This window comes from Pan troglodytes, chromosome 10 (genome assembly GCF_028858775.2).
Source record: "Pan troglodytes isolate AG18354 chromosome 10, NHGRI_mPanTro3-v2.0_pri, whole genome shotgun sequence".
Taxonomy (NCBI): Eukaryota; Metazoa; Chordata; class Mammalia; order Primates; family Hominidae; genus Pan; species Pan troglodytes.
Window position 1 is genome coordinate 128,477,800 of NC_072408.2, and position 60,948 is coordinate 128,538,747.

General features: G+C 49.0%; 2 protein-coding genes and 1 long non-coding RNA gene across 3 annotated transcripts; 1 reads left to right on the forward strand and 2 right to left on the reverse strand.

The window, feature by feature from the left end:
- Positions 1-7,672: 7,672 nt before the first annotated feature.
- On the reverse strand, positions 7,673-26,112 carry MORN3 (MORN repeat containing 3). Its single transcript, XM_520653.8, has 6 exons — positions 25,743-26,112; positions 15,463-15,620; positions 10,545-10,704; positions 9,347-9,531; positions 9,000-9,080; positions 7,673-7,930 (listed from the first exon to the last, which is right to left on the reverse strand). Exons 1-5 carry the CDS (start codon positions 25,885-25,887, stop codon positions 9,006-9,008), a joined length of 723 nt encoding a protein of 240 aa, XP_520653.2. The 5' UTR covers positions 25,888-26,112; the 3' UTR covers positions 7,673-7,930; positions 9,000-9,005.
- LOC107967664 (uncharacterized) lies at positions 20,481-51,683 on the forward strand. Its single transcript, XR_008538581.2, has 5 exons — positions 20,481-20,712; positions 33,695-33,852; positions 45,552-45,755; positions 46,724-46,902; positions 50,153-51,683. It is a non-coding gene; the product is annotated as an uncharacterized LOC107967664 (long non-coding RNA).
- A 946-nt stretch (positions 51,684-52,629) lies between these two features.
- LOC743637 (large ribosomal subunit protein mL53-like) lies at positions 52,630-53,156 on the reverse strand. Its single transcript, XM_054664685.2, has one exon. The coding sequence runs from the start codon at positions 53,118-53,120 to the stop codon at positions 52,782-52,784; it is 339 nt and encodes a 112-aa protein (XP_054520660.1). The 5' UTR covers positions 53,121-53,156; the 3' UTR covers positions 52,630-52,781.
- Between the last annotated feature and the right edge of the window lie 7,792 nt (positions 53,157-60,948).

A 60,948-nucleotide genomic window follows, 5' to 3' on the forward strand; every position in this document is an offset into this window, starting at 1 on the left:
GCTTTTTTTTTTTTTTTTTTTTTTTTTTTTTGAGACGGAGTTTCACTCTTGTTGTCCAGGCTGGAGTGCAATGGTGCGATCTCGGCTCACAGCAATCTCCACCTCCCGGGTTCAAGCCATTCTCCTGCCTCAGCCTCCTGAGTAGCTGGGATTACAGGCATACGCCACCACGCCTGGCTAATTTTGTATTTTTAGTAGAGACGGGGTTTCTCCATGTTGGTCAGGCTGGTCTCGAACTCCAGACCTCAGGTGATCCACCCACCTCGGCCTCCCAAAGTGCTGGGATTATAGATGTGAGCCACTGCGCCCAGCTTTTTTTTTTTTTTTTTTTTTTTTTGAGATAGAGGTTTACTCTTGTTGCCTAGGCTAGAGTGCAATGGTGCGATCTCGGCTCACTGCAACTTCCGCTTCTTGGGTTCAAATGATTCTCCTGCCTTAGCCTCCTGGGTAGCTGGGATTACAGGCGCCTGCCAGCACACCCGGCTAATTTTTTTTGTAGTTTTAGTAGAGATGGGGTTTCACCATGTTGGGCAGGCTGGTCTCAAACTCCTGACCTCAGGTGATCCACCGCCTCGGCCTCCCAAAGTACTGGTATTACAGGCATGAGGCACCGTGCCCAGCCATGCCCAGCTAATTTTTCTAAAAAATTTTGTTGAGATGGGGTCTCGCTATGTTGCCCAAGCTGGTCTTGAACTCCTGAGCTCAAGTGATCCTCTCAGCCACCAAAAGCAGTGGGTTTGTAGGCATGAGCCACTGCACCCAGCTGGGAACCATTATAAATGGGAAAATCACCAACAAAAAGCATAAAAATGTGGAAAATGTGACACAAAGTAGACCGTGAAAAGGACACTTGTTTGCAGTATGAGAGCTGAGACAAGAAAGCAGAGTGTCCTCGTGCTCGACCTTAGCAAGCTGGCAAAGTCACAGACACTGACTGAAGACTGAGGAGGGACTGTGTCTACCTTCCCCCTGAGGCATGTGCTGTAATTACCGGTATGGTCCTTCATGCCTAAATACTTCCTCCTAAAACTAAGGACATTTCCCTACATGACGACAATCCAGTGATCAAATCCAGGCAATTATCAGATAGAACATTCCTGTTCAGTTTCCCAAATGTCCCAGTAATGTCCCTTCTAGCGACGTTTTTTTCCACTTGAGGATTGTGTGTCACAACGAGATATCACTTCCTAGTCTCCTTTATTATTTTTATTTTATTATTATTTTTTTGAGACAGAGTCTTACTGTGTCGCCCAGGCTGGAGTGCAGTGGCATGATCTTGGCTCACTGCAAACGCCGCCTCCTAGGTTCAAGCGATTCTTCTGCATCAGCTGCCCGAGTAGCTGGGATTACAAGTGCCCACCACCACGCCGGGCTAATTTTTGTATTTTTAGTAGAGAAGGTGTTTCACCATGTTGGCTAGGCTGGTCTCAAACTCCCAGTCTCAAGTGATCCCCTCGCCTTGGCCTTTCAAAGTGTTAGGATTACAGGCGTGAGCCACCGTGCCCAGCCTTAGTCTCCTTTAATTTGGAACAATTCCTCAGCCTTTTTTTTGTTTATTTGTTTGTGTTTGAGACAGGGACTTCCTATGTCACCCAGGCTAGAGGGCAGCCTCAACCTCCTAGGCTCAAGCAATCCTTCCACCTCAGCCTCCTGAATAGGTGGGAATACAGGCACATGCCACTACGCCTGGATAATATTTGTATTTTTTATAGAAACAGGGCCTCTCTCTTGCCCAGGCTGGTCTTGAACTCCTGGCTTCAAGGGATCCTCCCACCTTGGCCTCCAAACTGCTGAGATTGCAGTTGTGAGCCACAGCACCCAGGCTAGCCTTTGTCTTTAAAAAACTTTTTGGCTGGGCTCAGTGGCTCACGCCTGTAATCCCAGAACTTTGGGAGGCCGAGGTGGGCGGATCACGAGGTCAGGAGATCAAGACCATCCTGGCTAACAGGGTGAAACCCCGTCTCTACTAAAAAATACAAAAAGTTAGCTGGGCGTGGTGGTGGCTGCCTGTAGTCCCAGCTGCTGGGGAGGCTGAGGCAGGAGAATGGCGTGAACCCGGGAGGTGGAGCTTGCAGTGAGCCGAGATTGTGCCACTGCACTCCAGCCTGGGCGACAGAGAGAGAGTCCGTCTCAAAAAAAAAAAGAATACAAAAATTAGCTGGTCGTGGTGGTGCGTGCGTGTAATCCCAGCTACTCGGGAGACTGAGACAGGAGAATCTCTTGAACCTGGGAGCTGGAGGTTGCAGTGAGCTGAGAGCGTGCCACTGCACTCCAGCCTGCTCGACAGAGCAAGACTCTGAAAAAGAAAAAAAAAATTATGTGCAGTTGCTATTCTACGCACTATGCATCAACTCATTTAACCCTCAGCACCCTTATATGGTGGGTACCTTTTTTTTTTTTTTTTTTTTTTTTTTTGAGACGGAGTCTATCACTTTTGTCACCCAGGCTGGAGTGCAATGGCGCGATCTCGGCTCACTGCAAGCTCCACCTCCCAGGTTCCCGCCATTCTCCTCCCTCAACCTCCCGACTAGCTGAGACTACAGGCGCCCGTCACCATGCCCGGCTAATTTTTTGTATTTTTAGTAGAGACGGGGTTTCACCACGTTAGCCAGGATGGTCTCGATCTCCTGACCTCGTGATCCGCCCATCTCGGCCTCCCAAAGTGCTGGGATTACAAGCGTGAGCCACCGCGCCCGGCCAGTGGTGAGTACTATTATTATCTCCATTTTGCAGAAGGTAAAATTCATGCCCGTGGAAGTTAAGTAAATTGCCAGGATTTGAACCTGGATAGTCTGGCTCAGAGCCTAGGCCCTCACAAAGATCTTACTTGGGCTGATTCTGGCTTTGCTTTAAATGGAGGGCCAGGTGTGGTGGCTCATACCTGTAATCCCAGCACTATGGGAGGCTGAGGCAGCTGTATCACCTGAAGTCAGCAGTGTTTGAGACCAGCTTGACCAACATGGTGAAACCCCATCTCTACTAAAAATACAAAAATTAGCCAGTCGTGGTGGTGCGCACTTGTAATCCCAGCTACTTGGGAGGCTGAGGCAGGAGAATCATTTGAACCTGGGAGGCGGAGGTTGCAGTGAGCTGAGATCACGGCATTGCACTCCAGCCTGGGTGACAAGAGCAAAACTCGGTCTCAAATAAATATATACATACATACATACATACATACACACACACACACACACACACACACACACATACATTAAAGAACTGTTGGAAGCCCTAGCTGCATGGGGCCACCTTCTTACAGAGCAACAATGAGCAGCAGCTGCACTGCAGCCACACTCTCCCCAGGGCCTATTTTTTCCACAGTCCCCAGCACTCCCTCTTGTCTCACACCAGGCCGCCTTCACTCATGTGACTTTCTTGGCCTCATTAGGCCTTTGAGTTTGAGATTTCTGTCTGTCCCAAACATCTAATATAGAAAGTGGTTATGCTCACGCCTGTAATCCCAGCACTTTAGGAGGATGAGGCAGGTAGATGACTTGAACCCAGGAGTTTGAGACCAGCCTGGGCAACATGGCGAAACCCTGTCTCTACACAAAATACAAAAATTAGTTGGGCATGGTGGCACGTGCCCGTAATCCAAGCTACTTGGGAAACTGAGGCTGGAAGATCGCTTGAGTCTGGGAAGTAGAGGGTGCAGTGAGCCTTGATTGTGCTACTGGACTCCAGCCTGAGCAACAGACCCTGTCTCAAAAAAGAAAAATTTAAACCAAGTTTTTAATTAGTTTTATAAAAGAATGTAGTCTGGCTGAAGTGAAATGTGGGTGGAGCATCAGCAGGCCTGATATTTCTCTTTCTCCTATCATTGTTGTCCCAGGTGCTTCACAGAACCCCAAGACTCTGGAGAAACACAATTTGGAAAGAAAGTGTGGCCTTAAGTTCTTGTCCTATGCGGACTGGGACACAGTGAACGGCAGCTTCGTAGTCTGGGTGGGGAAGGGGACCCTCCTTTTCCCTCCAGCAGCATTTGCAGTCCTGTGTCACATGCTCCAGGATCCACACTTCTTTTTTGTTTGTTTGTTTTGTTTTGTTTTTTGAGACGGAGTCTCATTCTGTCGCCCAGACTGGAGTACAGTGGTGAAATCTTGGCTCGCTGTAACCTCCGCCTCCCGGGTTCAAACGATCCTCCTGCCTCAGCCTCCCAAGTAGCTGGGATTATAGGTGCACACTACCACGCCTGGCTAATTTTTGTATTTTTTGGTACAGATGGAGGTTTCACCATGTCGGCCAGGCTAGTCTGGAACTCCTGGCTTCATGTGATCCACCCACTTCAGCCTCCCAAAGTGTTGGGACTACAGGCGTGAGCCACCATGCCTGGCCTAATCCACACTTTTGAAGGGTATCAAGTAGATGGGGGAGGGACCTCTATGAACCCCCACTGCTCCCCAGAGAAGTCCTGGGCTTTTTTTTTTTTTTTTTTTTGAGACCAAGTCTCACTCTGCTGCCCAAGCTAGAGTGCAGTGGCGCGATTTCAGCTCACTGCAACCTCTGCCTCTCGGGTTCAAGGGATTCTCCTGCCTCAGCCTCCCGAGTAGCTGGGACTACAGGCATGAGCCACCACGCCTGGCTAATTTTTGTATTTTTAGCAGAGATGGGCTTTCACCACACTGGCCAGGCTGGTTTCCAACTCCTGACCTCAGGTGATCCACCTGCCTCAGCCTCCCAAAGTGCTGGGATTACAGGCATGAGCTACTGCACCCGGCCGTCCTGGACATCTTTTACGTATTCCCCTAAGACAGCCACCTCCCTACTTCTGTAGGGATGCAAGATCCAGCTGGAATTATTTCTGGGCTAGGATCCTGTTGTCTTGGGTTCTCGTTCCTAAACTGGCCGGGACTCGACTCATCAGCCTGGCTTGTCAAATGCAGGTTTCGAAGCCCTTGGAGGATTCTGATTTAAGTAGGTCTGGGTGTGTCTTTGGAATCTATTTCTAACAAGCACCCCAGGTGCTCTCACACCCAGGCAACTTAGACAAACACTCCTAGTTAGGAGCACAGTCTCTTTAACTTCATTTTTATTTACATTTTGAATACATAATACATTCACATGGTTCCAAACACAACACTGAAAAGTTGTTCTTCAGCTCCTGTTCCCAAGTCCCCAATTCTCCCCAGAGACAACCATCTTTGCCAGTTTATTGTGTTTAAATCTAGCGACATTTTGTACATAAACAAGCACACCCTCTTCCCACATTTTTTTTTTTTTTTTGAGATGGAGTCTCGCTCTGTTGCCCAGGCTGGAGAGCAGTGGCACGATCTCGGCTCGGCGTGATCTTGGCTCACCACTACCTCCGCCTCCTGGGTTCAAGTGATTCTCCTGCCTCAGCCTCCTGAGTAGCTGGGATTATAGATGCACTCCACCACACCCAGCTAATTTTTGTATTTTTAGTAGAGACAGGGTTTCACCATGTTGGTCAGGCTGGTCTCGAACTCCTGACCTCTTGATCCGCCTGCCTCGGCCTCCCAAAGTGCTAGGATTACAGGCATGAGCCACCATGCCCGGCCCCCACTTTTTCTTTAAAAATGGTAACCTTTACACTCTTCTGCACATTAAGAACAGCTAGACCTAAGTTTAAGCACAGTACGAGCTTGATGACTTGTGATCCTCCCTGAACCTCAGTTTCCTCCTCTAAAATGGCAGTAATAGCAAGACACCTCACTGTTGTCGGGGAGTGCCAGGAGAGAATGCTTGCTGCGAAGCTGTCAGCACAGGGCCTGGAATAGAGTGAGTGCTCCATATCTGGAAGTTATGATTAATTCTGTATCCTAGGGTGGCCAGGCGGGGCTTCCCAGTGCCAGAGGTACAGACTGAGAACCACACCCTTGGTGAGGCCACCCTACTTATGACTTAGGGGGCAGAGAGAACCTCAGTAAGGTCAGTGGTGTTTATTGAGGCTTTACTATGTGCTATGTGCCTCTTGCTGAGGTCTTAGCTAGAATCGTGGTATTTCAGGGTTTCTCAACATTTTTTTTTTTTTTTTTTTTTTTGAGATGGTGTCTCGCTCTGTCGCCCAGGCTGGAGTGCAATGGCGCAATCTCGGCTCACTGCAACCTTTGCCACCCAGGTTCAAGCAATTCTCCTGCCTCAGCCTCCCAAGTAGTTGGGATTACAGGTGCTGAATTGTTTTTTTTTTTTTTTTTTTTTTTTGTAGCATGGTGATATTGCACCATGCTTAACCGCATCCCTGGTCTCTACTCACTCAATGCCAGTAGCCTTCTTCCTGCCTGTTGTGACATCAAAAATGTCATACATTGCCAAATGTCCCCAAGAAAGAGTGGGGCTGAGGGAGGGCAAAATCCTACCCACAGTTTAAAACCACCGCCTTATCTCATCCTCACAGTAACTAACCACAGTAACCCCAGGTAGTAAGTACTGTTAATGCCCCATATTGCAAGTGAGGAGACCAACAGAACAGAGTTTGGGTGACATTCCTGAGAACACACAGCTCCGAGATTCACGCCCAGGCAGTGTGACTCCAGAGCTCACCTGCCCATTACGCAAGAACATCTGATCTTGGCTGGGAGCAGTGGCTCACACCTGTAATCCCAGCACTTTGGGAGGCCAAGGCGGGCAGATCACGAGGTCAGGAGATCGAGACCATCCTGGCCAACATGGTGAAACCCTGTCTCTACTAAAAATACAAAAAATTAGCCTTGGTGGCAGGTGCCTGTAATCCCAGCTACTTGGGAGGCTGAGGCAGGATAATCGCTTGAACCAGGGAGGCGAGGTTGCAGTGAGCCGAGATTGTGCCACTGCACTCCAGCCTGGGTGACAGAGCAAGACTCTGTCTCAAAAAAAAAAAAAAAAAAAAAAAAAAAAGGCCGGGCTCGGTGGCTCACACCTGTAATCCCAGCACTTTAGGAGACTGAGCGGGGCAGATCACGAGGTCAGGAGTCCAAGACCAGCCTGACTAACATGGTGATACCCCATCTCTACTAAAAATACAAAAATTAGCTGGGCTCAGTGGCATGCGCCTGTAATCCCAGCTACTCAGGAGGCTGAGGTAGGAGAATCGCTTGAACATGGGAGGCAGAGGTTGCAGTGAGCTGAGATCGCGCCACTGCATTCCAGCCTGGGCAATAGAGGGAGACTACGTCTTAAAAAAAAAAAATCACCTGGGGAATTTTCTGAAAGCTCAGGCCTCACCCCAGATGAATTAGATGTGAACCTGTGAATCTCTGGGCATGGGACCTGGGCTTCCACAGCTTTGCAAAGTTTCCATGGGATTTCAAGGTTGAGAGCCCTGTGTTAGGCTGAGAAGTGGTCAGGAAATTTTATGATCTCCAATCTTGGCAGCCAGTGTGGCAGGATACAGGCCTTCTCTCTGGGTCATCTGGGTTATCTCACAGGGGACCTGCCATTTCTTTCTCTTTTTCTTTTCCTTTCTTTTATATTTAAAAAATTTTTTTTTTGTAGAGTCAGGGTCTTGCTATGTTGCCTAAGCTGGTCTCGAACTCCTGGCCTCAGGCAGTCCTCTTACCTTGGCCTCCCAAGTTCTGGGATTACAGGAATGAGCCACTGCACCCGGCCTAAGACCTGCCCTTACTCCCCCAAGCTAAGCCCAGGCAGCCCAGCCAAGGCAGGTCTTCCCTCTTCTAAACCTGAAAGCCCTGCTGAGCCCCCTCAAGTGCCCCATCCTTATCCCATAGGCCCAGGCTTATACCACTTGGTTATTCTTTATTCTCATGCATTCCAGGATGAGATCAGAGAATGAAGAGGGTCCCAAGGACAGCCTGGGAGAGAAGCACCAGCCTTCCTATTGGCAAGAAATGACCCAGTGCTGGGGGGAGTGAGGGGCCCTATGAGGGTGCCGGGGTCATGCCTGGAGCCGCTGCTGACTCCTCCAGCCAGAGCCGCACTGGTCTGAGCCATCGGGTGACACAGGCTTGAATTTCTCCTGAAGCGTTTGTGTTCTCTGCAGGGGAGAGAGGGATGGTGGAGCTGGCATTTGAAAGATGCTGTACCAATGTCCTCTCCTCAAACCCTCACATCGTGCCCAGGAGGACTTGGACTGGACAAGACCCCACTGGACAGATGTGTAAATGGAGGCTGAAGGCCAACTGCCTTACTCAAGGGTGTTCAGAAGCCAGGAGACCACCTCCTTTCAACCCTGTGCCCAGCTCAGTTGTGTGGCCCAGGGTGCAAATAGAAGGTTTCAGGCAGGACTGGAATGCACTGGTCTTCAGTGAAATGGTTGGTTTGTTTGTTTGTTTGTTTTTTGAGACATAGTCTCACCCAGACTGGAGTGCAGTGGCACAGTCTCAGCTCACTGCAACCTCTGCCTCCCGGGTTCAAGCAATTCTCTGCCTCAGCCTCCTGAGTAGCTGGAATTACAGGTGCCCGCCCCCACGCCCAGCTAATTTTTGTGTTTTTAGTACAGATGGGGTTTCACCATCTTGGCCAAGCTAGTCTTGAACTCCTGACCTCGTGATCCACCCACCTCGGCCTCCCAAAGTGCTGGGATTACTGGATTACAGGATTACCGTGCCTGGCGAGTTTTGTTTTTTTGAGACAGAGTCCCATTCTGTCGCCCAGGCTGGAGTGCAGTGGTGCAATCTCAGCTCACTGCAACCTTCACCTCCCGGGTTCAAGTGATTCCCCTGCCTCAGCCTCTCGAGTAGCTGGGACTACAGATGCCTGCCACCACGCCTGGCTAACTTTTATATTTTTAGTAGAGACGGGGTTTCACCATGTTGGCCAGGCTGGTCTCGAATTCCTGACCTCAACTTATCCGCCTGCCTTGGCCTCCCAAAGTGCTGGGATTAAAGGCAAGAGCCACCACGGCCGGTCAAAAGGGGTTTTGAAGAGGAAGCGTCAAAAAGGACACCTGGGACTGTAGGAGGCAAGAAGCCTGCCCTCGCTGGTCTTGCTCCTCCACTCCCCGACCCCAAGCCCTTTGGAGACCCCAGGAGATCTGTGCATTGTTCCGGGCCCTGGAGCAACCTCAGCCACATCAGAACTTGGCAGGTGTGCCCACCCCTCACCTGGCATCAATCTCCTTCCTCTGTCTTCCTGAACATGGCCAAGGCCTCCGCCAGCACACCATCAGGGTCTAGGATTTTGACCTGGAGGGAAATACCAAGAAGTTGGTTTGGAGAGCATGGAGGACCCAGGCTGCCAGCCTTGACTGGCGCTGCCTGCCGTGTGGGGTGCTGCCAGCCTCATCAGGAGCCACCTCCCTTGCTAGGGATGCCCTGACTGAAAACAAAACCTTGTCTGTTCCCTGTCTGGGCTTGGCTGGGCCTGGCAGATCTGGCCTGGGCATGGCTGGGGATGCTGGCTTCTGTCTCTGTCTGGGTGTGGCCACAGGGCCCTGGTGAGGGCTGCCCACCTCAGGAATGGGGAACTGAGTGGGCTCAGGGGCCTCGTCACGGCCAAAGTCGATCATCGTCCCGCATTTGGCCATATTGTCCACCCAGAAGCCTTCAAACAGCTGGCCGTGGTCCAGATGGAAGAAACGCCCTGCCCCGTTCTTCATGCCTCTCTCCCAGCAGCCCTCGTAGCGGTTCCCGTTCTCTGGGGGAAAGGACAGGGAGGTGTGGTGCAGGGTACACCAAACTAAGCTAGACCCCCAGGGGTCGCTCTTCCAGAGCTCAGTGCAAATCCCAACACATTGGGAGGCCAAGATGGGAGGCTCATAAGCCCAGGAGATCAAGACCAGCCTGAGCAACATAGTGAGACCACATCTCTGCAAAAAAAAAAAAATTTTTAATTAGCTGGGCATAGTGGTGTGCACCTATAGTCCCAGCTACTCTGGAGGCTGAGGTGGGAGGATGGCTTGAGCTCAAGAAGTTGAGGCTGCAGTGAGCTGAGATTGCCCCACAGCACTCCAGCCTGAGTGACAACCTCCGCCTCCCGAGTTCAAGTGATTCTCCTGCCTCAGCCTCCTGAGTAGCTGGGATTACAGGTGCACACCACCACATGCAGCTACTTTTTGTATTTTTAGTAGAGACGGGGTTTCTCCACGTTGGCCAGGCTGATCTCAAACTCCTGACCTCATGATCCGCCCGCCTCTGCCTCCCAAAGTGCTGGGATTACAGGCATGAGCCACCGCGCCTGGCTTTTTTTAAAAAATTGAGATATAAGTTCATATAACATAAGTTGGCCATTTTGAAGTGTATAGTTCAGTGGCATTTAGTACATTCACAATGCTGTGCAACCATTACCTCTATCTAGTTTCAAAACGTTTTAATCACCCCAAAAGGAAACCCTGTGCCCATTAAGCAGCCATTCCCCACACCCACCAATGTCACCACCCCCATAGTCCTAGGCAACCATTAGTCTACTTTCTGTCTCTGTGGAGGTGTGTGCCCTAAAAATTTCATATAAATAGCATCATATATATGTGACCTTTTGTGACTGAGGGGAGGGATAGGGTGCTCTTCCTCTCTCGTCCCACATTGACACAAGGGCCAGTGTGGGACAAGAGTGTGGGGTGTGACCTGTCTCTGTGGGACCAAATGGGCGTGGCCAGCTCGCTGCCGGGGGCGTGGTCGGGTGGGCGGGGCCGGCGGGGGCGGGGCACTCACTCAGGCGCAGCATGCCCTCCCCGTTGGGCTTGTCGTTCTCCCACTGTCCCTCGTAGATGTCGCCGTTGCTGTAATACATGCGGCCCCACCCGCTGCGCTGGCTGCCACACCAGTCACCCTCATAATACTCCTTGGGTCCGAAAAACTGGATCCCATAACCCTGAAAGTACGAAGATGCTACTACTCAGGGCGCCCCCCAACACCACCAGGAAAGCCCACCGTCTTCCCAGGCACCCCTAGAGCCACACACCCCAGCTTCTTCCTTCTTCCTCAGCCCTACGTCCAAGCGGAGGGTCGTGTCTTAGCGGAGGATCCTGTCTTTTTTGTTCGTTTGTTTGTTTTTAGACAGAGATCCACTCTGTCACCCAGGCTGGAGTGCAGTGATGTGATCTCGGCTCATTGTAACCTCCGTCCCCTGGGTTCAAGTGATTCTCCTGCCTCAGCCTCCTGGGTAGCTGGGATTACAAACACGCACCACCACGCCCTGCTAATTTTTGTATTTTTAGGAGAGACAGGGTTTCACCATGTTGGCCAGGCTGGTCTTGAACTCCTGACTTCAAGTGATCCGCCCGCCTCAGCCTCCCAAAGTGCTGGGATTACAGGTGTGAGCCACAGTGCCCACCGATAATGTCTTGAAGGATCTCCCCATGCTCTGTTTCTCTCTGTCCCTCTGCTGCCGCCTCCATGCAGCCAGTCATTAAACTCCCTCCTTACTGACCCACCCTCTCCTCTCTCATCCCCACCACACCATGCGCCATGCAGCCCCTACAGCGCCAGAGGACTCTTTAAATCGCCCATCTAGGCTGGGCGCTGTGGCTCACCGGCTCACTTTAGGAGGCTGAGGTGGGTGGATCACTTGAGGTCAGGAGTTTGAGACCAGCCTGGCCAACATGGTGAAACCCCATCTCTACCAAAAATACAAAAAATTAGCTGGGCGTGATGGCGGCGCCTGTGATCCCAGTTACTGGGGAGGCTGAGGCAGGAGAGTCACTTGAACCTGGGAGATGGAGGTTGCAGTGAGCTGAGAATGCACGGTAGCCTAGGTGACAGGGTGAGACGCTATCTCAAAAAAAAAAAAAAAAATCGCCCATCTGATCATGCTCGCCCCCCTCCCACTCTTATTTTGACCCAGAAAAATGAACATAAACACCATACTTAGCCTGGCGTGGTGGCTTACGCCTGTAATCCCAGCACTTTGGGAGGCCGAGGCAGATGGATCACCTGAGGTCAGGAGTTTTAGACCAGCCTGACCAACGTGGCAAAACCCTGCCTCTATTAAAAATATAAAAAATTAGCTGAGTGTGGTGGTGGGCACCTGTAATACTAGCTACTTGGGAGGCTGAGGCAGAAGAATTGCTTGAACCCAGGAGTCGGAGGTTGCAGTGAGCCCAGATCGTGCCATTGCACTCCCGCCTGGGCAACAGAGCAAGACTGTCTCAAAAAACAAACAAACAAACAAACAAAAAACACCACACTTAGGCTGGGCGCTGTGGCTCACGCTTGTAATCCCAGCACTTTGGGAGGCCAAGGCAGGCGGATCACAAGGTCAGGAGATCAAGACCATCCTGGCTAACATGGTGAAAACCCGTCTCTACTAAAAATACAAAAAAATTAGCTGGGTGTGGTGGCGGGTGCCCGTAGTCCCAGCTACTCGGGAGGCTGAGGCAGGAGAAGGCCGTGAACCAGGAGGCGGAGCTTGCAGTGAGCCAAGATCGCGCCACTCTACTCCAGCCTGGGCAACAGAGAAAGACTCCGTCTCAAAAAACAAAAACAAAAACAAAAAACACCACACTTAGTGTCCAACCACAGGGAAACAAGGTCTGTTTGCAGATCACACCCGAGGAGGTTGGGTTGAGAAGCCAAGTCTACTCCTCAAAATCCTGATTTCCCACATATCCCTGAGGGCCCCCGCAACTCTTCTCCTCACTCCTGTCCCAGGGCAGACACACTCTGCTGTTTTACATCTCGTTCCCTTTGCTATTTTTTTGCCTCCCATCTTTCTCCCTTTTTTTTCTTCCTGGCTAACTCCTAGCATCTTTTAGTGTCACCTCCTACAGGAAGCCTGCCCTGAATTCCCTCTTTTTGAGACAAGTCTTGCTCTGTTGTCCAGGCTGGAGTGTAGTGGCACCACCATAGCTCACTATAGCCTCAGCCTCCTGAGATCAAGCAATCCTCCTGCCTCAGCCTTTTGAAAAGTTGGGACTACAGATGTGCACCACAACATCCAGCTAATTATTATTATTATTATATAGTTTTATTTATTTATGTATTTATTTTGAGATGGAGTCTCACTCTGTTGCCCAGGCTGAAGTGCAGTGGCGTGATCTCGGTTCACTGCCACCTCTGCCTCCTGGCTTCAAGCGATTCTAATGTCTCCGTCTCCCTAGCTGGGACTACAGGTACACACCACCATGCCCGGCTAATTTTTTTTGTGTTTTTTATTTAGTAGAGACGGGGGTTTCACCATGTTGGCCAGGCTAGTCTCGAACTCCCGACCTCAAGTGATACACCCCTGTCTGCCTCCCAAATTGCTGGGATTACAGGCGTGAGCCATTGTGCTTAGCCTTCTGTCCTGAATTCTCTAGGCTGGGCTTGATGACCTTCCTCTGGGCACCCTGTGAAAACATCCCTCCTAATACCATATTCTACGTAAATTGGTTATTCAGGGCTTTCTCTTCCTACTTGCCAATAAACAATTTGGGAGCAGAGAACATGAAACCCTGGGCTCTACCACTTGCTAGCTGTGTGACTCCAGGCAAGACTGAAACTGCCTTTGCAAAATTATGACTGAGACAGTGAAAGAGATTTAATTTAACTGACTCCATCTTGCTTCTAACCTCTAAGCTGTCCATGTCCATTCCTGGGCTTAAGCTGAACTAACTTTGGGAGAAACTTATAGTTTATAGTTTAAACAAAGACAGTAACAGCCCTTTCCCGAAGACCTCCTTCTTGCCTGGGGACTAGATTGCCTTTGTAGGATTAACATTAGCTACAAGATTATAAATTATGGTTTAGGAGTCATGCAGCTGGAAGCTACAAGATTCTGATCCTCCCTAAACTGCTCCTAAAATCAGTGCTTAAGATATTTTGCAGACCTTGCACTTGATGGATCAGCTGGCACTACCCAAATCAATAAACTGATTTATGTGATCTTGTGGCCCCCCACCTAGGAACTGACTCAGGGCAAGAAGACAGCTTTGACTCCCTGTGATTTCATCTCTGACCAATCAGCACGCCTGGCTCACTCTTTCCCCCACCCACCAAGTTATCCTTAAAAACTCTGCAGCCAGAATGTTCCGGGAGACTGATTTGAGTAATAATACAACTCAGGGCCAGGCGCGGTGGCTCATGCCCGTAATCTGAGCACTTTGGGAGGCCCAGGCTGGCGGATCACCTGAGGTCGGGAGTTCGAGACCAGCCTGGCCAATATGGAGAAACTCTGTCTCTACTAAAAATACAAAATTAGCAGTGTGTGGTACCACATGCCTGTAATCCCAGCTACTCAGGAGACTGAGGCAGGAGAATCGCTTGAACCCAGGAGGCGGAGGTTGCGGTGAGCCGAGATCACACCATTGCACTCCAGCGTGGCGACAAGAGCGAAACTCCATCTCAAAAAATAAATAAATTAATTAATAATAATAATAAAACTCAGGTCTCCCACACAGCCAGTTCTGTGTTAATTACTCTTTCTCTATTGCAATTCCCCTGTCTTGATGAATCGGCTCTGTCTGGGGAGCAAGAAGACAGCTTTGACTCCCTATGATTTTATCTCTGACCAATCAGCACTCCTGGTTCACTGTCTTTCCCCCACCCACCAAGTTATCCTTAAAAACTCTGCTGCTGGAATGTTCGGGGAGACTGATTTGAGTAATAATACAACTCAAGGCCAGGCACCGGCAAGGTGAACCCCTTGGGCAATTACAAGACACCTCATCTCTTCGAGCTTGTTTGCTTATCAATAAAATGGGCATGAAGATGATGATGATGATGAGCTGTTGCTGTGAGAGTTAACTGAATATTAAATGTGTTTCAGGCCGGGCGCGGTGGCTCACGCCTGTAATCCCAGCACTTTGGAAGGCCGAGGCGGGCGGATCACGAGGTCAGGAGATCGAGACCATCCTGGCTAACACGGTGAAACCCCGTCTTTACTGAAAATACAAAAAATTAGCCGGGCGTGGTGGTGGGCGCCTGTAGTCCCAGCAACCTGGGAGGCTGAGGCAGGAGAATGGCGTGAACCCGGGAGGCGGAGCTCGGAGTGAGCCAAGATGGCGCCACTGCACTCCAGCCTGGGCGGCAGGGTGAGACTCCCTCTCAAAAAAAAAAAAAATGTGTTAAATATGTGTTTCAGGCTCACAGTAGCAGCTGCTCAGTTGCAATACTGTTTATTATTAGAGTCTCTGGGACTGATGGTGAGGATTCCTCCACACTTGTGGGAGTAGGTGGAGGGAACCTGTGCCCAGCTTGGGTGTTTCCGGGCTGAGCACGCGCCTCTGGCTGGCTTCGGCCCCCCAGGGCCCTCCTCTCCTGTCCCCTGCCCTCTTGCTCCCACTTTTCCTACCTCCCTTTTATTCAGGCCCAGCAGAAAGGGGATTCTCAGAAAGTGATACCTGGGGAAAAGAAAGCCAGGAAACGAGGGGGAAAAGGGTGGAGGCGACTTCGTCCCCACAAGCCTGGCTGGCTCCTCGCAACCGCAGGGTTTCGTGGGCTCCTCCCTGGCCTTCTGTTGCTTCCTGTTTCCTGGGTTTTGTTCTGAGAAACTTTGCAATTCCCCCACCCCTTCCTTCTCCCACGAGCACAACCTTGTCCTCCTCCCTGTAGACCTCCCCTCTCTTTTCTCCCAGGCCTCTCTCGGCTTCCCCTAAACACACACGCGCACACACACACACACACACACACCCCGGCTGGCAGCCCTGCTCACCGATTTCTTATCACCTTTCCACCAGCCTGAGTAGACTCTCCTGCACTTTCCTGTCTGTTGGTCAGGAAGGCTGAGGGTGCCGTAGCCGTCTCGCTTCCCAAACTTCCAGTCCCCTTCATAGATGGCTCCGTTCTTCTTCCAGACCTGTGTTCCTTTCCCTGGTGACACACAGATGGGCAATGCTGCAGACATGGCCGCCGGGGGGTGGGGGTGGTGTGCCTGCCTGAGACTCAGGGGCCCCCAACTAGAGGAATCTTGAGAGCTGGGACAGGCTCTGCGCATCATCCTAGACACCCAGTACCCAGGAGAAGGCCAGGAAAGTTCCATTTCTTTCTTTTTTTTTTTTTTTTTTTTTTTTTTTTTTGAGACAGTGTCTCACTCTGTCGCCCAGGCTGGAGTGCAGTGGCGCGATCTCAGCTCACTGCAACCTCTGCCTCCCGGGTTCAAGAGATACTCCTGCCTCAGCCTCCAGAGTAGCTAGGACTACAGGTGTGTGCCAACACACTTAGCTAATTTTGTGTTTTAGTAAAGATGGGGTTCCATGTTGGCCAGGCAGGTCTGAAACTCCTAACCTCAAGTGATATGCCCACCTCGGTCTCCCAAAGTGCTGGGATTACAGGCGTGAGCCACTGCGTCCGGCCAGAGGTAATTCTCTTATTTGTTGATTAGTGTCGCATGCCTGTCTTTTCCAGGAGAATGTGCGCTGCAGGAGGGCACAAACTTTGGTCTGTTTTGTTCCCTGCACTGAAAAACTGTGCCTGGAGGCTGGGTGCAGTGGCTCGAGCCTGTTATCCCAGCACTTTGGGAGGCTGAGGCGGGTGGATCACCTGAGGTCAGGAGTTCGAGACCAGCCTGACCAACATGGCGAAACCCTGTGTCTACTAAAAATACAAAAATTAGCCAGGCATGGTGGCAGGCGCCTGTAATCCCAGCTACTCAGGAAGCTGAGGCATGAGAATCTCTTGAACCTGGGAGGCGCGGGTTGCAGTGAGCCGAGATGACGTCGTTGCAGTGAGCCGAGATGACATCATTGCACTCCAGCCTGGGAGACAAGAGCGAAACTCCATCTCAAAATAAAACAAACAAACAAACAAACTGTTCCTGGCATGTTGTAGATGACTAATACCTGTTAATTTACTGTTTTCTCTTTCTTTTCTTTTTTCTTTTTTTTTTTTGAGACAGAGTCTTGCTGTGTTGCCCAGGCTGAAGTGCAGTGTTGCGATCTCGGCTCACTGCAACCTCCGCCTCCTGGTTCAAGAGATTCTCCTGCCTTAGCCTCCCCAGTAGCTAGAATTACAGGTGCCCGCCACCATGCCCAGCTAATTTTTGTATTTTTAGTAGAGACGGGGTTTTACCATATTGGCCAGGCTGGTCTCTAACTCCTGACATCGTGATCCGCCTGCCTTGGCCACCCATAATGCTGGGATTACAGGCATGAGCCACCGCACCCGGCCTTTTCTTTTTCTTTCTTTTCTTTTTTTTTTTTAAGACGGAGTTTTGCTATCGTTGCCTGGGCTGGAGTGCAATGGCACGATCTCGGCTCACTGCAACTACCACCTCTCAGGTACAAGCAATTCTTCCACCTCATCCCCCCAAGTAGCTGGGATTACAGGAATGCGCCACCACGCCTGGCTAATTTTGTATTTTCAGTAGAGACGGGGGTCTCTCCATGTTGGTCAGGCTGGTCTCGAACTCCCGACCTTAGGTGATCTGTCCGCCTCGGCTTCTCAAAGTGCTAGGATTACAGGCGTGAGCCACCGCGCCTGGCCTTTTTCTTTTTTTTTTTCAGACAGGATCTGGCTGTGTTGCCTATGCTGAGGTACACAGCTCGTTGCAGCCTCAACCACCCAGGCTCAAATGATCCTTCTGCCTCAGCCTCCTGAGTAGCTGAGACCACAGGTGCATGCCACTACACCTGGCTAATTTTTAAAAAAAATTTTATAGAGGCAGAGTCTCTCTATGTTGCCCAGGCTGGTCTCAAACTACTGGGCTCAAGCAGTCCTCCTGCCTAGGCTTCCCAAAGTATTGGGATTACAGGCATGAGGCACCACACCAGGCATTTCTTTCTTTTTAGAGATGGGGTCTTGCTATGTTACCCAGGCTGGTCTTGAACTCTTGAGCTAAAGAGATTCTCCCTTCTCAGCCTCTCGAAGAGCTGGGAATACCAGCACACACCACTACACCGAGCTTAATACATATTTAACAAAACGATGAATAAAATATTTGTGGAGTACCAATATTGGCCAATTCATGTCTGGGTCCTTGGTAACCCATGAACAAATTCAACGTTATCCCTCTGAGCTTTGTGACCTTGACCAAGTAAGTTAATTCTTTGGGTCTCTCTGAGCCTCAAATACCTCAGCTGTAAAATGGGTATAAGAATATCTTATGGGGGGGCTGGGCGCGGTGGCTTACGCGTGTAATCCCAGCATTTTGGGAGGCCGAGGCTGGTGGATCGCCTGAGGTCAGGAGTTCGAGACCAGCCTGGCCAACATAGTGAAACCCTGTTTCTACTAAAAATACAAAAAATTAGCTGGGCGTGGTGGTGGGTGCCTGTAATCCAAGCTACTTGGGAGGCTGAGGTGGGAGAATTGCTTGAACCAGGGAGGCGGAGGTTGCAGTGAGCTGAGCCGAGATCACGCCATTGCACTCCAGCCTGGGCAACAACAGCGAAATTCTCTCTCTCAAAAAAAAAAAAAAAAAAAAAAAAGAATATCTTATGGGGGCTGGGAGCAGTGGCTCACGCCTGTAACCCAGCACTTTGGGAGGCCGAGGCGGGCTGATCACTTGAGGTCAGGAGTTCGAGACCAGCCTGGCCAACATAGTGAAACCTGGTCTCTACTAAAAATACAAAAATTAGCTGGGCGTGGTGGTGCTTGCCTGTAATCCCAGCTACTCTGGAGGCTGAGGTAGGAGAATCACTTGAATCTGGGAGGCGGAGGTTGCAGTGAGCTGAGATGGCGCCACTGCACTCCAGCTTGGGCGACAGAGTGAGACTGTGAAAGAAAGAGAGAAAGAGAGAGAGGGAGAGAGGGAGGGAGGAAGGGAGGAAGGGAGGAAGGAAGGAAGGGAAGAAAGAAAGAAAAGAAAACATGCCATTTGTGACAACATGGATGAATCTGGAGGACATAATGCCAAGTGAAATAAGCCAAGCAGAGAAAGACAAATACTGCATGATTTTACTTATAGGTGGAATCTAAAAAGTCAAACTCATAGAAACAGTAAAATAGCAATTAGCAGGGGCTGGTGGGGTGGGGAAAATGTGGAGATGTTCTGTCAAAGGGTGCATACTTTTTGTTATAAGATGTACAAGATTTGGAGACCTAAGGCTGGGCACGGTGGCTCACTCCTATAATCCCAGCAATTTGGGAGGCTGAAGCAGGTGAATCACTTGAGGCTAGAAATTCAAGACTAGCCTGGGCAACATGGTTAACCCCTGTCTCTACTAAATATACACAAATTAGCCTGGTGTGGTGGCGCATGCCTATAATCCCAGCTACTCAGTAGGTTGAGGTAGGAGAATTGCTTGAACTTCAGAGGCAGAGGTTGCAGTGAGTGAGATTGCGCCACTGCACTCCAGCCTGGATGACAGAGCGAGACTCTGTCTCAAAACAAACAGGTCGGGTGTGGTGGCTCGTGTCTGTAATCCCAGCACTTTGGGAGGCCGACGCAGGCGGATGATGAGGTCAGGAGATCGAGACCATCCTGGCCAACATGGTGAAACTCCATCTCTACTAAAAATACAAAAATTAGCTGGGCATGGTGGTGCGCACCTGTAGTCCCAGCTACTTGGGAGGTTGGAGGCAAGAGAATCGTTTGAACCCGGGTGGCGGAGGTTGCAGTGATCCAAGATCGCACCACTGCCCTCCAGCCTGGCAACGGAGCGGGACTCTGTCTCAAAAAGGCAAAACAAAACAAAACAAAACAAAACAAAAACAAACAAAGATCTGGAGACCTGGTGTACAGCATCGTTCTATATTAATACTGTATTGGTGTATTGGATACTGTACTTGAAATTTGCTAAGAGAATAGATCTTAATTGTTCTCACCACACACAAAATGGTAATAATGTGAGGAGATGGATATGCTAATTACTTTGATTGTACTAATCATTTCGAAATGTAGACTTTTCTTTTTTTTTTGAGACAGTTTCATTCTTGTTGCTCAGGCTGGAGTGCAACGGTGCAATCTCGGCTCACTGCAACCTCCGCCTCCTGGGTTCAAGCGATTCTCCTGTCTCAGACTCCTGAGTAGCTGGGATTACAGGCATGCGCCACCACGTCTGGCTAATTTTGTATTTTTAGTAGGGACGGTGTTTCTCCATGTTGGCCAGGCTGGTCTCCAACTCACGACCTCAGGAGATCCACCCACCTCAGCCTCCCAAAGTGCTGGGATTACAGGCGTAAGCCACTGCGCCCGGCCTTCGAAATGTAGACTTTTAAGAAAACATCTTACTACACATCTTAAGTATATACAATTTTTCTTTGTCAATCATACCGCAATAAAGCCGAGGGAGAAAAGATTCAATTTGTGAGTAATTACGGGACCATTCTAATTTTCTGAAAAGAAAAACAGTATCTCATGGGGTTGTTTCTTATCACCAGATTCCAGGATATGTGTACAGCACTTAGAGCCTACAAGTAGGAAATACGATGTCAATGTTAGCTTTTGTTGTTTTTTTTTTTATTTTTTTATTTTTATTTTTTTCTCTCTCAAATCATGGGAGCCTTTGTTATTATTTTTGCCCTTGGGGAGCCCATGGTCTGGTAGGGCCCATCCACATTGTAGGGGCTGTTGGGTTATTTGCGCTTATCCTGCCCCTCACTTCCTCCTGGTTTTATTTCCTTTGGGGACACCACTCTCCCACTCTAAACCCCCAAGGTTTGGGTGGCTGACTCCGCCCCCTGGCAGGCCTACCCAATCAGTGTATTCTACCCACCAGGCTGCTGTGATTGGGTCAGTGCAGGCCACCTGACCCAAGTTGGTCCAATGAGACTCCGTGTAAGTCCATTTGGGCCACCACACCCACCCGGGCCTGCAAGGGGAGGAAGCTGACTTAAGAAGGAACCCAACGCAGAGGAAAGCAAAATGGAGACATGGAGGGAGACGCCAAGTTCCAGTGACATTAAGCCCCTGAATCCCACCATGGCTGAACTTGCATTACTGAAGCCCTCCTGAGTTGAATTTCTGCCTCTTGCAAATGAAACAGGCCTGATGAATACCCACATAGTTCAATTTCAATATACGAAGGTAGGCACTGAGATTTCAATATCAGAAGAAGGGCACTTGGTCAAATCTGGGGACTCAGAGACTTCCTGGAGGGGGTGACGTTGGGGCCAGGAAGGGCAGTCCAGGCACAGGGAACTGCATGAGTAAAGGCAAAGAGGTTTGAAAATGATGGTTGCAGCCGGGCGAGGTGGCTCACGCCTGTAATCGCAGCACTTTGGGAGGCCAAGGCGGGCGGATCACGTGAGGTCGGGAGTTCGAGACCAGCCTGGCCAACATGGCGAAATCCCGTCTCTACTGAAGATACAAAAATTAACCGGGCATGGTGGCAAGTGCCTGTAATCACAGCTACTTGGGAGGCAGGAGAATCGCTTGAACCCAGGAGCAACAAAGTGATTGGCTAGCCAATACACTGATTGGCTAGGCCTGCCAGGGGGCGGAGTCAGCCCACCCGAACCTTGGGGATTTAGAGTGGGAGAGGGGTGTCCCTAAAGGAAATAAAACCGGGAGGAAGTGAGGGGCAGGACAGGCGAAAACAACCTGTTTTTTTTTTTTTTTTTTTTGTAGCCCCTACCAAAAAAAAAAAAAAAAGACACTGATGGATGCTCATGACTATGCCTTCCGTGGGTGGCTTCAGTCTCTCCTACTGCAGGCAAATGCAGGAGACACATGGGAATCAATAGGCTGGGAATTAGAGGGGAGAGGTGCTTTTTCTCTGCTAGTCCATTTTGAAAAATCTCATCTCAATTTTTTGATTTGCCCAGTTGGATTACGTGCTCATTTCTGTGACCAAGGTAGCAGGGGCCTGTTATTAGAAGAAGGTGAAGAGTGAGAACAGGAGGCATCCAATAGTCGAGTTAGGGGTTGATGCACACAGTATATGGCCTATGCTGGGGAAAATCCCTAGCCTAACAGTATTGTAGTACCTAGTATAGGAGTCCTGAGACCTGGTTTTAAGATCTCGCGTTTTCTTTTTCTTTCCTTTTTTTTTTTTTTTTTTTTTTTTTTTTTTTTTTTTTTTTGAGACGGAGTCTCGCTCTGTCGCCCAGGCTGGAGTGCAGTGGCGCAATCTCGGCTCACTGCAAGCTCCGCCTCCCAGGTTCACGCCATTCTCCTGCCTCAGCCTCCTCAGTAGCTGGGACTACAGGCGCCCGCCACCACGCCCGGCTAATATTTTGGATTAGAAAACGCGAGGTCTTGGGCGGGCGCGGTGGCTCACGCCTGTAATCCCGGCACTTTGGGAGGCTGAGGCGGGCGCATCACGAGGTCAGGAGTTCGAGGCCAGCTAACCAACATGGTGAAACCTCGTCTCTACTGAAAATACAAAAATTAGCTGGGCTTGGTGGTGTGCACCTGTAATCCCAGCTACTCAGGAGGCTGAGGCAGGATAATCGCTTGAACCTGGGAGGCAGAGGTTGCAGTGAGCCGAGATCACACCATTGCACTCCAGCCTGGGCGACAGAATGAGACTCTGTCTCAAAAAAAAAAAAAAAAAAAAAAAAAAAGACCTGGCATTTTCTGTTACTGTTTGGGTGACTGAATCAGTTGAGGGTTCGGGGTCCAGATGACCCAACAGAAACCGTACTGCACTGTCTTCTGCAGTGCAGTGATGCCGGTTGTCGGAACACTGAAGACCCTAGGACAGTTTGAAATGCTAGTTATTTCAAATAGAGAAAATTTAATACAGGGGATGGAAGAGCTGAGAGTCTGCACAGGACACAGTGAGGCAAACCAAAACTTATCAAGTAGGAAAATAAGGGGAAAAGGCTGGGAATGATGGCTCACACTTGTAATCCCAGAACTTTGGGAGGCCAAGGTGGGCAGATCACTTGAGGTCAGGAATTCGAAACCAGCCTGGCCAACATGGTGAATCCGTGTCTCACTTATTTATTTATTTGTCTTTTTTTTTCTTCCTTTTTGTGGAGAACGGGGTCTCGCTATATTGCCCAAGCAGGCCTCGAACTCCTGGGCTCAAGCTATCTCCCGCCTCTGCCTCCCTGAGAGCTGGGATTACAGGCGTGAGCTACCGCACCTGGCAAGTGAATCCCCGTCTCTACCAGAAAATACAAAAATTGGCTGGGCGTGGTGGTGTGTGCCTTTAGTCCCAGCTACTTGGGAGGCTGAGGTCCAAGAATCACTTGAACCTGGGAAGTGGAGGTTTCAGTGAGCCGAGATCACAGCACTGCACTCCATCCTGGGCAACAGAGCACAACTCTGTCTCAAACAAGACAAAACTATATCAGGAAGTGAAGAGGATTCCTCCATCCTGTCACTAAGATGCTGGCAGCCATGTGTATCATGCAGAGGTATACTTGCAGGAGGAGAGAAAAAAGGCCAGCCAGGGAGAAGCAGATAGATGGAGAAGTTGTCCTAAGCCTTCCCTGAGGATGGCTCCATTCCTGCCTTTCTAATAATTTGCTTTTATGGGGTGCTTCGTTCTCCTGCTGGATGTCTCTCACCTGGATGTCTGCAAGGGCCTCTGAGGGGTCTTCCTGCCCCCACCTCATTCACAACGAAATAGCCAGCATGGGTGTTATGGGACATGAATCAGATCATGTCATTCCTCTGCTCTAAACCCTCCCTGTGTCACAGAGTCAAATCCAAAGTTCTTACCATGGCTGACAGGGTCCTATATGATCTGACTACCCTTCTTTAACCCACAACCTCTTTTTTTTTTTTTTTTTTTTTTTGAGATAGAGATTTGTTCTTGGAAACTCCCTGGCTGGAGTGCAATGGTGCAATCTCAGCTCACTGTAACCTCCTCCTCCCAGGTTCAAGCAATTCTCTTGTCTCAGCCTCCCAAGTAGCTGGGATTACAGGTGCCTGCCATCATGTCTGGTCTAATTTTTGTATTTTTAGTAGAGACGGAGTTTCACCGTGTTGGCTAGGCTGGTCTCGAACTCCTGACCTCAGGCGATATGCCTGTCTCAGCCTCCCAAAGTGCTGGGATTTCAGGCATAAGCGACCGCGCCAGGACTGTTTATCTTGAGGCAGAGTCTTGCTCTGGCACCCAGGCTGGAGTGCAGTGGCATGATATTGGCTCACTGTAACCTCCACCTCCTGGGTTCAAGCAATTCTCCTGCCTCAGCCTCCCTAGTGGCTGGGATTACAGGCGTTCACCACTTGACCCAGCTAATTTTTTGTATTTTTAGTAGAGATGGGGTTTTGCCATGTTGGCCAGCCTGGTGTTGAACTCCTGACCTCAAGTGATCTGCCTGCCTCGGCCTCTCAGAGTGCTGGGATTACAGGCGTGAGCCACCGTCCCCGGCCTGCAACCTCTCTGACCTCCTACTCTTCCTCACTCTGTTTCACCCATACCGTCCTCCTGGCTGTTCCTTGAACACCCCAGGTATATTCTCTGCTCCAGCTGGTCCTGCCACCTTCTATGCTAGTTCCTGCAAACATCCACTCAGTTACTCCCTCTCCTCCAAGTCTTTTTTTTTTCTTTTTTTTTTTGGAGACAGAGTCTTGCTCTGTCGCCCAGGCTGGAGTGCAGTGGCGAGATCTCGGTTCACTGCAAGCTCCGCCTCCCGGGTTCACGCCATTCTCCTGCCTTAGCCTCCAGAGTAGCTGGGACTACAGGCGTCCGCTACCACAGCCAGCTAATTTTTTGTATTTTTAGTAGAGACAGGGTTTCACTGTGTTAGCCAGGATGGTCTCAATCTCCTGACCTCATGATCCGCCCGCCTCGGCTTCCTAAAGTGCTGGGATTACAGGCGTGATCCACCACGCCCGGCCCCACCTGGCCCATTTTTGTATTTTTTTAGTAGAGATGGGATTTCGCCATATTGGCCAAGGTGGTCTTGAACTCCTGACCTCAGGTGATCTGCCTGCCTCGGCCTCCCAAAGTGCTGGGATTACAGATGTGAGCCACCACACCCAGCCTGGAACTGGGATCCTAACCCAGGTTTATTTGACTGCAAAGCACTTAACCCAGCAAGGCAGGAGAGCAGGGTGGTTAAGAGCACAAAATCGGGCTGGGCGCAGTGGCTCAACGCCTGTAATCCCAGCACTTTGGGAGGCCGAGGCGGGCGGATCACTCGAGGTCGGGAGTTCAAGACCAGCCTGACCAACACGGAGAAACCCCGTCTTACTAAAAATACAAAAGTAGCCAGGCGTGGTGGCACATGCCTGTAATCCCAGCTACTCTGGAGGCTGAGGCAGGAGAATCGCCTGAACTCGGGAGGTAGAGGTTGCAGTGAGCCAAGATCGTGCCATTGCACTCCAGCCTGGGCAACAAGAGTGAAACTCTGTCTAAAAAAATAAAAAGAGCACAGAATCTAGCCAGGCACAGTGACCCCCACTTGTAATCCCAGCAATTCAGGAGGCCTGGACAGGAGGATTGCTTGAGCCCAGGATCTCGAGGCTGCAGTGAGCTATGAAGGCGCCACTGCACTCCAGCCTGTTTTTTTGAGACAGAGCAAGACCTTGTCCCCTCAAAAAAAAAGAGTACAGAGTCTGGAATTGCAAGACTGGAGTGAGCAGCAGTGCCACATTTTAAAATAAAAGCTCTTTTTTCTTTATTTTTTTCCCCAGTCAGGATTTAGTTTGTATCAACAGGACCCCTTTGCCCCATGCTGGTCAGACTTGGAGCCCCGGCTCCTCCTTGGGGGATGGAGTAGGGGGTCCTCCCTTGTGCCTGGCGCTCAGCCCTCTGCAGAGCATCACAGCTGAATGCGAAGCCCAGAACCCCGCTGCAAGCTGGTTTCAGGGGGGTGGCTTTTCTTGTTGCCAGCCAGCCCAGTGCTTAACCCAGGTCTCAGAAGGCAGGAACTGAGCCCCCTAGGTCCCAGAGCCCCCGGGGCAGGCCAGTTTCTCAAGACCCTCTGTCCACTGCTGGTCCTGAGACCCTCACTCAGTTGAAGTCAGGGCTGAGTTTGTTCAGAAGCCCCAGCATGTGAAGGCCCCCAGCTGGCCTGGGCCAGCGCTCACCCTGGGGGAGCCTTGGGGACACATCTCATGTCCCCAGTGAGCTCTGCACGCTGCCTTCCTGGCCCTGTTGCCCACTGTGGCTCTGACCCCACTCCGGCCGCCCATCCCAGAGTCCCACTCACCGTGTTTCACGTTGTCCTTCCATTCGCCCACATAGTAGTCGCCATTCACAGCGTATACCTGGCACCGCAGGCCATTCTTCTGGGCCTTCCGGTCCCACCCCTTCCACAGGGACTCCGACTTTTTTGGGCACTTAGAGACTGCCATGGTGGCTGCTTCTGCAAGGCTGGAGGGTGCTGGAAAGGGGTTAGGGACATCTGGGGCTCAGCGCGCCCCGTGTAATGCCGGGATCCTGAACTCAAGTGGGGAGAGTCATGTGTGTTCTGAGTCCCCGGGGCAGGTGAACAGCCCTTGGTGGGGATCCTTTAGTGCTGGACTGACCTTTGGCTGGCCCCTCCCTTGCCTCTCCTGGGGCCCCCTCCCAGGGGGTCTGATGGCACAATCACTTGGGAATCTAGGGAAACCAGTAGAGCAGGAGGGTTTGTGATGGCATCAGGGAGAAGCTGTCCCCAGGGAGGGGGTGGCGGTCATATATACATATATATATTTTTTTTATGTCTTCTAAATATTTTTATTTATTTATGTATTTATTTATTTATTTAGAGATGGAATCTTGCTTTGTTGCCCAGGCTGGAGTGCAGTGGCACCATCTCAGCTCACTACAACCTCTGCCTCCTGGGTTCAAGTGATTCTCGTGCCTCAGCCTCCTAAGTAGCTGGTATTACAGGCGCCCACCACCACGCCTGGCTAATTTTTGTATTTTTAGTAGAGACGGGGTTTCACCATGCTGGCCAGGTTGGTCTCAATTTCCTGATCTCAAATGATCCACCCACCTCAGCATCTCCAAGTGCTGGGATTACAGGCATGAGCCACTGAGCCAAATATGAATCCAAAATATGAACCCAAAATATGGGTTACATATTTTGACAATCACACCTAGGAGTAGGGAAAAATAATTCCAGGCAAACAAAATAGGCAGAGCAAAAGCTGGGAGTGAGTGGGAAAACAATCTCAGGTCCTAAATTCTATGCCGTTGGGATTTTTTCTCCTCCCATTTCCAAATATCACATGTACTATTAATCTTTATATGTAAATTAACTCACTTGGCAGAGGTTGCAGTAAGCCGAGATCATGCCACTGCATGCCAGCTTGGATGACAGAGTGAGAACTTTTCTCAAGAAGAAAATAAAAATAAGTTAACTCCCTTTAAAAAAAATCAATACATATATTGAAAAAAGGAGGGCCAGGCGCAGTGGCTCATGACTGTACTCCCAGCACTTTGGGAGGCCGAGGCGGGTGGATCACCTGAGGTCAGGAGTTCGAGACCAGCCTGGTCAACATGGTGAATCCTTGTCTCTACTAAAAATACAAAAATTAGCCAGGCCTGGTGGTACGCGCCTGTAATCCCAGCTACTCAGGAGGCTGAGGCATGAGAACAGCTTGAATCCAGGAGGTGGAGGTTGCAGTGAGCCGAGATTGCACCATTGCACTCCAGGTTGGGAGACAGAGCGAGACTCAGTCTTCAAAAAATAATAATAAAATAGGCCGGGCGCAGTGGCTCATGCCTGTAATCCCCAGCACTTTGGGAGGCCGAGGCGGATGGATTACCCGAGGTCAGGAGTTCAACACCAGCCTGGCCAACGTGGCGAAACCCTGTCTGTACTAAAAATACAAAAATTAGCTGGGTGTGGTGGCGGGCGCCTGTAATCCCGGCTACTCGGGAGGCTGAGGCAGGAGAATCGCTTGAACCAGGGAGAAGGCTGCAGTGAGCCGAGATTGTACCACTGCACTCCAGCCTGGGCGAGACAGAGTGAGACTCTGTCTCAAAAAAAAAAAAAAAAAAAAAAAAAGACTGGGCGCGGTGGCTTACGCCTGTAATCCCAGCACTTTGGGAGGCTGAGGCGGGTGGATCACGAGGTCAGGAGATTGAGACCATCCTGACTAACATGGTGAAACCCCGTCTCTACTAAAAATACAAAAGATTAGCCGGGCGTGGTGGCGGGCGCCTGTAGTCCCAGCTACTCGGGAGGCTGAGGCAGGAGAATGGCATGACCCGGGAGGCGTAGCTTGCAATAAGCCGAGATCGCGCCACTGCACTCCAGCCTGGGCAACAGAGCAAGACTCCATCTCAAAAAAAAAAAAATTAGAAGAATGGAGACTTTACATATCATTATTATAAATAGAAAACCAGTAGCAGGTACCCTAAGGCAACAATAAATGTAAAAGTAAAAACACTGAAAGAACCAATTTAAGTCTTAGCTAGATGCTATGGCTTAGAGTTGACTGAGCTCCAAGGTCTCTGTTAAAAATAGGAATTAGCAAGGCCGGGCGCGGTGGCACACGCCTGTAATCCCAGCACTTTGGGAGGCCGAGGTGGGCAGATCACGAGGTCGGGAGTTCGAGACCAGCCTGGCCAACATAGTGAAACCGCGTCTCTACTCAAACTACAAAAATTAGCCGGGCGTGGTTGGCGACGCCTGTAATCCCAGCTACTCGGGAGGCTGAGGCAGGAGAATCGCTTGAAACCGGAAGGCGGATGTTGCAGTGAGAGCTGAGATCCGCCACTGCACTCAGCCTGGGCAAAAAGAGTGAAACTCCGTCTCAAAAAAAAAAGATTAGCAAATGTTAAAAGAGGTGTTAATGCCATGTAATCACCAGACTGACTCCTCTTGGCTTACTCAGAATAGCAAGAGAACCCAGACTCTAATAACTTTCTTATGATGTCATTGGGTGTTACTTCACACCTCATCAGTGTAACCTAAAATCACCCTCCATCCCACAGTTTAGGGAACATAGGTTCTACTCCGGAGGAGGCTGTAGTCTTAACACCTGAGCTGTTGACAGGACATTAAAGTCGGCCCAGGTTGTTTTGGTGCTGAGTAACAAAGACCAGCCTGGCGGCATGGGGGCTGCCGCCTGCAATCCCAGCACGTTGGGAAGCTGATGCGGGATGATCACATGAGTCCACGAGTTGGAGACCAGCCTGGGCAACCATAGTGAGACCTTATCTCTAAAAAAAAAAAAAAAAAAAAAAAAAAAAAAAATTAGCTGGGCATGGTGGCGCAGGCCTGTAGTCCCAGCTGTGCGGGAGGCTGAGGTGGGAAGATGCCTTGATCCTAGGAGGTCGGGACTGCAGTGAGCTATCATCCGGCGCCACTGCATTCCAGCCTGGGCGACAGAGGGAGACCCTGTCTCAAGGGAAAAAAACAAAACAAAACAAAAAACCCACAGTGGAAGAGGGAGGAGCCGGGAACCAGACGGCTTGGGGTCAGTCAGGAGTCCTGGGCCTGCCCCACCTGCGCCCGGCTCACCTGCGCTCACCTGAGGGCTCGCAGCATCCAGCCTCAATTTCCGTCAGCTGCGCGCGCCGCGGGCCCGGCCGGGGTCGCTATGGCAACGCGCCGCCCCAGCCTACCAACCAAGCAGTGCCCGCCCCTTCCTGCCGAGACCCGGTAGCGGCAAAATTTGATCGGCAAACTTACCTCACACTGTTGTTTTGTTTGTTTTGTTTCGTTTTGTTTGTTTTGTTTTGTTTTTTGAGATGGAGTCTCACTCTGTCGCCCAGGCTGAAGTGCAGTGGCGCGGTCTCGGCTCACTGCAACCTCCACCTCCCGGGTTCAAGCCATTCTCCCTGCTTCAGCCTCCCAAGTAACTGTGGTTATAGGGGCCCGCCACCACGCCCAGCTAATTTTTTGTATTTTTAGTAGACATGGGGTTTGGCTAGGCTGGTCTTGAACTCCTAACCTCAAGTGATCCGCCCACCTCGCCTCCCAAAGTGCTGGGATTAGAGGCGTGAGCCACTGTGCCCGGCCGTCACACTGGTCCTTAGCCTTGTAGGGGTCTGGACTGCTCTGAGCGTCTAATGGGAGCCCTAGAGACCCCCCGGCCCCTGAAGGGTGCCTACTCATTACCCTCCACAAGTCGGCTTCAGTCACTCTCGGCTCACACCCTCCAGGGGCTCCCCTGGTCACTCAGGGTAAAAGCCACAGCCCTTCCAGTGGCCTTCAAGGCCCTGGTGATCTGCTCGCCCCTCCCCTTTCCACTCACACCTTGCCCCCCCACTCCTGGCAACCCGTCTCTGCTCCAGCCACACACTTGCTTCATTGCTGTTCCTGGAAAATACTGGGCATGTTCTGGCCTCGGGGCCTTTGCCTCTTTTGTGCCTGCTGCCAGGACATCTGTTCCTCCGGAAAGCAGCCTGGATCATTCCCTTCTCTCCTTCAGGGCTTTATTCAAAAATCACCTTCTCAGTGAGGAGTTCCTGGAATCACCCTATTTAAAGTTGGAATTTCCATATACACTTGCCAACCCCCTCATTTCTGTTTTATGTCCTCTTTAGCACTTAGCACCACCACACGTACACCCCTTATTTATTGTCTGTCTCTTGGAAGATCAACTTTTTTTTTCTTCCAACTTCTATTTTCAATAAAAATTTCAAACACAGAAAAAAAAAATAACTACAATGAACACCTGTTACTGCCTCTGCCTATGTTTAACAATTACTGGCATTTTGCCCTATTTGAAAACAGAAAAGTTTTTGTGCTTTCTCACTGCCATCTCTGTAGGACCTAGAGGTGTGCCAGACACACAAAGTTGTTCAATAAATATTTGTTGGATAAATGAATGAATGAATGAATGATGTGCTTTGGGGGACTCCTGCTGCGGGGGTTGGTGGTCCTCAGGTTAAGGATTCCTTCTAGAAAGGAGTCAGAGTCTCAGCCGGGTGTGGTGGCTCACGCCTGTAATCCCAGCACTTTGGGAGGCCAAGGTGGGTGGATCACTTGAGATCAGGAGTTCAAGACCAGCCTGGCCAACATGGTGAAACCCCATCTCTACTAAAAATACAAAAGTTAGCCGGGCATGGTGTCCCACACCTGTAATCCCAGCTATTCGGGAGGCTGAGGCAGGAGAATTGCTTGAACCCTGGAGAGGCAGGCTGCAGTGAGCCAAGATCACTCTGGGCAAAAGAGTGAGACCCTGTCAAAAAAAAAAAAAAAAAAAAAAGAGAAGTAACAGAGAGATAGAGGAAAGAGAGGAAGAAAGAGACAGAGGCCAGGTGCAGTGGCTTACGCCTGTAATCCCAGCACTTTGGGAGGCTGAGGTGGGCGGATCACGAGGTCAGGAGATCGAGACCATCCTGGCTAACACGGTGAGACCCTGTCTCTACTAAAAATACAAAAAATTAGCCGGGCGTGGTGGCGGGCGCCTGTAGTCCCAGCTACTTGGGAGGCTGAGGCAGGAGAATGGCATGAACCCGGGAGGCGGAGGTTGCAGTGAGTCGAGATCGCGCCACTGCACTCCAGCCTGGGTGACAGAGCGAAGACTCTGTCTCAAAAAAAAAAAAAAAAAAAAAGAGAAGGAAAGAAGAAAGAAGGAAAGAAAGAATGAAGAGAGAAAGAAAAAGAAAGCGAGAGAGAGAAAGAAAAAGAAGGAAAGAAAGAGAGAGAGAGAGAAAGGGAAAGGGAAACCAGAGTCTCCAGGCATGGTTGTGGAAATGATACTTTGCTGTGGAGTGCTCAGCTTGCCTCATCTGCTTCCCAAGCTGTGTGCCCACAGGGCTGTGTCCTCCTGGAAGGACCACTTTTTCTACTTGGCACAAGGTACCGTCCAGGCTGGAGACAACCCTGAGAGGACCTGCTCTTCTGGTGGGGGGATCCCTCTGCTGTACAGAAGCAGCTCTATCTGCTGCAGACCATTCTGTCCATGCTATCCCAGGCTGCAACCCCAACACTGAGCACAGGCCTGGTGCACAGGTGCACAGCACACACTTGGCAAATCTCTGTGGAACAGAGAAATGGGTGGATATCCTGTCATCTGCCCCTTTGTCCTCAGATCCGTTCTTTTTATTTTATTTTTTTATTATTGTTTTTTGAGACAGAGTCTTGCTCTGTTACCCAGGCTGGAGTGCAGTCGCACGATCTCGGCTCACTGCAGCCTCCGCCTCGTGGGTTCAAGGGATTCTCCCACCTCAGCCTCCAGAGTAGCTGGGATTACAGATGGCAGCCACCATGCCCTGCTAATTTTTGTATTTTTAGTAGAGGCGGGGTTTCACCATGTTGACCAGGCTGGTCTCCAACTCCTGAACTTAGGTGATCATCCCGCCTCGGCCTCCCAAAGTGCTGGGATTATAGGCGGGAGCTACTGCACCCGGCCTCATTATTTTTATTTTTTATATTTTATTTTATTTTATTTATTTATTTATTTTGAGACAGAGTCTCGCTCTGTCACCCAGGCTGGAGTGCAGTGGCGCAATCTCGGCTCACTGCAAGCTCCGCCTCCCTGGTTCACGCCATTCTTCTGCCTCAGCCTCCCGAGTAGTTGGGACTATAGGCGCCCGCCACCACGCCCGGCTAATTTTTTGTATTTTTAGTAGAGACGGGTTTCACCGTGTTAGCCAGGATGGTCTCAATCTCCTAACCTCGTGATCCTCCCGCCTCGGCCTCCCAAAGTGCTGGGATTACAGGCATGAGCCACCGCACCAAGCCTTATTTTTTATTTTTTGTTTTATTTATTTTTATTTTTTGAGACAGAATCTCACTTTGTCACCCAGGCTGGCGTGTAGTGGCACGATCTCTGCTCACTGCAACCTCTGCCTCCCAGGTTCAAGTGATTCTCCTGCCTCAGCCTCCCGAGTAGCTAGGATTACAGGTATGCATCACCATGCCCGGCTAATTTTTGTATTTTTTGTAGAGACGGGGTTTCACCATGTTGGCCAGGCTGGTCTTGAACTCCTGACCTCAGGTGAGCCACCCACCTTGGCCTCCCAAAGTGCTGGGATTACAGGCATGAGCCACTGCGCCTGGCCTTTTAATTTTTATTCTTTTTTTTTTTTTTATAGACAATATTTTGCTTTGTACCCAGGCTAGAGTGCAGCAGCGCAATCAGAGCTCACTGCAGCCTTGAACTCCTGGGCTCAAGAGATTATCTTGCCTCAGCCTCCTCAGTAGCTGGGACTGCAGGGACACACCACCACACTTCGCTACTTTTTTTTTTTTTTTTTTTTTTTGAGACAGGTTTCACTATTTTGCCTAGGCCGGTCTCGAACTCCTGGCCTCAAGTCTCCTCCCCGCCTTAGCCTCTCAAAGTGCTAGGATTACAAATGCCAGCCACCACACCAGGCAGATCCACTATTTGCCCTTCTCCTGCTGTGCTTTGTTTGGCAGGGATGCTGCCTCCTGCCTCTGGGCAGTGACTTCCCCGCAGTGACTTCTGGCTGCATTCAGCCAATGGCAGATGCTGGGGTCTTTCCCTCTTTCTCTGCTTCAGGGAGTGTCTCTGGCAGAAAGTGCACCTGGTTTCATCTCTTGCTGCCCAGGTCTGGCCTGTGGGCTCTGTGAGCACTTCTTCCCTTCGCCTCTCCAGCCCTAGGTATCATCTTTTCTCCTGCTGCTCTTTCTATTCATCCAACACTGTTATCACTATGAAGAAATTCCTTTTGTGGAACTACCTGGCACGTGATTTGGGTTTTCTACCAAGACTCTGACTGCTAGAGTAGTGTGGTCAGGTGTCCCATAACACCAAAAATATATGTCCCTGGTGAGATTGCTGCCCAGTTGGTGCAGGTGACCCGAGACTGCAGCCAACACTGCTGGTGCCCACCTTGGTCCCTTTAGGTCCTTCCTACCAGTTCTGTGTGCTGACCCCAGGTTTCTTTTTCTTTCTTTCTTTCTTTTTCTTTTTTTTTTTTTTTGAGATGGAGTCTCATTCTGTCGCCCTGGCTGGAGTACAATGGCGCGATCTCAGCTCACTGCAACCTCTGCCTCCTGGGTTCAAGCGATTCTTGTGCCTCAGCCTCCTGAGTGACTGGGATTACAAGCGCTCACCACCACACCCGGGTAATTTTTGTATTTTTAGTATAGACAGGGTTTCACCATGTTGGCCAGGCTGGTCTCAAACTCCTGACCTCAGGTGATCCACCTGCCTCGGCCTCCCACAGTGCTGGGATTACCGGTGTGAGCCACTGTGCCTGGCCTGACCCCCTGGTTTCTAAGTATTTTGGTTCTTTCACCTCCAGTTCTTCAGAGGACGGTCCCTGAGTTACTGAAGCCACTTCACCTGTTTGGGCAGAGAGCTGGGAGTGCCCAGAGCTGACACCCTCCAGGTGACCCACAGGTAACGGCTGACCCACGCTGGAGTGTAGGAGCCTTGCTTCAAGACCACACAGACTTTGAGGTGATGTTTTTCCTTTTTTTCTTTTTGGTGATTTCTTATTTTGGTAATATATACATAACATTAAAGTTACCATTTTATTTTTGTCCCAACTACAAACTTATATTTTAAATATTTTTAAGTGCACACTTTAGGGGCATTAAGTACATTGACATTGTCCTACAACCATCACCTCCATCCATCTCTAGAACTTTTTCATCTTGCCAAACAAACATTCAGCCCCATTCAACACTAACTCTTGTTCCCCTTCCCTTTCCTCAGCCCCTGGCACTCACCATTCTACTTTTTTTTTTTTTTTCTGAGACAGAGTTTCACTCTTGTTGCCCACACTGGAGTACAATGGCGCCGTCTCTGCTCACTGTAACCTCTGCCTCCCAAGTTCAAGCCTTTCTCCTGCCTCAGCCTCCTGGGTAGCTGGGATTACAGGCAACCACCACCACGCCCAGCCAATTTTTGTATTTTTAGTAGAGATGGGGTTTCACCATGTTGGCCAGCCTGGTCTTGAACTTCTGACCTCGGGTGATCTACCTGCCTCGGCCTCCCAAAGTGCTGTGATAAGAGGCATAAGTCACTGCTCCTGGCCAGTGCTTTTTTTAAAAAAAACAGTCAGATCTCATGAGAACTCACTCTCCCGATGACAGCACCAAAAGGGATGGTATTAAACCATGAGAAACCTCTCCCATGATCCACTCACCTCCCAGCAGGCCCCACCTCCAGCATTGGGGATTACATTTCAATATAAGATTTGGGAAGGGACGCAGATCCAAACCATATCATAGAAGTAGGGTCTCATTCTGTCGCCCAGGCTGGAATGTAGTGGCACGAACATGGCTCACTGCAGCCTCAAACTCCTGGGCTCAAGTGATCTTCCTGCCTTGGCCTCCCAATAGCAGGGATTACAGGCACACACCACCACACCCAGCTAATTATCTTATTTTTTGTAGAGAAAGGAGGTCTCACTATGTTGCCCAGGATAGTCTCAAACTCCTGGGCTCAAACGACCCTCCCGCCTGGGCCTCTCAAAGTGCTGGGATTACTTTGAGAGGGCATGAGCCCCTGCATCTGGCCTTATTGCATCATCTGTATTTAATTCATTGGGTGCACCTTTCTCTCTCCCAGTAGACTGTAATTGATGGATAGAAAACTTCCTCAGTGTATCTTCCTGCCTTATACAAGGTTCTTTGGTTGCCAGTAGAGAAAGCATTTCATATTACCCCAAAAGGGAAATTTATTACAAGGATGTTAAGAGTCTTTCGTGGAGTCTAATAACAGGAAATTCAGCTGGAGTTTACAAGGAACTGGACTCCAGCGTTGGACACCTGTCTACAGCAAAGCCTCTCTCTCTCTCTCTCTCTCTCTCTCCCCCTCTCTCCCTCCCCTCAGTCTTTCTTGTTCTGTGAATCAGCTTTCTCATGCTCATGGTGGGAAGCAGCTGCCCCTTTTGTCACCTCAGTTCCAATCCCTCCCAGAAACTTACTGGCTGTTTCTGAATTCCAGTCCCCAAACCCTGATTGGCCCAGCTGGGTCTGGAGTCTGCCCCTGGCCAGTCATGCTGCTGCCACTGTGGTTCTTTTTATGAAATTTTCCTCTCCTCCTTAGGTACCTAGCCAGCAGCCCTGGCCCGTCTTCAACCCGGTACAAACTGTCTCTTGGCTGGTGGCCTGTCCAGAGCCACCCTGCCACTCGTTGAGGGGTGCCTCATGACCTGGAACCTTCTCTTCCTTGACCAGGCTAAGACACAGCCCCAAGCCTCAGTCCCAGCATGGCAAAGAGCTCATTCGCAGCCCCTAATCAGACCCTGGCTCAGAGGAAGCCAGGACTGCCCTATCGAGAAGAATCTGGGCCAAATTAGGGCTCATCTGCATCTGCAGGCCAGCCGGAAGGGCAGGTTACACAAATCTATGAGATTATTCTCCCTATGGGGTCAGAGTTGGGTAACATTATTCACAACACCTGAGTAGGTGGTTCAGGCTGGCCCCTCCCAGACACTGACATGCCAAGAGCATTAGGCCTGGGGGGCTCCTGTCCCAAATACCCTTCGGATAATCACTTCCAGATCTGAGTGGCAAGGATATGGCTGAGCGCCATATTCAAGGATCTTGTTTACAGCTTGGGGTGAGAGGAGTTGCCCTGTATAGTCTGGGGCAAGAGGGACTCCCCTCAACACCCACAGATAAATGTCCCCTCAATCAGCAAGGCATGGTCTTGTTGACCCTCTCCTGGGCACACACCTTTAGCTTCCTTCCTGGATGTTCAGCCTTGGCAGGGAGTCCTGAGATTTCTTTTTTTTTTTTTTTCTTTTACAGAGTCTCGCTCTGTCACCCAGACTAGAGTGCAGTGATGCGATCTTGGCTCACTGCAACCTCCACCTCCTGGGTTAAAGTGATTCTTGTGCCTCGGCCTCTCAAGTAGCTGGGAGTATGGGCACTGCCACCATGCCCGGCTAATTTTGTATTTTTAGTAGAGACACGGTTTCACCACGTTGGCCAGCCCGGTCTCCAACTCCTGACCTCAAGTGATCCGCCCACCTCGGTCTCCCAAAGTGCTGGGATTACAGGCATGGGCCACAGCACATAATAGACAAAAGGTGGACACCATCCAGATATCCATCAATAGATGAGCAGATAAACAGAATGCGTTCTGTCCATGCCATGGAATCCTATTTGGCTATAAAAAGGAATGAAGTTCTTTTTTTTTTTTTTTTTTTTTGGGGATGGAGTCTCGCTTTGTCACCCAGGCTGGAATGCAGTGGCGCCATCTCGGCTCACTGCAAGCTCCGCCTCCCAGGTTCACACCATTCTCCTGCTTCAGCCTCCAGAGTAGCTGGGACTACAGGTGCCCGCCACCATGCCTGGCTAATTTTTTGTTTTTTTTTTTAGTAGAGATGGGGTTTCACTGTGTTAGCCAGGATGGTCTCGATCTCCTGACCTCATGATCCGCCAGCCTCAGCCTCCCAAAGTGCTGGGATTACAGGCGTTAGCCACCGCACCCTGCTTTTTTTTTTTTTTCTAAGACAGAATCTCACTCTCTCGCCCTTGCTGAAGTGCAGTGGTGCAATCTCCGCTCACTGCAACCTTCTCTTACCAGGTTCAAGAGATTCTCCCACTTCAGGCTCCAGAGTAGCTGGGATTACAGGCGTGTGCCACAACACCTGGCTAATTTTGTATTTTTAGTAGAGACGAGGTTTCACTATGTTGGCCAGGCTGGTCTTGAACTCCTAACCTTAAGTGATCTGCCCACCTTGGCCTCCCAAAGTGCTGAGATTACAGGCATGAGCCACTGCACCCGGCCTAGGAATGAAATTCTGATAGGTGCTACAAAACGGTGAACCGTAAAAATGTAATGCTGGCGGCTGGGCGCGGTGGCTCACACCTGTGATCCCAGCACTTTGGGAGGCCGAGGCAGGTGGATCACCTGAGGTCAGGAGTTTGAGACCAGCCTGGCCAACATGGTGAAACCCCATGTCTACTAAAAATACAAAAAATTAGCCGGGTGTCGTGGTGGACGCCTGTAATCCCAGGTACTCGGGAGGCTGAGGCAGGAGAATCTCTTGAACCCAGGAGGCAGAGGTTGCACAGTGAGCTGAGATTGCATCACTGCACTCCAGCCTGGGCAACAAGAGCAAAACTCCGACTCAAAAAAAGAAAAAAAAAGCCCATAATGCTAAGTGGAAGTGTATAAATGCTAAAAGGCCACACAGTATGTGATTCCATTCATTTGAAATGTCTGGGATAGGCAAAGGCACAGAGACAGACAGTAGATTAGTGCTTGCCAGGGACTGGAGAGGGAAGTGATAGCTAAGGACTACAGGGTTTCTTTTGAAAATGTTCTCAAATTCACCGTGCTGATAGTTGCATAAGTCTGTGGACACACTAAAAACCATTGAATTGTACACTTTATTTATTTATTTATTTATTTTGAAAATGTTCTCAATTTCACCGTGCTGATAGTTGCATAAGTCTGTGGACACACTAAAAGCCATTGAATTGTACACTTTATTTATTTATTTATTTATTTATTTATTTTGAAAATGTTCTCAATTTCACCGTGCTGATAGTTGCATAAGTCTGTGGACACACTAAAAAGCACTGAATTGTACACTTCATTTATTTATTTATTTATTTTGAAAATGTTCTCAATTTCACTGTGCTGATAGTTGCATAAGTCTGTGGACACACTAAAAACCATTGAATTGTACACTTTATTTATTTATCTATTTATTTATTTATTTATTTATTTAAGATGGAGTCTCACTCTGTCGTCCAGGCTGGAGTGCAGTGGCACGATCTCGGCTCAAGTGATTCTCCTGCCTCAGCCTCCCGAGTAGCTGGGATTACAGGTGCCTGCCACCATGCCCAGCTAATTTTTGTATTTTCAGTAGAGACGGGGTTTCACCGCATTGGCCAGGCTGGTCTCAAACTCCTGACCTTGTGATCAGCACGCCTCAGCCTCCCAAAGTGCTGGGATTACAGGCGTAAGCCACCGTGCCCGGCCAGAATTCACTCATTTAAAGTGTACAGCTGGGAACGGCGGCTCAGGCCTGTAATCAGCACTTTGGGAGGCTGAGGTGGGCGGATCACCTGAGGTCGGGAGTTTGAGACCAGCCTGACCAACATGGAGAAACCCCGTCTCTACTAAAAATACAAAATTAGCCGGGCTTGGTGGTGCATACCTGTAATCCCAGCTACTCCGGAGGCTAAGGCAGGAGAATCGCTTGAACCTGGGAGGCGGAGGTTGCAGTGAGCCAAGATCACGCCATTGCACTCCAGCCTGGGCAACAAGAGCGACACTCCGTCTCAAAAAAAAAAAAAAAGAAAAAGAAAAAAGAAAAAAAAGAAAAAGTCTCTCATGCAGAATGAGCGCCCTCTAGGGGCTGTCAGGTGTCCAAAGCGAGTCACAGACCACTTTTTTTTTTTTTGAGATTTCTGCTAAATTGAAAACCAGGTAAATGTCAAAAGAAGGTAACATAGAATGGGCTAAATTTTGTTTAACTTTTTATGGAAGTGTAAAGTGCATATAGAAAAGTGGGGCAGGCATGGTGGCTCACCCCTGTAATCCCAGCACTTTGGGAGGCCGAAGTAGGAGGATTGCTTGAGGTCAGATCAGACCAGCCTGGGCAACATACTGAGACCCCCATCTCAAAAAAAATTAAAAAAATTTAAAAATAGCTGGATGTGGTAGTGCATGCCTGTAGTCTCAGCTACTCAGGAGGTTGAGGCGAGATCACTTGAGCCCAGCAAGTCGAGAGGTCGAGGCTTCAGTGAGTGGTGATCACACCACTGCACTTCAGCCTCGGTGACAGAGCAAGACCCTGTCTCAAAAAAAAAAAAAGGGGGGGGGGCCAGGAGCGGTGGCTCACACCTGTAATCCCAACACTTTCAGAGGCCAATGCAGGTAGATTGCTTGAGACCAGGCATTTAAGACCAACCTGGGCAACATGGCTAAATCTCGTCTCTACAAAAAAATTTTTTTAATTAGCTGGGCAATGTGGTGCATGCCTATGGTCCCACCTACTCCAGAGGCTGAGGTGGGAGGATCACCCAAGGCCCAGGAAGTGAAGGTTGCAGTGACCAGTAATCATGCCTATGCACACCAGCCTGGGTGGCAAAGTGAGACCCTGTCTCAAAAAAAAAAAAAAAAAAAGTGGAAATATCATCAGTGTATACCTTGATAAATTTTCACAAACTGAACACAGCATTTTGTCAAAACCAATAGTCTCTGGGACCATCTCTCTCCGGAACAATGCCAAAAGTCTAAATTCGAGTCCTTCTATATGTGTGAGGACACTCCTGAGTTGACTTTGTAGGCCCCTTTTTTTTGTCTCCTTTTTCCCCTTATTTTTCCAAAGGAAAATGAGGTGCCATCTGGGCCGGGCACGGTGGCTCATGCCTGTAATCCCAGCACTTTGGGAGGCCGAGGTGGGAGGATCACGAGGTCAGGAGTTCGAGACCAGCCTGGCCAATATGGTGAAACCCCATCTCTACTAAAAATACAAAAATTAGCTGGGCGTGGTGGCCAGCGCCTGTAGTCCCAGCTACTCCGGAGGCTGAGGCAGGAGAATCGCTTGAAGCCGGGAGGCGGAGGTTGCAGTGAGCCGATATTGTGCCACTGCACTCCAGCCTGGGCGACAGAGCGAGACTGCGTCTCAAAAAAAAAAAAAGAAAAAAGAAAATGAGGTCTCATCAATGAGGTGGCTATTTTTGTTTGTTTATTTATTTATTTATGTATTTATATTATTATTTTTAGAGACAGGGGCTCACTCTGTTGCCCAGGGTGGAGTAAAGTGGCCTGATCATACCTCACTGCAGCTTTGAACTCCTGCCTCAGCCTCCCTTGTATTTATTTATTTATTTATTTATTTGTGAGGCAGAGTCTCACTTTGTCACCTAGGCTGGAGTGCAGCGGTGTACTCATGGCTTACTGTAGCCTCAACCTCCTGGGCTCAAGTGATCCTCCCACCTCAGCCTCCCAAGGAACTGGGACCACAGGTGTGTACCACCACAGTCGGTTAACTTTTGTATTTTTTGTAGAGACCAGGTTTCGTTGTGTTGCCCAGGCTGGTCTCGATCTCGTAGGCTAGAGTGATCCTCCTGCCTCAGCCTCCCAAAGTGCTGAGATTGCAAGTGTGAGCCACTGTGCCTGTCCTCTCCCTTGTATTTGAATTTAAATTTAAGTTAGATAAAATTAAAAATTCCTCAGTCACAGTAGCCACGTTCCAAGTGCTTTGTGGACACATGCTGGACTATATGGGACAGACATATGCAGACATTGTGGCACCCTCGCCAGTTCTACTGGACAGAGCTGCTCTAGGGATGAGTTTTCACTGTAGCCTCAATCCCTTCTTTGGAGAGTTTCCTTTTGCTTCTCTCTCTCCCCCTAACCCTCTTTCTCCAGAAAAAAAAAAGGTCAGGCTGGATGTGGTGGCTACGCCTATAATCCCAGCACTCTGGCCTGCCTGGTCTCGGCCTCTCAAAGTGTGACTTGAGGTCAGGAGTTCAAGACCAGCCTGGCCAATATGGTGAAACCTCGTCTCTACTAAAAATACAAAAATGAGCTGGGCATGGTGGCAGGCACCTGTAATCCCAGCTACTCCAGAGGCTGAGGCAGGAGAATTGCTCGAACCCAGGAGGCAGAGGTTGCAGTGAGCCGAGATCGCGCCATTGCACTCCAGCCTGGGCAACAGAGCAAGCCACCGTTTCAAAAAAAAAAAAAAAAAAAAAAAAGGTCAACAACATGCTCTGTCAAAACCTAACATCATGTCTGCAGGGATAAGCCAGTGAAAATTACAGTGTTTGAAAATAGTTGTTAGGCAAAGAAATAAAGCTAATAAATCATCCCAAGGAAAAATGCGTGGCCTCACTAGAATTAAATAAATGAAAATTAAAATAACCCTGCCATACCATTACATACTGTCTAGACTAGGAAAAATGTGTAAAAATGATGGTCTGCGATATTGGAAAAAGAGACACCATTACACGTGGCTAGCCATCCTCGCAATTAGGTAAATCTTCCTGAAGAACCATCTGGAACTGTTACAGGAACTATAAAACCATTTTCTGACTGAATAATTCCACTTAATGACTATTTGTTCAACATATATAGCTGGCATGAGGCACAGTACTTGGCACTTCACATACTTTTTTTTGTTTTTTGGTTTTTTTTGAGACGGAGTCTCGCTCTGTCGCCCAGGCTGGAGTGCAGTGGCGCGATCTCAGCTCACTGCAAACGCCGCCTCCTGGGTTCAAGAGATTCTCCTGCCTCAGCTTCCTGACTTCAGACACACTTTTTTAAGAATTTACTTTTTGCAACAATCTTATGAGATTGGTAGGTATCCTGATCTTTGTTTTAAAAAGAAGCAAACTGTCCAGGCGCAGTGGCTCACTGCTGTAATCCCAGCACTTTGGGAGGCTGAGGTAGGAGGATCACTTGGGTCAGGAGTTCAAGACCAGCCTGGCCAACACAGCAAACCCGGTCTCTAATAAAAATACAAAAATTAGCTGGGCGTGGTGGCCGAGGCAGGTGGATCACTTGAGGTCAGGAGTTCGAGACCAGTCTGGCCAACATAGTGGAACCTCGTCTCTACTAAAAATACAAAAATTAGCTTGGTGTGGTGGTGCACGCCTGTAATCCCAGCTACTCAGGAGGCTGAGGCAGGAGAATTGCTTTAACCTGGGAGGTGGAGGTTGCAATGAGCCAAGATCGTGCCACTGCACGCCAGTCTGGGCAACAGAGTGAGACCCTGTCTCAAACAATAAAATAAAAATAAATAAATAAAAAGCAGCCAACTGTTAGGTTCCCAGAAGTTAGGTGACATATCCACAGTAAAAGAGCAAGGAAGTGAAGAGCCAAAATTCAGTCGCAGGCCTCTTAACCTGGGAAGACCGGCCCAGAACCGCACATTGCCTCCCATTCCAGAGAATTGCCTTCAGTCAGGTCATCCCAGTGCTTTGAGAGGCCAAGGCAGGAAAATCGCTTGAGGCCAGGAGTTCCAGTCTAGCTTGGGCAACAAGACCATGTCTCTATATAGTCCTCGCTACTTGGGAGGCTGAGGTAGGACGATTGCTCGAGCCCATGAATTAGAGGCTGCAGTGAGCTACGCACTCCAGCCTGGGAGACACAGTGAGACACAATCTTAAAAGAAAAAAGGAAAAGAAAAAAGCCAGATGTGGTGATGTGCACCTGTAGTACAGCTACTCGGGAGGGTGAGGTAGGATCGCTTGAGCCCAGGAGATGGAGGCTGCAGTGAGTTATGATCTCGCCACTGTATTCTAGCCTGGACGGCAGAGTGAGACCCCGTCTCTTAAAAAATAATAATAAATAAAAATAATTTTAAAGAGAGGCTGGGGCCGGGCACGGTGGCTCACGCCTGTAATCCCAGCACTTTGGGAGGCCGAGGCGGGCAGATCATGAGGTCAGGAGTTTGAGACCAGCCTGGCCAACATGGTGAAAACCCGTCTCTAGTTAAAAATACAAAAAAATTAGCCAGGTGTGGTGGCGGGTGTCTGTAATGCCAGCTACTCGGGAGGCTGAGGTAGGAGAGAATCACTTGAACCCAGGAGGCGGAGGTTGCAGGGAGCCCAGATCGCGTCATTGCATGCCAGCCTGGGCAACAAGAATGAAACTTTGTCTCAAAAAAAAAAATAAATAAATAAAAGAGAGAATTGCCACCAAAGAAAGGAATAGTACACTGGGATGGAGGAATAAATTTATGCAAAAATATATATATGAACGTAATTATTACATATTATTACAGGAGAAAAATTGTAAAATGCACACAGCATGTAAGTTTGGTTTACACATAGTAGGTGCTCAATAAATGCTTAATATAAAAAAGCAATTCGGTTGTATCTACAGCTAACAATACACTATCTGGTACACTTTAAAAATACTCTCATGTCAAGTATTTTTACCACAATAAAATAAAATAAAATTATTTTTAAAACCCCAAACCAAAAAATCCATAATTCGGAGGAATTCTGGCCCTTTAAAAGCCAGAGAGGCTGGTTAAGAGAGAAAGGCGGGTCCTGGAGCTGGTGTAATAAGCTCTTTGCCTCATTAAAATGAGCATGCGTGAAGGTCGCCCCGGTGCCTGAGTCACGTTCCTGTACTCAATGCGCCTGCGCTTCCTGAAGCCAGACTGGGCCCTCGGCTCCGCCCGCCTATTTAAGTGGGCGGAGACAGTCGCGTGAGTTCAGTGGACCCACAATCTCCCGCGCAATTAACCAGACCCGCCCCTTTACACATGCGCATACGTCAGCAGTTGACAGTTGCTGAAAGACGCCTGGAGTTGGGCCTGCGCTCTGGACGCTCCTGCCGGAAGTGGGCGGGATCGCGTTCCAACGCTGCAAGGGCGATGAGAGCGCGAAAGAGGCGCCGGTGGCCGAGTTTGGGGCGGGGACTGTCCCCAATGCTCCGCAGCAAGGTTACTCGACCAAAAAATGTCACGACTGGGAATATGAACACAGAGAATTTACCCTTCAATTTAAAAAAGATTTGAGCCGGGCGCGGTGGCTCACACCTGTAATCCCAGCACTTTGGGAGGCCGAGGCGGGTGGATCACCTGAGGTCAGGAGTTCGAGACCAGTCTGGCCAACATGGTGAAACCCCGTCTCTGCCTAAACAAAATACAAAAATTAGCTGGGCGTGGTGGCGGGCGCCTGTAATCCTAGCTACTCGAGAGGCTGAGGCAGGAGAACCTCTTGAACCCAGGAGGTGGAGGTTGCAGTGAGCTGAGATTGCACCATTGCACTCCAGCCTGGGTGACAAGAGTGAAACTCCGTCTAAAAAAAAAAAAGAGTCGGCCGGGCGCGGTGGCTCACGCCTGTAAACCCAGCACTTTGGGAGGCTGAGGCAGGTAGATCACCTGAGGTCGGGAGTTGGAGACAAGCCTGACCAACATGGAGAAACCCTGTCTCTACTAAAAATACAAAATTAGCCCGGCATGGTGGCTCATGCCTGTAATCCCAGCTAGTCGGGAGGCTGAGGCAGGAGAATCGCTTGAACCCAGGAGGCACAGGTTGTGGTGAGCCGAGATCGCGCCACTGCAGCCATTGCACTCTGGCCTGGGCAACAAGAGCAAAACTCTGTCTCAAAAAAAAAATAGTAATAATAAAATTTTTAAAAAGAGCCCTAAGCCAAGAATGGACCTGCTTTGAAAAGAATGAACTGCTTCGTATGTCCCTCATAAAAAGCATAGAAAAGTAATGAAAAAGCAACATGAAAACCCTTAAATGGACTCAAAATCTACACCTAGTTAATATGATGTTCCCTGCATTCAGAAGGGCCTTGTGCTTGGGTTATACCCTCCTGTCGGTATTTCAAAATTCTTTTTTTTTTTTTTTTTGGAGTCTCCCTCTGTTGCCCAGCCTGGAGTTCAGTAATGTGATCATGGCTCACTGCAACCTCCACCTCCCAGGTTCAACTGATTCTCCCACCTCAGCCTCCCGAGTAGCTGGGATTACATGCGTGTGCCACTATGCCCGGCTAATTTTTAATTTTTAGTAGAAATGGGGTTTCATCATGTTGGCCAGGCTGGTCTTGAACCCCTGACCTTAGGCTTCCTGACCTGATCCACCCCCCTCGGCCTCCCAAAGTGCTGGGATTACAGGTGTGTGCCCTTGCGCCCGGCCCATTTTCAAATTCTTCATAATTTTTTTTTTTTTTTGAGACATGGTCTCCCTCTGTTGCCCAGGCTTGAGTACAGTGGTGCGATCACAGCTCACTGTAGCCTTGACTTTTTAGACAAGCGATCCTCCTGCCTCAGCCTCCTGAGTAGGTGGGACCACAGGCGTGTGCCACTATGCCCGCTAATTTTTTATTTTTATAGAGATGGGGTCTCGCTATCTTGCCTAAGCTGGCCTTGAACTCCTGAGCTCAAGCGATCCTCCTGCTTCAGCCTCCCAAAGTGCTGGGATTACAGGTATGAGCCACTGTATGCAGCCCCCTGCTCTTAAATAGAGCCTCATGAGAGAAACAGTCCCCTTCCCAGCTGTGGACATAGGTATGTGAGGATGTGATAGAGGCTGTGACATGCTGAGAAATACAGCCAACCTGCTGCAGATGGCAGAGAAAAAGAACTTGACCCTTAATGACATTCCTGAGCCATTAACAACACTGTAAGGTCATTGGACCCATTGTTCTGTGACATAGTAAATTTTCCTTATTGGTTAAGCACTTTTGGTTACATTTCCTTTTACTTGCAGGTGGGCTGATTGTGGAGGCTAAAGCAATTCTACCTTGCCGGCTTATCCACCATGTGGACTTCTAATTAATCTCAGTTGCCGGAATGCCTCTAAGATTTCTACGTTATCTACTGTGAAGAGCAAGTAATTACTGCAAATCCTGCCCTTGGGTCAAAACAACCTTGATGACATATTCCTTCTGAAGCACATAGACTCTTTGCCTAGGTATATAAGCCTTGGGTCTGGGGGCTAACGGTGCAGGGATCCATCATCTCACAGCCACCCAAGACATGGCTTTTGTTCAAAAATCCCTATTAAATGTTTCATTCTGAGACTGGGTGGGTGGCTCATGCCTGTAATCCTAGTGCTTTGGGAGGCCAAGACAGGAGGAATGCTTGAGGCCAGGAGTTTGAGAGCAACCTGGACAAAGTGGTGAGCCCTCTTTGCTACAAAAAAATGGAAAACCTTAACCGAGTGTGCTGTGGTGCACCTATAGTCCCAGCTACTCAGGAAGCTGAGGCAGGAGCATTGCTTGAGCCCAGAAGTCTGAGGCTACAGTGAGCCATGATTGTGGCACTGCACTCCAGCCTGGGCAACACAGCGAGACTCTGTCTCTAAAAAACAAAAAAGCTTCTTTCTGAGAAACCAGGTTTGTCAGCTTCCTTCAGCTCTCAGCCCTTGCAGGTAGGTTTGCTCGTGGTAGAACACTGATACGTCACCCCCAAGCTATCCCAAGAAACCATGGTCACTGGCTTGGTAATGTGTTAGCTTGGCTAGTTGAATTGCATTTCCCAGAATTCCTTTTTCTATGTTTTTCTGGTTGGGTGGGCCATAAAGGGCAATTTTCTGTGGCATGAGATTTGGTGTGTGGAAGTAGAGCAGCAGCCATACTCTTACTGATGCCTGGAAAGCCGGGACAGAGTCACCAGCCACTTCTGCATCTCCTGAACATTGTCCTTTACCTGCCTGCGGTGGGTCCACCTGCCCCTGGATCCTTGTTTGGCTGCTGTGACCCGTGAGCCAGCTCCCTGCCTAAGGGCACCAGTGTTTCCTGCAGGACACCCATGCCATCAAAGTTGGGGACAATGAGGACTGACCTAGGTTTCAGTCTGTGCTTGTAGATTTCAGCTCTTGCTCATGGGTTCCAGATCGTTCTTGCTCTTCCCTACTTTACATCCATCTTCTGTTCTCAGCTGCCTGCCCTGCAGACTTCAGTCTCCAGCATCAGACACAGAGACCCAGCGTTATGGAGACTGTCTAACCAGATCTCACAATTGTGGAAGATCCCAACTCCTACAAAAATCTCTTAAAAACCACGTGTGGCTGGGCACAGTGGCTCATGTATGTAATTCCAGCACTTTGGGAGGCCGAGGTGAGTGGATCTCTTGAGCCCAGGAGTTTGAGACCAGCCTGGAGCAACATGGTGAAACTGTGTGTCTACAAAAGATACAAAAATTAGCTGGGCATGGTGGCATGCGCCTGTAGTCCCAGCTACTCAGGAGGCTGAGGTGGGAGGGTGACTTGAGCCCAGAATTGAAGGCTGTAGTGAGCTGTGATTGTGCCCCTGCACTCCAGCTGGGGTGACAGAGCGAGACCCTGTCTCAAAAACAACCCTCCCCCAAAAAAGTCACCTGGATGAGGCCAGGCGCGGTGGCTCATGCCTGTAATCCCAGCACTTTGGGAGGCTGAGGCGGGCGGATCACGAGGTTAGGAAATCGAGACCATCATGGCTAACATGGTGAAACCCCGTCTCTACTAAAAATACAAAAAATTAGCCGGGCGTGGTGGCGGGCACCTGTAGTCCCAGGTACTCAGGAGGCTGAGGCAGGAAAATGGCGTGAACCCGGGAGGCGGAGCTTGCAGTGAGCCGAGATTGCACCACTGCACTCCAGCCTGGGCGACAGAGCAAGACTCCGTCTCAAAAAAAAAAAAAAAAAAAAAAAAAAAGTCACCTGGATGAAGCCTGTGCAGCCATTTCAGCCAAAGATGCTACTGGAGATGATGCCCAACACAAAGAGAGGGCAGAAATACCCCAGCTTCCCCTCCTGCCTTCCAGCCTCCCACCAGTCCCTTCCATTGACTGAGCCCAGCAGGAAGGCTGGAAAGCTCAGTCTGCGTGTTCATCACCTTGGGAAACGGAGCAGAGCAGGCGGAAGGGTAAGGAGGGGATCGGATGTCATTCAGGCAAATGACAAGTACACTAAATATTCACCCACTCGATACATATTTATTGAGTGCCGGGAGCCACGCTAAGTGCTGAGGCTACTGCCTTGCTCAAAGCAGACAAAGTCCCGTGGTTGGAGATTGGAATTGTTTTAGGATGCCAGTGAGAAGCCTAAACCGCAGGAAGACACACGGTCTCAACCACATGCTATAGCAATTACTTATATATAACATTTCCCTAACCAGACAACATGCTGGCATTGGCAGATGTTAAATGAACCAAACTGAAATACAATATACTTCTCAATTTAACCCCTCTCCAGAAAGAAGCACATGAATTTGGCAGCTCCTTTAAAGATGCTAATAAGTTTGAAACATCCTTTCTATTGCCTCATGGCTCTATCACGGGAAGTACTTACAGTTTTGGAGTTACAGTTCATTTAAATTCTTTGATATAATTACATTGCTAGGACACTTTTTTTTTTTTTTTGAGTTGGAGTCTCGCTCTGTTGCCCAGGCTGGAGTGCAGTGGCACGATCTCGGCTCACTGCAACCTCTGCCTCCTGAGTTCAAGCGATTCTCCTGCCTCAGCCTCCCAAGTAGCTGGGACTACAGGCGCCACCATCACGCCTGGTTAATTTTTTGTATTTTTAGTAGAGACAAGGTTTCACTATGTTGGCCAGGCTGTTCTTGAACTCCTGACCTCAGGTGATCTGCCCGCTTCAGCCTTCTAAAGTAATGAGATTACAGGTGTGAGCCATCATGCCCGGCGTTTTTTTTTTTTTCAGTCTCACTCTGTTGCCCAGGCTGCAGTGCAGTGGCACGATCTCGGCTCACTACAACCTCCGCCTCCTGGGTTCAAGCAATTCTCCTGCCTTAGCCTCCCAAGTAGCTGGGATTACAGGCGCCCACCACCACACCCGGCTAATTTTTGTATTTTTAGTAGAGACAGGGTTTCACCATGTTGGCCAGGCTGGTCTTGAACTCCTGACCTTAAGTGATCCATCCGCTTCATCCTCCCAAAGGCATGAGCCGTCCTGTCCGGCCATGATATATTCGTTTTTTGTTTTGTTTTTGTTTTGTTTTTTTTGAAACGGAGTTTCACTCTTGTTGCCCAGGCTGGAGTGCAGTGGCACAATCTCCGCTCACTGCAACCTCCGCCTCCTGGGTTCAAGTGATTCTCGTGCCTCAACCTCCCAAGTAGCTGGGATTACAGGAGCCCACCACTACGCCTGGCTAATTTTTTTGTATTTTTAGTAAAAACGGGGTTTTACCATGTTGGCCAGGCTGGTCTCAAACTCCTGACCTCAGGTGATCCTCCCGCCTCAGCCTCCCAAAGTGCTGGGATTACAGGCATGAGCCACTGCACCCCGCCGTATTAGTTTGTTGTTGTTGTTGTTGTTGTTTTTAAGAGACAGGCTCTTGCTATGTTGTCCAGGCTGGCCTCAAACTCCTGGGCTGAAGCTGTCCTCCTGCCTCAGCCTCCAGAGTGGCTGAGATGACAAAGATGCATGCACCAGGGCACACTTATCATGTAAATTATTTGGGGTGGATCATGCCAGTTCCTAAATCAAATAATTAACTGGTTTTCCTTAATCTAGAGACAGTAACAAATAATGTGGATCTCATTCATCACTCAAGATGTTAGGCACTATGGCTGGGTTCTGTGGCTCACGCCTGTCATCCCAGTGCTTTGGGAGGCTGAGGTGGGAGGATGGCTTGAACCCAGGAGGCCAAGGCTGCAGTGAGCCATGATGGTGCCACTGCACTACAGCCTGGGCAACAGAACAAGACCCTGTCTTTCTTTCTTTTCTTTCTTTTTTTTTTTTTGAGACAGAGTTTTGGTCTGTCACCCAGGCTGGAGTACAGTGGTCTGATCTTGGCTCACTGCAGCCTCCACCTCGTGGGTTCAAGTGATTCTGCTGCCTCAGCCTCCCAAGTAGCTGGGACCACAAGCGCATGCCACCACGCCTGGTTAATTTTTTTGTTGTATTTTTTGTAGAGATGGAGTTACACCATGTTGGCTGGGCAGATGTCAAACTCAAGTGACCTCAAGTGATTTGCCTGCCTTGGCCTCCCAAAGTGCTGGTATTACAGGCATGAGCCATGGCGCCCAGCCATATCTCACCTCCTAAAATAAAACAAAATCAACCAGGCAGGATGGCACACACTTGTAGTTCAGCTCCTCAGGAGGCTGCATTGAAAGGATTGCTTGAGCTCGGGAGATCAAGGCTGCTCTGAGCTGTGATTATGCCGTGGCACTCTAGACAGGGCAACAGAAAAAAAAAAAAAAAAAGAATGTCACAGCAGCGAAATGAATGAATTATAGTCACATGTAACAATGGCTGAGTCTAATATGGAGCTATAATACCAACTACAGGAAGACAGACAGACATGTATATATATATATGTGTGTGTGTGTGTGTGTGTGTATAATTTATATTAATAATTTTGTTCAGCCAGGTGCTGTGGCTCACGCCTATAATCTCAGCACTTTGGAAGGCTGAGGCGGGCAGATCACCTGAGGTCAGGAGTTCGAGACCAGCCTGGTCAACATGGTGAAACCCTGTCTCTACTAAAAATACAAAAATTGGCGTGGTGGCATGCGCTTGTAATTCCAGCTACTCAGGAGGCTGAGGCAGGAGAATCACTTGAACCCAGGAGGTGGAGGTTGCAGTGAACTGAGATCGCACCATTGCACTCCAGCCTAGGCAACAGAGCAAGACTCCATCTCAAAAAATAAATAAATAAATAAATAAATAAAAATAATTATGTTCATACATAACTTTAAAAATAAAAGATCCAAACCAGGAAAAATAAATATAAGTGGTAAAACTACAAAGAAAAGCAACTAAATTACCAGAAAAGCAAGGCTGTGGTTACGTCTGGGGGAAAGAAGGAGGCCAAGGCTGAGAGTCTGCATGTTCCATGATTCTGGGCGCTGGCAGTGATTAATTTCATGACCTGGGTGGTAGGTACCTAGGTGTTCAGCTTACTATTACTTGACAAACTATACATAATGGTTTTTATGCTTTCCTCTATGCTTATTTCGTGAGAAAATATAAATGTAAAAAAAAGCTGACAAAAGCAAGTCTCAGCACATTGTTGTTTTAAATGTAATAGATTAGTATACAATTTATTTACAAGATGAACAGTACACAACATAATAAGATATAAAGGAACATAAATTGAACTAGAATGATATACCCCAAGTTCACAATAGTGGTTGCTTCTGGAGAGTGAGAAAGTGGGGATTAATGTATAATTATATGCCAGGTGCAGTAGCTCACACCTGTAATCCCAGCACTTTGGGAGGCCAAGACAGGAGGATCGCTTTGAGATCCAGCCTGGTCAACATACTGAGACTGCCATCTCTACAGAAAATGTAAAAAATTAGCTGGGTGTGGTGGCATGCACTTGTAGTCCCAGCTACTCGAGAAGTTGAGGTAAAAGGATCACTTGAGCCTGGGAGGTTAAGGATACAGTGAACTGAGATCACATCACCGTGCTCTAGCCTGGGCGACAGAGACAGACCTTGTCTCAAATAAATACATAAATTAAATATTTTTTAAAAGGCCAGGCCTGGTGGCTCACGCCTGTAATTCCCAGCACTTTGGGAGACCGAGGTGGGCAGATCACGAGGTCAATAGATCGAGACAATCCTGGCCAACATGGTGAAACCCCGTCTCTACTAAAGATACAAAAATTAGCTGGGCATGGTGGCTTACACCTGTAGTCCCAGCTATTCAGGAGGCTGAGGCAGAAGAATCACTTGAACCTGGGAGGCAGAGGTTGCAGTGAGCCGAGATCATGCCACTGCACTCCAGCCTGGGTGACAGAGTGAGATTCTGTCTCAAAAAAAGAAAAAAAGAGGCCAGGTGCGGTGGCTCATGCCTGTAATCCCAGCACTTTGGGAGGCCGAGGCGGGCGGATCACGCGGTCAGGAGATCGAGACCATCCTGGCTGACATGGCGAAACCCCATCTCTACTAAAAATATAAAAAATTAGCCGGGCGTGGTGGCGGGCGCCTGTAGTCCCAGCTACTTGGGAGGCTGAGGCAGGAGAATGGTGTGAACCTGGGAGGCGGAGCTTGCAGTGAGCCGAGATCGCGCCACTGCACTCCAGCCTGGGTGACAGAGCAAGACTCCATCTCAAAAAAAAAAAAAAAAATATATATATATATATATACACAATTATAATATATAATAATATGTAATTCTAATCTAGTGGTTTTTAAGGTATTCACAGGGTTGTGTGACCACCACCGCTATCTACTTTCGGAATATTTTCATCACTTCAAAAGGAACCTGATACCCATTAGTTGTCACTCTTCCTTTCCCCACTCCCCCAGCCCCTGGCAAGCACTTCTCTGCTTTCTGTCTCTCTGAATTTGCCTGTTCTGGACATTTCCTATAAGTGGAATCATACCCTATGTAGTCTTTTGTGATGGACGACCTTCACTTCCCACGATGTCTTCAAGGTTTTTCTATGTGACAACCTGTGTCAATACATCATTCCGTTGGATGGCTGAATCATATTCCATTGTGCGGTAGATCACATTTTGTTTATTCATTCATCAGTGGATGGACACTTGCATTGTTTCCACTTTTTGGCTTTTAGGAATAATGCTAGTATCAACATTTGTGTACAAGTTTTTGTGTGGACATAATGTTTCATTTCGTTTGGTGCTACACCCAGAAGTGGAATTGCTCTGTCATATGGTAACTTGGTGTTTCATATTTTGAGGAACTGCCAAACTGTCTTCCGAAGTGGCTGCACCATTTCACATTCCCATCGGTAATATATGAGAGTCTTAATTTCTCCACATCTTTAACATTTATGATTGTCTTTTTAACTTTAGCTATTCTAGTGAGTGAGATCACTCTGATCTGATTTGCATTTCCCTAATAATTAATGATGTTGAACTCAGGATGTCTTTGTTTTTTTTTTTTTTTTTTAGCAGGGTTTTAAACTTTATTTTGCGCTCCGTGGCCCTCCAGATAGTGATTTGAATGATTAAGTGAAACTCTTCTTAGGTTAAGTGTCCTAGTCCACGCTAAAATCATCTTGTTGGTCTCTTTGGCGCTGTCAGCGACCAGTATCAGCACCCGGCTTGTCCCCGCTGCCCGCCGCGTCCCTGGCCCGGATGTGGGAGGCGAAGGCGGTGAGCATTTCCAGAGCGGTGAGATGAGCGCCGCGCATAATCAGGCGATGCCCGTCTCCGAACAGCACGTCCACGCAGGGCTCGGAGCCGTCATGCCTCACGTCCGCAATCACTGAGCAGTTGAGATTAGTGGAGCGGACCTTCTCACTGCTCACCGCCTGCAGGAAGGTCCTCGTCGATTCCACGTTTTTCTCGAAGAGACAGAACTGAACCCGAACCTGTTTGACAGGCCGCAGACCAAGCCGAGCCAAGGCAGCTGCCATGGTGACCTCCGCCCCGGAAGAACTCCAGGGTGTCTTTGTTAAATGCAGAAATAACCATGTAAATTTCCAGATTAAATCGCCACATCAAAATTTTTATATGATTAATTTGAACAATTAATACTTTAGTTATTTTCTGTTTACAAAAGCAGTATATACTCAAATGATTATTCCCAAAATCAGGGTAATCCTTTGAGGGGAAGAGAGAGAGAGCCAGGATTGGAGAAGAGGGACATTGGTCATTTAAAGCGATGGCATGGCCAGGCCCAGTGGCTCACACCTGTAATCCCAGCACCTTGGGAGGCCAAGGTGGGAGGATCACTTGAGGTCAGGAGTTTGAGACCAGCCTGGCCAATATGGTGAAATACCGTCTCTACAAAAATACAAAAATTAGTTGGGCATGGTGGTGCGCGCCTGTAATCTCAGCTACTTGGGAGGCTGAGCAGGAGAATCCTTTGAACCCTGGAGGCAGAGGTTGCAGAGAGCCGAGATCAGGCCACTGTACTCCAGCCTGGGGAACAAGGGCAAAACTCCATCTAAAAAAAAAAAAAAGAACGATGGCAATGTCTTCTTCTTGACCTGGGTCAGTTACACAGATTGACTTTGTAATTATTATTTAAATTACATCTGTACATTTTTTTTTTTTTTTTGAGATGGAGTCTCGCTCTGTCACCCAAGCTGAAGTTCAGTGGCGTGATCTCAGCTCACTGCAAGCTCCACCTCCCGGGTTCACGCCATTCTCCTGCCTCAGCCTCCCGAGTAGCTGGGACTATAGGCGCCCACCACCACGCCCGGCTAATTTTTTGTATTTTTAGTAGAGACGGGATTTCACTGTGCTAGCCAGAATGGTCTCCATCTCCTGACCTTGTAATCCACCCGCCTCGGCCTCCCAAAGTGCTGGGATTACGGGCGTGAACCACCATGCCCGGCCTACATCCGTACATTTTATGCACAAAAGATTATTACTGTTTCATATTATTACTGTGGAAAATTTGGAAAGCAAATGTTTTGCCTTATCAAAGATGAATAAGGATGAATGTTTACACCATCTAATCATATCAGTGAGTTTTTCTTTTAGTGGTAGGTTTTCAGATTGTGAGAAAAATGGAAAAATAATATTTGTTAATAAATCTTCAACAAACGTTTCGCCTTTTGTTAGATGAAAGAAATTTCAAGACGTTGCCAGCAGGTGGCAGAATAAAATAAGATTTAATCTTGTAGCCCCAAAAGCAAATCAAAACAAAAACGTAAGCAGCAGCCAGCCCTTTACCTGGTCATTGGAAAACATTTCTTATAAATTTCCCAGCCATATCTGACATAATAGAAAATAACCTGGTAAACAGGGCCTCATTGGAAAACTTTCATTTTATTTTTTTTGAGATGGATCTCGCTCTGTTGCCCAGGCTAGAGTGCAGTGGCGTGATCTTGGCTCACTGCAAACTCTGCCTCCCGGGGTCAAGCAATTCTCCTGCCTCAGCCTCGTGAGTAGCTGGGATTACAGGCGCCCGCACCATGCCCGGCTAATTTTGGTATCTTTACTAGAGATGGGGTTTCACCATGTTGGCTAAAACTTTAAATTTGGACACCAAGCCAAAAAAATCATTCTCATCATCCCTTTCATCAAGATACATTTATTTGGGGCAGGAGGGAGGATGCAAAAACTGGGAAGAGGGTGGTGGCGGTGATGGGAGATGGGTTATGTATCAGGTGTGATGATTGGATAAATAAATACAATAAGGAGGCCAGGCGCAGTGGCTCATGCCTGTAATCCCAGCACTTTAAGAGGCTGAGGCCGGTAGATCACCTGAGGTGAGGAGTTGGAAACCAGCCTGGCCAACATGGTGAAACCCTGTCACTATCAAAAAAGGAAAAAATTAGCCGGGTGTGGTGGTGGGCACCTGTAATCCCAGCTATTCAGGAGGCTGAGGCATGAGAATCTCTTGACCTGGGAGGCGGAGGTTGCAGTGAGCCAAGATCACGGAATGCCATTGCATTCCATCCTGTCTATCCTGGGCAACAGAGCAAGACTCCATCTCAAAAAAAAAAAAAAAAAGGCCAGGCGTGGTGGCTCAAAGTGCCTGTAAATCCCAGCACTTTGGAAGGCCGAGGCAGATGTATCACAAGGTCAGGAGATCGAGACTATCCTGGCTAACACAGTGAAACCCCGTGTCTACTAAAAATACAAAAAATTAGCCGGGTGCAGTGGTGGGCACCTGTAGTCCCAGCTACTCCGGAGGCTGAGGCAGGAGAATGGTGTGAACCCGGGAGGCGGAGCTTACAGTGAGCCGAGATCGCGCCACTGCACTCCAGCCTAGGTGACAAAAAAAAAAAAAAGATCGAAGAACTGTTTCATATTACAGGCAGCCAAAGAGACATGACACCTGAATGTGATGGAGAATCTTGGATTGGATCCTTTGCTATAAAGGATGCCGGCCAGGCGCAGTGGCTCATGCCTGTAATCCCAGCACTTTGGGAGGCCAAGGCGGCAGATCACCTGAGGTCGGGAATTCGAGACCAGCCTGACCAACATGGATAACTCCATCTCTACTAAAAATACAAAATTAGCCAGGCGTGGTGGCGCATGCCTGTAATCCCAGCTACTCGGGAGGCTGAGGCAGGAGAATTGCTTGAACCTGGGACATGGAGGTTGCGGTGAGCCATGATTGTGCCATTACACTCCAGCCTGGGTAACAAGAGTGAAATTCCGTCTCAAAAAAAAAAAAAAAAGAAAGAAAAATATAAAGGATGCCATTGGAGGGTGGGCATGGTGGCTCATGCCCGTAATCCCAGCACTTTGGGAGGCTGAGGCTGGAGGATCGCTTGAGCCCAGTAGTTTGAGACCAGGCTAGGCAACATGGTGAGATTCATCTCTACAAAAGTCACCAAAGACCATACATAGTAAGACTCCATTTATATGAAATGTCCAGAATAGGCAAATCTTTTTTTTTTGGTTTTTTTTGTGGGGGATGGAGTCTTGCTCTGTCTCCCAGGCTGGAGTGCAGTGGCGCGATCTCGGCTCACTGCAAGCTCTGCCTCCTGGCTTCACACCATTCTCCTGCCTCAGCCTCCAGAGTAGCTGGGGCTACAGGCGCCCGCCACCATGCCCGGCTAATTTTTGTTGTATTTTTTTTAGTAGAGACAGGGTTTCACCGTGTTAGCCAGGATGGTCTCGATCTCCTGACCTCATGATCCGCCTATATCGGCCTCCCAAAGTGCTGGGATTATAGGCGTGAGCCATCGTGCCCGGCCAGAATAGGCAAATCTCTATAGAGAAAGTAGATTAGTGGCTTCCAGGAGCTGATGGTAAAGGAGTGACTGTTAATGGGTATGAGGTTTTTTTGGGGAGCATGATGAAAATGTCCTGGAGTTAGGTCATGGTAGTGGTTGTATAACCTATGAATTTACTAAAAACCACTGAATTATTGCTTTTAAAACCAACTTAAAGGGGTAAATGATATCTTAATACAGGTGTTATCTTTATTGCTTCCTTTTTTTTTTTTTTCAGACAGAGTCTCGCTCTGTCATCCAGGCTGGAGTGTAGTGGTGAGATCTTGGCTCACTGCAACTTCCACCTCCCAGGTTCAAGCAATTCTCCTGCCTCAGCCTCCCAAGTAGCTGGGATTACAGGCATGCACCACCAAGCCTGGCTAATTGTTGTATTTTTAATAGAGATGGGGTTTCACCATGTTGGCCAGGCTGGTCTCAAACTCCTGACCTCAAGTGATCTATCCTCTCAGCCTCCCAAAGTGCTGGGATTACAGGCATGAGCCACTGCGCCTGACCAAAACATTTATTTATTTATTTATTTATTTATTTATTTATTTATTTATTTATCTGAGATGGAGTCTCACTCTGTCACCCAGGCTGGAGTGCGGTAGTGCGATCTCGGCTCACTGCAAGCTCCGCCTCCCGGGTTCACGCCATTCTCCTGCCTCAGCCTCCCGAGTAGCTGGGACTACAGGCGCCCACCACCATGCCCGGCTAATTTTTTGTGTTTTTAGTAGAGACGGGGTTTCACCGTGTTAGCCAGGATGGTCTGGATCTCCTGACCTCGTGATCCGCCCGCCTCGGCCTCCCAAAGTGCTGGGATTACAGGCGTGATCAACCTCGCCCTGCCCAAAACATTTATTTTTAAAAAAACACAAATACGGGAAGCTGAGGCAGGAGAATGGCGTGAACCCAGGGAGGCGGAGCTTGCAGTGAGCCAAGATAGCGCCACTGCAGCAGTCCGGCCTGGGCAAAAGAGCGAGACTCCGTCTCAAAAAAAAAAAAATTAATTAATTAATTAAAAAACACAAATATCGGCTGGGCGCGGTAGCTCATGCCTTCAATCCCAGCACTTTGGAAGTTCAAGGCGGGGGGATCATGAGGTCAAGAGATCGAGACCATCCTGGCCAACATGGTGAAACCCGGTCTGTACTAAAAATACAAAAAAAAAATGAGCCGGGAGTGGCAGCGTGCGCCTGTAATCCCAGCTACTTGGGAGGCTAAGGCAGGAGAATCGCTTGAACCTGGGAGGCGGAGGTTGCAGTGAGCTGAGATCGCACCACTGCACTCCAGCCTGGTGACAGAGTGAGACTCAGTCTCTAAATAAATAAATAAACAAATAAAATAAAAAACAAAAGAAAACACAAATATCTAGTGCTGACATGCTAGGCACTTTGCCTACCTGCATTATTACATTTCATCCTTGCAACAATCCTACAAGGAGGACTTAAAATCCTTCTTACAGGGGCAGGTAAATAAAGTATTCTCCTGCAAGAACTAAAACTGGGATTTTTTTTTTTTCTTTTTGAGATGGAGTCTCACTCTATCGCCCAGGCTGGAGTGCAGTGGCACGATCTTGGCTCACTGCAACTTCTGCCTCCCAGGTTCAAGTCATTCTCCTGCCTCAGCCTCCTGAGTAGCTGGAACTACAGGCGCCCGCCACCACGTCCAGCTAATTTTTGTATTTTTAGTAGAGATGGGGTTTGACCATGTTGACCGGGCTAGTCTCAAACTCCTGACCTCAGGTAATCCACCTGCCTCGGCCTCCCAAAGTGCTGGGATTACAGGCATAAGCCACTGCGTCTGGCATAACTTTTTGTTTCTTTGTTTGCTTGTTTTGAGACAGGGTCTCACTCTGTTACCCAGACTGGAGTGCAGTGGCACTATCTTGGCTCACTGCAACCTCTACCTCTCAGTTTCATATGATTCTCCTGCCTCAGCCTCCCAAGTAGCTGGGTCTACAAACGTATACCACCATGCCCAGGTAGTTTTTGTATTTTTTGTAGTGACAGGGTTTTGCCGTGTTGCCCAGGCTGTTCTCAAACCCCTGGGCTCAAGCGATCCTCCCGCCTGGCCTCCCAAAGTGCTGGGATAACCTGATCATATAACTTTAATCAATAGGTACACATTATTTTTGGTCCTACTTTTCTTTGCTAAACATGACTTAATATAGCTGTTTACAGGTATCCATTTAATTCCCATAATTATCATTTTAATAGCTGCATGGCGTGACATGAAATAGACTATAGTTCACCCAGCTGTTGCCCTATTGTGGGTATTGAGGATGTATCCATTGTGTGGCTGATCTGAAAAGTGCTGCTATAAACATATTTGCACAAATTGTTTGTTATAATCTTTGGGACTATTTTGAGCAAGGGCATTTGTTGGAAGTAGAAGAAGGAAAAGTCTGAGGAATTTTAACTTCTCCTTGGACAGGTGCCCTTGCTTTTAGAATTGGCTCTTAGTATTTTGCAATGCTTAAGTAGCACAGCTGCTATTAATAGTAGCTACATGATCTTGGGTAAATTCCTTCACCTCTCTGCACCTTAGACTCTAGCACTGGCTGGTAACTTGTAGAATTACAGGATCCTGGGCCTCTCCTAGAACCTACTGAATCAGAATCTGCATTTTAGCAAGATCCCCAGGTGGTGATTCATGGGCACATTAAAAGTCAGAGAGGCTGGGCGTGGTGGCTCACACCTGTAATCCCAGCACTTTGAGAGGATCACTTGAGCCCGGGAGTTTGAGACTAGCCTGGGCAACATAGCAAGACCCCGTCTCTACGAGAAATAAAAGAATCACCTGGGCATGGTGGCACACCTGTAGTCCCAGTTACTCAGGAAGCTGAGGGGAAAGAATTGCTCAAGCCTGGGAGCTGGAGGCTGCAGTGAGCCGTGATCGCACCACTGCACTCCAGCTTGGATGACAGAGACCTTGTCTCAAAAGAAAAAAGAAAGAAAGAAAAAAACAGTTGGAGAAATGCCTTAGAGTACTTACCTATAAAATAGGTATAATAAAGGTCTTATGTCATAAAACTGTTATGTAGATAATGCATGTACACACACACACACACGCAAACACACACAGTGTAGAGAAGAGTGCCAGGCACATAGTGAGTGTGTGTTTGCTACTTTTGTGACTCTCCCCAGCTGGTTGAGCAAATCCGCAGGCTGGCGGTCCCTAAGTAGAATGTCTCAAAGAGAACAAAAGGTGAGGGTGGAGGTGAGGGTGAGGGAGGATAGTCTCCCACCATACTTTCTCACCCACCATAATCACAGTCCCCAGAGAGCCAGGTCCAGCCTCCGGTTGCTGATGAGTGCGTCTGAAATAACTCTGGGGGCCGGGCGTGGTGGCTCACGCCTATAATCCCAGCACTTTGGCAAACCAAGGCAGGCGGATCACCTGAGGTCAGGAGTTCGAGACCAGCCTGGCCAATGTGGCGAAACCCCGTCTCTACTAAAAATACAAAAATTAGCCAGGCGAGGTGGCACACACCTGTAATTCCAGCTACTTGGGAGGTTGAGGCAGGAGAATTGCTTGAACCTGGGAGATGGAGGTTGCAGTGAGCCGAGATTGTGCCACTGCAATCCAGCCTGGGTGACAGAGCAAGACTCTGTCTTTAAAAAAAAAAAACAATGGAAGTGCTTTGGGCAAGAGCAAGAACCGGGACAGGGCAGCAGCCAAGTCAACCCTGATACTTGGCACCCGAGCGGCTGCTCAGATCGGGGTGGCTGGCAGGTGCCATCTACAGAAGGGCTCATAAATAATGCACATGGAGTCCTGACCCCACAGAGAGAAGAGTCCCTCCGATTCGCAACCTGACCGCCTGGCTGACCTGCCCATGGCACCTGCCTGGATCTCCCTGGGAGGCAGGGCCAGCCTCCCCTGCCCAGAGGCAACTTGAGGCTGAAGGACCTGTTTGGATTGCAAGCTGCAAGCAGAGGTGAAGGGGTATCTGCTTCCCAAATCCTCTGCTTGGTAACATTATATTCTTCCTCCAAGGTCCTGTGTTTTTGTAGCCCCAATGAAATGAACTGTTTTCTGTTTTTTCACCATTCAAATGATTTAACTGCTTTTAGAATCTTCACAACAACATTGGTTTATTCTCTTCATGACACATTGTACTGGGAGTCTTAAATGTCTCCAGTGACCAGCAGGTAACATAAACCGATGATGGAGTTTATGTTATGGAGGCCTGGGCAAGACAACTGGGAATGGTGGGGACTGCAGCAACAGGCAGGGCCCATGTAATGGTGGTAGCTGTTCCTATGTTCCAGCCAATCGCCATGCAGGAATGTGAACCCAGTGTGTCCAGATCTTCCCTTCTTTTTTTTTTTTCTTTTTTTCTTTTTTTTTGAGATGGAGTCTTGCTCTGTTGCCCAGGCTGGAGTGCAGTGGTGTGATCTCAGCTCACTGCAAGCTCCGCCTCCCGAGTTACACCATTCAATTGCATCAGCCTCCCGAGTAGCTGGGATTACAGGTGCCTGCCACCACGCCCGGCTAATTTTTTTGTATTTTTAGTAGAGACAGGGTTTCTCCATGTTAGCCAGGATGGTCTTGATCT

Excerpts from the sequence above, each read along its gene's own strand:
- LOC743637 (XM_054664685.2), bottom strand. The coding sequence starts at position 53,120 with ATGGCAGCTGCCTTGGCTCGGCTTGGTCTGCGGCCTGTCAAACAGGTT.
- MORN3 (XM_520653.8), bottom strand. The coding sequence starts at position 25,887 with ATGGCAGTCTCTAAGTGCCCAAAAAAGTCGGAGTCCCTGTGGAAGGGG. Across the intron at positions 15,621-25,742 it reads GAAGGACAACGTGAAACACG|GGAAAGGAACACAGGTCTGG; the intron begins GTGAGTGGGACT and ends GTGTGTCACCAG. Across the intron at positions 10,705-15,462 it reads GGAAAGGTGATAAGAAATCG|GGTTATGGGATCCAGTTTTT; the intron begins GTGAGCAGGGCT and ends TCGTACTTTCAG.